This window comes from Alosa alosa, chromosome 2, assembly GCF_017589495.1.
Source record: "Alosa alosa isolate M-15738 ecotype Scorff River chromosome 2, AALO_Geno_1.1, whole genome shotgun sequence".
Taxonomy (NCBI): domain Eukaryota; kingdom Metazoa; phylum Chordata; class Actinopteri; order Clupeiformes; family Clupeidae; genus Alosa; species Alosa alosa.
This window is the reverse complement of record NC_063190.1, coordinates 24,256,458-24,325,611: the sequence shown is the minus strand read 5'-3', so window position 1 is coordinate 24,325,611 and position 69,154 is coordinate 24,256,458. Positions and strand designations below refer to the sequence as shown.

Below are 69,154 nucleotides of genomic sequence, written 5' to 3'. Positions count from 1 at the left end.
TAGAAAACTATAAATGCGGTTATACCAAGCAAATTGATAGCAGCACTGTTTGTATCTTTCGACTGTCATTTATTGCACGTGCTACAAAATCATTCTGTGCAATGGAAGATTTACCAACGCTACACCGGGTCTGATACAGTTTTGCCTATACATGCGAGACTGAGACGCCTGTTTATTTAGTTTTAAGTGCGTGCAGGGTGTGAGAGGGGAATCGATGTGCTTTGATTACAGCTTGGTAGTTGTAGTCTGTGAAATTAAAAAGCACGTGTGTGTGAAGTATCCAAACAATGAAACCTTCATTTCATTATGGCTGCTTTTAGCAACACACCTTAAGCTATGTGTAGTGGGTCCCATTTAGAAGTGGCTACTTCATTCGCGCTTTCCTTGACTCATGGAGCTGCGTGAATGTTATTACAACTTTTCGCCACGATATGGCAGTTTAAGTCCGCTTTGATACTGTAAGTCGTAAGCCATTGGTTTCCAAAGGAGATTTTATTTGTGTCGCCAGCATAGCCTATTGACAATTTATGTTGTAAATAGGCCTACCTTATAATCCTACCTGTAGCTTAGGGAAGCTAACAGCTTTCTATTAGGATCTAGTTTGTTAGTTACAGTTTTGTCATAACTCCCTAATGCAATTTTGCATTTAGAATAGCCAGAGCGTGTATATCTCAATCTGAAAAATTAAACAATATCGGGTGCCTATGGACTAGGCTGGGTGAACCCAGCCTGATCTGCCCGCTATTTATTTTTTTGATTTCTTAAAAGATTGAGCTTGGTCTGATGAAAGCCAGACTAGCCATGGACCTCAGTTACACAATGCAAGGAACATGAATCAGCCTATATTTGCACGAACAATAACGGACAAAAGTTTTCAACTTTGGCCCGCTAAAATGTGTATGAACAGTCTAGCGACGATTTCATCAAGGCCCATTTGACATGTCAGTTATTTGCACCACTGGTTAGATGTAAAACAGCATTTAGTTTCAGACTACTGTTACTTAATTTGTGCATTAACAATAACGTTTCAGACTACTGTTACTTAATTTGTGCATTGACAATAAAGTATTACATGAACTAAAGATGACTAAAATCTTATGTAGAAGAAGAAATATTCACAAAAAAATCCATCCATCCATCCAAAATGACCTTTGTTTTTGATAGCTGTTGAAAACGGCATGGAACTGACAGAGATGTTTTTGTTTATAAATACATAAAAATAAATAAATAAATAAATAAATAAATAACATTATGCTGATACCTTTTGCTTTTCCCAAATACAATGTAGCCTACAGGTGTAAGTGACCTTTCATCAATCCAGTTGCAATGGATGAACTGTGATGAACTGCCCTACTTGTGATTGTTTAGAGATTTTAAAGGTTTTATAACAATGCTACATCTTCTTTGGCTATTCTACAATCTATTCACCTTTTCAGCACCAGTAGGCTACTTTCTGTGCAGCCGCACACACACACTCAGGCATGCCAAACAAGCATACACAAAAGTTTCAAGAGTGGAGGATGGAGTAAAATATGTTGACAAATTGAAGTGTGATTTATTTTCGCGGATCGGATGTACAGGACTGAGCGGCGGTCATATTTTGTACCGCTATGCGGTACATCTAGTTTTGTTATATTTTCAACAGTTTTTAGTTGTGGACACCTGGGGGCAGTATTGAGAAAAAAGGGGGAATACATAATTAGGTTCTGCTTTTTTGCTTATGTGGAATAAACTTTCCTTTCTCTGTCTCTCCTTGTCCCACACACTCTCCGTCTCCACCTTACCATTTCTAATGAACCTCCACGGTGCGTGCCCCCACCACCACCACCCATGTTATGCTACGTCATTTTTGTAGACCCAATAAGGCTGTGTATACGTTTATGGACGTAGGCACGCTTCAATTAAACTGAAATATACATTTTGCGCATCGTGTACAAAAATCCGGGACATTCAGTGTCCAGGATTTTTATTTTCCTGGACAGACCATGACAATCCTGGACAATCAGGCAAATCCTGTACAGGTGCCAACCCTATACAGAAGTTTGATGAGCACTTCATTCCCCGGAGAAATGTGATATATGAACGTGCACGATTTCATCAACGCTGTCAGGCTGAAGGGGAGACAGTGGAGGCGTTCGTGAGAGGGCTCTACGAGCTCTCTGAACATTGTAATTTTGGAGAATTGAAAGATGAATACATCAGGGACAGAATTGTTATCGGATTAAGAGACAAATCTCTATCAGAAAAGTTGCAGTTACAAGGAGCACTGACGTTGGCCAGAGCAATTGAGATGGCACGGAGCCACGAGCTCATTAAGACTCAGAGCAAAGCGGAACTAAACTGGAGGAGGTTAAATTCTCCCAACGAAATCGCGGCAGAGGCAGAGGAATGGAAAATAATGCTGATAGCCAGAGGAAAAGACAAGGCAAAGACAATGAATATGGTGAAAGAAAGAAATGCACAAGATGTAACAATCCACACGGGTTTAAAGAATACTGCCCTGCTAAAAAAGCTGAGTGTCGTAAATGCAACAAGATTGGCCATTTTGCAGTGGTTTGCCACACAAAATTGGTTCAAGAAGTAACATCTTATGAAGATGAGGGTTCAGAGTTGTTCCTTGGTTCAGTCCAGTGTCAAAGTGCACCAGTTCCACCATGGATGGCCGTATCATATTTGATGGGCAAATTATCAGTTTTAAAATTGATTCAGGTGCAGATGCTACTGTAATGTCTGAAATAAGCTACATGGAGGACTGAGAAGTAAAATACCACTGAACAAAACCAATGTCATTCTCAACAGTCCAGGAGGCAAGCTGGAATGTCTAGGCCAACTGAAAACAAAAGTGAGCGCAAATGGAAAGCCTTATGTGATTGATGCCGATGTAGTGAGAGGGGCCCATGTAGGAAATTTGCTTGGACGCAGCACTGCCATACAGATGGGGCTACTTAAAAGAATAGAGGAAGTAAGTGAGAATGTGTTTGGCTCATTGGGATTGCTAGCATGCAAACCAGTTAAAATAATGCTCAAAAGCACAGTCGAGCCATATAGCATCCATGTAGCTCGCAGAGTACCGATCCCATTGGTAACAAAAGTCAAACAAGAACTGGATCGGATGGAGCGGTTGGGCGTGATTGAAGAAGTTTCAGAGCCCACTCCATGGTGTGCCCCAATGGTACCTGTTGCCAAAAAGAATGGGGAAATCGGAATATGTGTGGATCTTAAGCGACTAAACGAGGCTGTCATTCGCGAGAAGTATGTGCTGCTAACGCTAGAAGACATTATCTCTAAGCTGTCTGGGGCAACAGTCTTCTCCAGTTTGGATGCTTCAAGCGGATTTTGGCAGATCCCATTAGACGATGACAGTAGGAAATTGACCACCTTTATAACTCCCTTCAAGAGGTACTGCTTCCGCAGATTACCATTTGGAATCACAAGTTGACGGAGCTGCTTCGGGACATGGAGGGGGTTTGCTGCTTCATGGACGATGTCCTGGTATATGGCCGCACGCGTGAGGAACACGACCGCAGGCTTGCGGAGGTGTTGCGGACCATTGAAGTTGAAGAAGGAAAAGTGCTTCTTCGGTCAAAAAGAGGTTGAGCTTTGTAGGCCATCGGCTAAGTGAAGCGGGCATTAGCCCTGACCCCGAAAAGGTTCGTGCTATTCGAGACCTAGGTAGGCTCCAAAATCAGACTGAATTGAAACGGATACTGGGCATGATAAACTACCTTTGCCGCTACCTGCCTCACAGTGCTACTGTGCTTCAGCCACTGAACAAGCTGCTAAGAGCTGACTCAGTATGGCGTTGGGACAGGACTCAAGAGGTGGCATTTGCTAAGGTGAAAGACATGTTGGTCACAGCACCAGCATTTGCTTATTATGATGTGAACAAGCCGACCGTCGTCACAGCGGATGCTAGTAGTTATGGGATAGGTGGCGCCTTGCTCCAGGAGCATGATGGAAAGATGCTCCCAGTGGCTTTCTGTTCACATACTCTCACCGGAACGGAGAAACGCTACGCTCAAATAGAAAAGGAGTGTCTGGCGTCGGTGTGGACGTGTGAGAAACTGTCACGATATCTCTGTGGCCTGGAGTCGTTCAAGGTGCTAACAGACCATAAACCTTTGGTTCCCTTGATTAATCTGAAAAACCTTGATGAAGTTCCCATCCGCTGTCAGCGACTCTTAATTAGGATGATGCGTTTCAATCCTGTGGCAGTGTATACCCCAGGAAAGTCTTTACTTGTCGCGGATACACTGTCCAGGCACCCCTTGACAGAGACAGAGCGGTCCGACTTTGAAGAGGAAGTTGAGGCTTACATAGCCAGCGTGGAAGAACATCTGCCTGCTTCTCCACAAAAGTTACTGGAAATAGTGCAGGCTACCAGCACTGATGAGGAAATGAAAAGAGTTCTCAAATATGTCCAGCAGGGGTGGCCTAAACATTTCAAAATGTTACCTGTCCATTTGCGTGCCTACTTTAACCAGCAGGGGCTCTTGAGCGAGTCCAAAGGTCTTCTCTTACATGGAACAAGAATTGTGATTCCAACCAAAATGAGAGATGAAGTATTGGATCGCATCCACGAAGGCCACCAAGGCCTCAGTAAGTGCCGTGAGAGGGCACGCCTATCTGTGTGGTGGCCAGGCATTGGTGCCGATCTAAAACGCAAAGTGAGTGAATGCCAGACATGCCAGATCAATAGGCCAACGCAATGCAAAGAGCCGCTGTTAACCACTGACTTACCACCAGGCCCTTGGAGACATCTTGGAGCTGATATCTGTGAAACAAATGGCCAGCAATACCTTGTTGTCGTGGATTATTATTCAAGATTTATTGAAATCTCCCATTTGATGGACATGACGAGTAGGAGAGTGATTGGCAAACTGAAGAGCATGTTTGCGCGGTTTGGCATTCCGGAACGGCTATGTTCTGACAACGCACGCCAGTTTACATCTGCCGAGTTTAAGGCATTTGCAAGACAGTATGGCTTCGTCCATGTGACATCTAGTCCTCACTATCCGCAATCAAATGGTGAGGCGGAACGGGCTTTTCAGACAGCTAAGAAAATACTGAAGCTGAATGACCCTTTCTTAGCTCTCCTTAGCATACCGAGCAACTCCAATTGCATCAACAGGCTGCAGTCCATCACAGCTGCTTATGGGGAGACACCTGAGGACAACGGTTCCAACAATAGCAAGCCACTTGGTCCCTGCATGGCCCGATTTGAGAAGTGTGGAAGAAAAGGATCGTAAAGCAAAAGAATCTTACCAGTACTTCTACAATCGCCGTCATGGTGCCAGGTCCTTGTCGCCATTGCGTCCAGGTGACCCTGTGAGGATAAAGCTCGATGGTCTAAAGAGGTGGACAACAAAAGGAACGGTCAGTCGTCAGGCCGAACAGCCAAGGTCTTACTACATCACAACTGACCAAGGAGTTCCGGAGGAATCGTAAACATCTACAAGCCATACCCGGGCAGAGTCAACACGAACCGGTATCACCTAATTGTGCAACGGACGCTAAGGAAGAGGGCCCACCCGTGGTTCTGAGTGAGCCACTACTTGTGAAGAGCAAAGGGAAACCCTCTCCCAGAGCCGAGGCTACCATGGCCATTCCCCATACCCCAGAACAGGCTTCGCCCAAGACCACACGCTGTGGACGTGTGATAAGGAAACCACTACGCTTCCAGCCGTAAACAGGACAATGGGAAATCTTTAGAAAGTCTTTATTGAGCTATCTTTAGTTGTAGCCTAGTTTATTTTATTTTTCATAAGAATAAGATTGGGGAATAGATAGGTTGCATAAGAAGTGATGTTTAACATATTTGCAGTAAAGCACTCCAATGTGTTGCTTCTTTTGTTTTGTCAGAGGTGACAGCTGATCTTTAAAAGGGGGGAGATGTGATGAATAGTATCTTAGTTTGATCAGCCACCTGATTGGTTCATGTGTGAATACGAATGCGCAAATACGAATAGTTAATAAACTAACAGTTCAGCAACATGGCCCCCCACCCCATTTTTACTGATGTTAATGCTGATTATGCATGCTTTATGGTTAACTCTTTAGAAACACACATCACACCTATATAAAACACACAAGGTAATAATTAGATTAGATTCAACTTCATTGTGCAGAGTACAAGTACAAAGCCAACAAAATCCAGTTTGCGTCTAACCAGAAGTGCAAAAAAGCAGAAAAGTGCAATGTGTTATACAAAGTATAGACAGGTGGTGCAGTGCAGTGTAGACAGTAGTATGCAGTTGGTTTACAGAAGGTGGGTTAGAGTAATATAAATTAGATATAATTATGTGCAGTTTAAGCAGTTACTTTATAAGAGCAGAATAAATATGGCTATGTGATATGAACAATGTATGAACAACATGTACAGATATGTGCAATGTAGTAGCAGTAACACTAGTAGTAATAATATTGATATATGCAGTGTATTAACATAATATATTATGAGAAAAACAGAATAAATATGAATATTCAGTATGAACCATATAGACAGATAAGTACAGTATGTACAGCTATGTACAGTGTAACAGTACCATTGTAGTGCAGATACAGTAACATTACTGTTATTAAGAATAAGTGTATGTGCCTCCTCGTTGTCCCTGTCAAGGTTGCCAAGTCGTGGACATCTCAACAGGCACAGGCAAGGAGGCATCAAAGTTGCTGATGAGACCAATCACCATATCATCTGCAAACTTGATAATGGTGTTAGAGCCACAGACGTTGGTGAAAAGGGAGTAGAGGAGAGGGCTCCGCACACATCCTTGCCAGGGTTCAGGGTGATGGTTGAGGAGGAGTAATTATCTAACCTAACAGACTGAGGTCTGTTGGTTAGGAAGTCCAGAATCCAGTTACAGAGGGAGCATAAAAGGGCAATAGTTTAAAAATGTTTAAAAGTACTAATTAAAAGACATACAACAACATAGAATGATTACTCAGTGATAGTGATAGTCAAACACCCAGTGAACAGCAGCATGGAGATTCTTGAAGTAGTCCCAAACATTGCCAAACATAAACACACACACACACACACACACACACACACACGGAGTACAACTTTTTGGTACTACACCCTTCTCTTCCTCACCCATTGAGAATGAATGCAGTTGGTATGAAGTGAATGTTGATGAGAGAATGTTGATGACACCACAAGCTAAGTTGCGGGGGGCAGCCGTGGCCTACTGGTTAGCACTTCGGACTTGTAACCGGAGGGTTGCCGGCTCGAACCCCGACCGGTAGGTACAGCTGAAGTGCCCTTGAGCAAGGCACCTAACCCCTCACTGCTCCCCGAGCGCCGCTGTTGATGAAGGCAGCTCACTGCACCGGGATTGGTGTGTGCTTCACCTCACTGTGTGCTGAGTGTGTTTCACTAATTCACGGATTGCAATAAATGCAGAGACCAAATTTCCCTCACGGGATCAAAAGAGTATATATACTTATCTGTCTTAGTCACGAAGTTAGAGTTCAAGTAGTTTATTGTCATGTACACATAAAGGGAATTACATTATATTACATTACATTTGGCTGACGCATTTTTAGCCAAATAGACTTACAACATGGTAAACAGTTTAAAGCTTTTAAAAATAATTCTCTCAACAATTCTAGAACAATTTAAAACAATTTAAAAGGTAGAGTACAATAGTAAAAAGTGCATCAGTGAGTGCTGTTTTTAATTATCATTAATAATAATAATAATAATAATAATAATAATGATAATAATTTAATTTGAATTATAAGTGTGTGTGGGGGAGGGGGGTGTACTGTGTGTGTTTGTGTGTGTGTGTATGAAGGGGGGAGGGGGTTACATGTGTGTGTGTGTGGGGGGGGCATGGCGCTTGGGTTGAAAAGAAACTTGGATAATATTTACATAAAGAATGATGACAATAAAACAGTAAGACATTTAGCATGGGCATCCTGTATCACAAAGGGAAATAATGAGAGAGAAGGGCATAAAGAAAAGTATAAATGATAGCTAATAAATAAACTATATGGATTAAAAAGGTATGAGACAATGCTTTACAAAATACTTTCTGATGGATTTAGGCTCTTGCAGGAAATAGTATGCATGGACAACATATTTATGGGTAGGCCCACAATTAAACCAGTCAGTAGATTACAACCCATGTGACCTCTTTTATGCAATTAGCCTACATTTTCCTACTCTTTCTTCTAGCCTATACTTTCATGACTGATATCCATCAAATCTGTGGGTCTTTCAGTGGTCCCTAACTGAGCATTAAATAATGTAGCCTAGTTTTATTGGTAATCACATTGTTTTTTTATTCAGCACAGCTGTGACTTTCTTAACCAGAAAGTATTTGATATGTCGCAAGGCTGATCCCTGGGTCAAATTCAGTTGAAAACCCTAGAAGAGCGTGAGACCAACAGGACCTGGCACATTTTGTAGGCCTACTGTCGAAATATCGGCCACTAGAGTGCGCAATCTAAAACAGCACTAGAGAAATTCATCGGTAAAATCCATCTTCTTTCTGGCGGTCATTAAAAATCATCACAGGATATCAAGTGGCTGTGCAACTCTGAAACAACAACTAGCACACCACATTGCGTTATGACATCTGACTGCTGTTGCACATGGTTTACAAATATATGCTGGAGCTTTCTTCTTTTGCTCGGTAAGTAAGACTGGGTCGGATCGCCAAGTCTTAATTACGTCATGCCGATATACTTCCAGGAAGCAGTGGGTAATAAAGAAGGATACAATTTAGCGCTCAGATTCCTCCAAGCTGGCGAATGTAGGTTAACGTTACTTATACCGCAGACTGGTAAATAGTCGAGAAGACGCGTGGATAGAACTAAACTTAATTAGTTAACAGTTGTAAATGTCTTACCGCTCCACTTTCTTGCCAACAGGATCTAGCTGTGTAGCAGCCAGCCAACGTTGTGTTGTGCTGCTTCATTCGGTTAGGGGGTTATTTCAATCTAAGCCTAAAAGCAGACTGTTGTGTTGTGTTTTGATTTGATGGATGTGTTGAAATTCGAGGTAGTCTTGTTGCTTGTTAGCACAGCGTTTGTCCTTTGATCTATCCAAAAACATAAGGTCAGATGCCATAAGACCGTTTCTAAGCGACTGCAGGACAAAATAGCCTAACACAGTTTCAGTTTGCAAATCAGCCAGACTCACCTAATCATTTTGGGGTGATTTCGAAAGATTGGGAGTTAAGCCTAGCCCAGGCCTACCCATCTCAATAGGCTATAGCAAATGTAAATCTTTACTGACATGCAAAATAATGTAGGCTACAGGTCTAGCTAATCATTGTAAACCAATGCAAAGGTATTTGAGATGAACACATTCATTTTTAAATGAAAAGATAATTGGATTTGATGGTAATTTTGGTACCATAGATTTAATAGAGACCCAGTCAGACCAATAGTATGAAAAATCAGGAACAGAGTTTATTTACAATGATGCGCATCAAGGGAGAGACAGCATGACTTCACCTAAAGATTAATCAGCTGCTCTAACTAGACAAGGAAATAGTTAGGGTTTAAGTATCCTTCCAGGCCAACGGGAGATTGTGTTGGTCATCCCATCTCACGTGGACTACACTGAATCAGACCCTGATTAGTGGCAGCCTGGCAATCCGGAGCAGCTACTGACGCAGCCTAGCAGAACAGTGAAACACTGCAAAGTCATAATATTCCTGCTTATCTCTAAACACAGTCACACAGAGATATACACAGGGACAGTACAGATAACATAAAGTCATTACATAAAATCCTACTTTTAGTATCAAAGTGACCTACTAATGAGAAATGCAGAACATTAAACTATGGACCCTTTCAAGAGAGTTCCATTATCAGCATCATAGTTGGCCCCACAAGACTTCCTTTTCAACATTCCATATGTTATCTTAATGCAGAGGAAGTAGATTGTGGCCCAAATAGAACGTTCAAGCATTGTTTTTGTTTTTGTTGTTCAAGGGTCTATATTGGAATATTGGACATAATGTTCTATTCCACTTTCTCTCAGATTTAGCCGAAGTTGTTGACTGTAGACAGATAGACCTATTTCTTGCTCAGTATCATGTAGACCACTTTTCTCAAAACACGGTAGGCCAACTTGTATTGTTGGATTTGTTATGATCAAATAAACCATATGAGAGACTGAAGAAGCACTAAATGATAGGCCTACACATCCTTTACACTATCTATGCCATACCATGTGTGGAATATTATTGGGTTATAATCTGTAGGCTGCTCCTATACTGAGTTTGTTTGGCTGTTTTAGTTCTTTCTCAAATTATCTCCATGTGACTGTTGAACTTTGCTTGGTAGCCTATTCAATCAAGCAAGAGGATAAAATGGCCCACATAGCCTATTTGTGCACCAGATATTCATCGTCAAGGCCTTTCAGTGGCATTTGTGTTGATATTGTTGATGGTCAGTGTTGTTTTGCTTGTAACCTACAAGCAGTCCTTTTAAATTCCTCCAACACCTCAGAAATGACGGATGGCTTTACTTTTTCTCTCATGTCTTTTACAGGTGTACTCTGCTGCACTGACAGTAGCGTAAGAGAAGGTACAGCACAGGTAAGAGTAATTTGAGGATATTAATATAGATTTGTCCATCTGGAAAGAGTCAAAAACTCAGATAATCTGAGTTGATAATCTGACGTTCTTAAGAGCATTTTTTAAAGATAGGCCCACAATAGAAACTACCAATATATTGGTTTACCAATACAAATACCAGAGTAATGACCAGATGACTGAACATTTTCTTGAATTTCCCCTGGGGATCAATAAAGTATCTATCTATCTATCTATCTATCTATCTATCTATCTACATACTTGACATTTTGTTTCATCATTACAGAAAAGCATTATAGATCACAGTAATCAAATTTGATGTTTGGGGAAAGTGTCTGACCTACACAGTCATTTTCTTATTCATTCTCAGGTGAAGGAGCGTTCTTTGGACAGACAGACAGGTGAGATTACTGGTATTTCACTTGTAGAGATACACACGCGCACATACACAGCAGTGGTGGTTGTTGCTCTTTGGAATAGGGGAAGCGCTGATAAAAATGGTCAATTATTAAATTAATATTATTAAGGTGCCATATTGTTCTTTGAGGGCAAAAAATTATTCCAAAACCCAGAATAGACCAAACAGTATAGAGTTCTGAGATATGGCAGCTTGGGGTGAGTTTAAAGAGTTATTTCTCTGTGAGTATTCTGTACGTTCATCTGCCTTGCTGTTTCCTTTTTAATCTCCCCTGGTAGGCTTTTAGCCAGGCTACACCGTTATATAGCGAGCTATCTAAGCCTAAATACACAACTGAAACAAAAGCAAGTCACAAACTCTGTAACTTCACATTACGGTTTTATTTACAGTAGCCTATGCTATTTACAAAGACAAATAGAAACCGTCTGTATAGACCCCTCACAAATTATGAGAATTTGAGCTGCAACTTGCCTTGCCTCTCGACTTCACCTTCCAACACTAAAGTTTAAGGCATCCCCTGAACCAGAGACTTTCTAATGTGGCGACACAGCACTCAAAAAATACTCCATATAAATTCATGGGGCTAGTTTGTCACGCCAATATGGCCGTTGTCTACACAGATCCCACCCCTTCCTCGGCAAAACGTTGACATGTGAATACATTGAGCCAATCATGTGGTGTGATGTGAATACATTGAGCCAATCATATGGTGTGTTGTGAAGACATTGTGCCAATCATGTGTTGTGATCTCGCCGCTGGAGCAAGATTGGTGTCGTGAAGCCTTGCGCACGCGCAGTTTGACCCAAAAACTGTGCCCGATGAGTGCCCATAAAACGTTGGTATATGGCTGCCGAGTGGAGGGACTTGCCTAAAAGGACTTTGCCTGAACTTACTTGAAACACTTCCTGTCAGATCGCGACATATGCTGTCAATCAAGAAGAGTCCAATGACGGTTCCTCCAATCATCATACAGAAGCTCGGAGTCCATCCCACTGTCCCATTCACTCCCAGAGACGCCGGGCTTCCCTGGAAATTACTATTTTGTGGCACTTGTCCAATAAACGTCTAGCTTTTCTGCACTGAGATCAGCCCACTCTGTAGTGCCATTGAAAGTCCAGTGAACCTGAGCGTCTATGGGTTTTTGCATGTTTTTTTTATTGGATTGTGTGGTCACATCAATGTAGGCCTATTCCGGTTGCAAAATCACGATAAATGACCGACAAAACCTTATTGCTGAACTAGCAGTATTATTTGATTCGATTTTCCGTGATATTTTAGAGGAGGCTGAGCTTCCCCTGTAGTCTTCAAGCAATCGCCTCTGATACCCCCCCACACACACACACTCTCTTAATGTATAGAACACTGGTCATTATCGGAAAATAAGTCCCGACAGGGCGAACAGGACTCCAACGCGCCAGCATTTTAGATTAGATTCAATTTTATTGTCATTGTGCAGAGTACAAGTACAAAGACAACGAAATGCAGTAAAAAGAATTCAGTATGCATATACTTTTGCATTTCTTTGTACATTGTACAGATAAGGCTCAAAATGGGTTCCAGTCATGGCAAATGGGTACTTTCTGTCCCAGTACTTCTTGGTTTTAATCTAATTATGTGTATGAATAAAATGTTCAATGTTTGAACTGAAGCTATCTGGAGATGTGTTGGTGTTTTAGGAACCTTTTGAAATGATTTAATCTGTTTGCGCAGATAAGCATTATGACTGCATATCTTTTGCAAACTGGGTTTGGTCTTTGCATGGCATGTTCTAGATTCAAGGCAAGCAATAATTTACACTATTTTGTTAAATGTTGTTGATGATATGGATATAGGCAAAACATGCAACCACTTAATTTTGAGAAAACTTCTAGAATTGGTCTTAGTAAATATCAATCAAAAACATCATGGAAAGCATACTACAGTCTTTAAAAAGTAATTAAAAAAAATGTTTTTAAGTGATGCATTGGCAGGAAAAAAGCAAACATTTCCACTAAAAATGGAAATTTGTCCAACCTCTCTATACCCCTTTGTATCCCTTTCTGTCTTTAAATGTTTTTTATCTTCTCTGCTCTGTTCATATATGACTCCCCCAAGGTAGAATATTCACAGTGGATGATAGAGGGCACTGATTAAGCATCTCTCTTGGTCCCACGACTTCCCTGTAGAGTTGAACCAGGTGGTGTTTGTCATCCAGAGTCAGAGGAGCGCTCACCACACCCGCTGGGCAGAGCAGCACCGACAGGACCTTCTCCATCAGGCCACCAGCCTCCACCAGGTACTCTTGCCTCCACCCTTCACCCCCTCATCCTGTGCTCATGTGTCCCATCATGAAATATACCAGAGTATTTGAGAAGATGTTAACAGTAGGATAATTAAATACTATTATTATACTGTATAGTAAATAGAGCCTGACCGATATGGAATTTTAAAGACCAATTTCGATATTTGAGGATTTCAAAAACCAATAAACAATAAATTGTCTGATATTCATTCAACTCAATGTAAAAATGTACTCTAATATTTAGCATATTGAAAAGTTCTGATCAAGGTGGGACATTGTGTTTAAATAGGCCTAACTATTTGGTATCCTAATGAAACACTAATTATGAAATAATTATTACGAATAATAGCGTCAGGTATTTGTTCCACCAATGCATCCAAGGCATGTACTTTATGCTTTATGATGTTTTTTTGCCATTGGCAGCATTGAACAATGCAATACTTTGTGTGATTGGAAAGGAAAATTGATAATGTAAGATAATGTCCACACTCTCATATAACTAGGGGTTTGAACACGTTGCCTATGCGAGCGGTTCTGTGCAGTTGAAAGTCATAATTTGTGTTTAAAAGGGGAATAGTAGACTATATGTGTACTATAAATGAGCAAAACCAGGATGACCACAAAGGCTCAGACTCTAAATGAGGACACCCCAAATTTCTGCTGCGGTCATAATAATGTCCATACTCGCACGACTTACGGTTGAGTTAAACCGCTGTGTCGTGTGCGTTGCGTGTCTGTTCCATACCTACTGTGTCACGTTTCATGTGAGCGTTCATACCAGAAATAGGCGCTATTCCTATTTTAGCTGGTGAGTGTTTGCAGTGCAGCAATGGAAAGACAATACTGGAAATTTAGATAAGGATCAGTATTGGGCTTTCTTTTACTTTATTATGAACGCCGCGCAAGTAAAGTAGGTTTAGTCAGAGTTTTTTTTTTTTTTTGTACGTTGGGCTCAAGGTGCCATCTCTACCCATCCCATAACCACGCAGGACTGGGCGGTCATATTTTGTACCCCTCTGTAGTACATCTAGTTTAAAGAATTACCGTCCTTTATAAATGGCAATACCAATAGATCAACAAATAGCTAATATCGGCACACCGATTTATCGGTCGGGCTTTAGTAGAAAACAAGAGCTCTCAGACATGGTGTTCTTCCACATTTCAGATGGTTTTTTATAGGATGCATAGTAGATGGATGCATAGTGTCTTTGGGGATCATATGTTTTGTGTGTCCCTTAGACACTGATTTACCCCATTCATACAAACTCTGATTAATTTAATGTCTGAAAGAGTTAACATGGCATGTCTGACCGTGCTCCGTGACCCACCTAAGCTCCCAAGTTGGGTCAGGTCAATTTCAGTTTGAATGGCATGACCTGGGTTGCTTGTTTTACCCATTGTATTGCTAATCGTTGCTTCTCTCCCGGGTTGTGACTCAGGTGGTCCTATCTGAATTGCCACAACTTGAGAATAACCCATGTCGATTGGCTTGGTTAAAATTGAGATGTGAGTGAAAAATCACTTTGTAATTCAACCTGAGCATGGCAGTGATTGGACGAATAGATGAGTGAACTCAACTTAAGTTTGTTTTGTTTCATTCAATTAGTTTATTGAAAAACAACTCAGTGAGATCTAATCAGTTTCCTCATTGATCCCCCCATTTGACTGCAACCATATAACCAGAGGATGGCTGTAGCACTGTCCATTTCAACACTGCTCAGTAGTTTGCCCATTATCCATCAATTTGCCAGACTCCAGAAAACTCCAGGTGTTTAACAACGGTTCAAATTACAGAATTAAATGTAAAGTTGAATTTAAAACCGTACTGTTGAAGTTAAGAAAGAATTCATTTTTAGTGTGACTTCATACTAATTACTTGTGCAAAAGAGTTGCAGGACTGTGATGTTAGAGTCGTGACCATGTTGATCCTGTAGTGTCTCATATTTGAGGAGGTGGTGGCTATCAGTCACAAAGCAGGCACAGGGTGAATAGACCATGGCAGGGCTACCATCACCACCACTTCCTGGATTGACAAACGAAGCACAGGGTTATTTCTGGTGCCAATTTATGTGACCAATTTTCTCTTTTGGACTGTGTGTGTGTGTGTGTGTGCGCGTGCGCATGCGTGCGTGAGTGTGTACACCCTTTGATTACCTGACCTCATGACCTGCTGTCCCAGAGACAGGGTTTCTTTGCAGGTGTTGTCTGGGTTGCGTTAACACACAGTGTAGAGTGATTTTATCATTACATACAGTCTTCTTACTTTCTTAACACATATGCCCTGTCGATGTAGTTCCAGGTTGATTTTTGTTTACACTGTCAATCATGGAACACCGTACAACTTAAAGTAAACAAAAGACACATCCGAGAGCTTCTGTGCAAGCAAAGATTCTCATCATCTGGCTTTCCATACATCTCACGTGCATATTTTATTATGAAAATTTGATTATACAGTTTCTATCAGCTTTGTAAACTGAATAAAACAATGGACATTTTCCTAATGAAAAGAGGAGTTTTGAACAGTGTGGGGATTAAAACCTAAAATTGTCAGGGCAACTTAAATGGAATTGACACTCCAGGTGGATGGATTGACAAATGAAGGACAGGATTATTGCAGAGGTTATTTCTGGTGCCTTTATGTGACCATTTTTTTTTTTTTTTGGACTGTGTGTGGGTGGGTGGGCAGGGATTAAAACCTCAATAGAAACACCTGTTAAAATAGTAACAAATGGGGATTTTTGCAAATAAACCTGTTGCCATCAATCTTAGTTGCAGTATACCCTATGTTAATAGCAAAATAATCCAACCCCACCTGCGAATGAAATTTTTATTCACATTAAAACATTTTCATTGTCAGGATTTCTTATTCTGGTCAAAATGCCCATAACAATGAATTGAAACCCAGCTATTGATATGAAACGGTACGAGAGGCTATCCATTTGTTTTTTAGGACATTGTGCAATAGAAGGCATCGTGATGTGTTACTTTTTGCTTTGCTTTTGCTTTTTGAATCTGTGGTTATATAAGGGATAATTTAATTCACAGTTGTGCTAATTGAACTTATTGAAAATGCTTATCAACAATAAACTAAAACGTTGACAAAAATCAGAGGATTTGTGGACGATCAGATAAAATGGAACAGTATGTAATGGAGCATGTGAATTGGTCCAAAACATGCCATATCCATTCTGCATCAAACTCAAACTGTTGAGCTGATTCTCTTCAGTGTTTTCTATCTCTCCGTTGGGATCAAATTCATAGTATGTTGGCTATTGTGCCTAATTTCATTTAGCCAACATTTGTCTTTGTGTTGACTGCTTTTGGGGAGGTCCTCATGAGCTGGATGTATTTGTTTAGTGTAACAGAGTCCAGTCAAAGTGCAAGCCCTTTTCTGTTGTTTGTAGCGTGATGGTGGAGTGTGTAAATGAACACAGCACTGTGATGCCTATGGGTTGAAGATTAGACAGTCTTGACTTGTCTTTTGTTGTCTTTGGACTGTCTGTGTCTGAGGAATTTTCATTACTGCTACTAGAAGTGACTGAGGTATAGAGTTTTTGATGGTGACTGGCCAAAAGATATTATTTCCAAAACAATATTGGTCTGGACGCCTGTTTTCTTTAATTATTTTGTGCTCATAATTATTTTTAAGATGTATATTAGTTGTGTATGCTGTTTATACAAAGGTATCTCTTAGTTGCAGCAAAGAAGCTGTGCCTTGTAATCAGGTCATTATATTGTATTGCATTTAGCCTAGTCAGCAGTTATTTTGCATCTAATGATTAAATGGCAAGGGAATTGTAAGGTTTAATGCTTTGATAAATTCAATGTAAAATGCTTTTAATTTAGTTGTAAACAAGTTAATTGTGTGTTTTGGGGGATGAAGAGCAGCTAATTGGTTTCAAAAAATTTCATACATTACACAACCAAGTCTGGTCAGTTTGAGACAGCAGCAGGTTTAGCAGAGTTAGCCTGGCCCACATAGATCTTTCAGGGAGATACTAGTCTGGAACACCATATTTCACTAACGTTTCCATTGGTCGACAGATTGCCTGCCCAATCAGCGATGAGAGGGGAATGATGCTATAGTTTCGAAATTGAAAGTGGCTGTGGTAAACGGTAGTAGCAACTCTTGCAAACATTAAAAATTGCAGTCAGAAGAATGTGTAAATTTATTTACAGCAAAGGCAGGACCTTGTGTTTCCTTTTTTGTCAGTTTGTAAAGTTTAGGCTAAGTAGGAAGTAACGTTATGAATCTGATCAATGTGATTGGTTAGGCTGGATCAGTGATTTCAAAGTTAGGACAAACTTTGAGATGCGATGTGCGATGCGATGTGAGTGCTAGAAGGGGTTCCCAATCTTGAGGGACCACTTTGTGAATGAGTCTGGTTTACCCAGGGAAGAGATCAATACTCACTGCTGTTGGTACGGCCTCATGGGGAGCAAATGAATACAGCTAGCAAAGCAACTCACTTGTGTTGTTCAGAGCATAAGTATTTTCTCCTTCCTACACAGTTTATTGCATCCAAAACTCTTTAAAAGCACAGCTTGTACTGTCTTTGAGGTGCCATTTAGGGTGTACTTGCACTATACCATCCGTACCGTACGCGAGTACGCTTGACCCCCAAAGTCCGGTTTGTTTGATCAGTGTGATCGCTGTACTGTACTCCGGCACGGTAAAAAAGAACTGTGCCCAGTGTGAGTATGCCATTAATCTTTTCTTTGTTTGGCAGGATCCTCCTGTTGTGTTGTTGCTTCACAATCTCTCTGACTATGAAGGGAATTGGAGCATTCTACCCATCATGCCTTAGTGAGTACAGGTCTTTGGCCTCCTCAGTCATGTGAACCATACTTTTTCAATAATAATAAAATACAAGCTTTGGCTACCCACTTGCCCGCTAGTACAGAAACAGAAATTCAGATGTACCAGTTTATCAATCAATCACACAACAGGCGTAGCATTAAAGGAGAAGTTCGGTGTGATATTGACCTAAAGTGTGTTGAAACATGATACAGAGTCTCATAGCTCATTTCGGCTTGTCCCCTGCACTCCGAAATCTGGTGCTAGTTAGCCGATGCTACCAACAGGTTTTCAAAGGGGGTGCCTTGGGCATCGGCCTAGCCATGCAAATAAATCACTGTTTTACACCATTTACGAAGCTCAAAGTAGCTCCACACTTCATTAGTAGACTTCCGAGGGCCCTGCCATTTAAAACGAGACATTGAGATCTTTGAAAAAGCACTGGTAGTTTATTTACAAGACGGTTTATACAGACAGTACCTTCAGGAAGTTTACCGTTCGCCACCATCTTGAATTTAGTCACGGCAAGTCGAGCGACGAGTATGAATGAACAGGTATGATAAGGGATCAGATTACAAAAATAATTCCCTGGAAATGCATGGATTCCAGTTGCTTCCCAGTAGCAGCAACTGGAATCCATGCATTTCCACTGAATTATTTTTGGAATAGAACAGTTATTTATTTGCATGGCTAGGCCGATGCCCGAGGCAAACCCTTTGAAAACCTGTTGGTAGCATCGGCTAACTAGCGCCAGATATCAGAGTGCAGGGGACAAGCCGAGATGAGCTATGAGACAAAAGTTCACACTCGGTATAATGTTTCAACACACTTTAGGTCAATATCACACTGAACTTCTCCTTTAATGTCACTAATTGATTATCCAACTGTCCAAGCACGTTTTGAGTTTGTTAGTTTTCACATTCTATTCAGTTTCCTACATTTTATTCAGTATTTGTACTTTGTACATTTCCTCGTCAAGCCTTTCTGCTACTTTTGGGAAAAACTGCTCTTGGATCTTTTTCATCGAGGAGGTGACAGTGGTGAAAATCCCAAGGCTTCTGCAAGTCCTCAGCCATTTTGATGCTGGTAAGGTGAGGTATGCTCATTTATGGCACATTTTGATGCACATGTCTGATTTGCTTGTGACAACCCCAAAACAGAAAAAGTTGGGACGTTGTGTAAAATGCAAATAAAAACAGAATGTGATAATATACAAGTCTGGTAAACCCATATTTAGCAGCAAAAAGGACATAGACAACATATCAAATGTTGAAAATGAAAATTTGGACTATTTCATGGAAATATATGTTACTTTTGAATTTAATGCCAGCAACATGTTTCAAAAAAAGTTGGGACGGGAGCATGTTTACCACTGTGCTGCTTCACCTCTTCATTTAACAAAATTCTGTAAATGTTTAGGAACCGTGGAGACCATTGGCTACAGTTCTGAGAATGAAATTTTGTCCCATTAATCCCCAATATAGGATTTCAGTTGCTCAACAGTATGGGGTATTCTTAGTCATGTTTTTCATTCCATTATGCACCTAATTTGACAAATCTGCAGACAGGCCATCTTAGCACCTGCTCTTCCTCTATGGAGAAATACTATTTAAATATGTGCAGAATTCATTTTGCCATTGTTTTTTCTGAAATATTCAAGGTCGTCCCTGGAAAAGACATTGCCTGGATGGCAGTATACTGTATGTTGCTCAAAACCTGCATACATCATTCAGAATTGATTGTGCTTTGCCAATTGTGCAAGATGCCCATGCTGCAGGCACTAATGCTCCTCCACACCGTCATACATGTTGGGTTCGGAACTGAGCACTAAAACAAGTTGGATAGGTTGGATACTTGGATAGGCCCTCTCCTCTTTAGCCCAAATGAGTCCATGATTTCCAAAAAAGAATGGCAAACTTTGATTGGTCTAACCACAGGACCTTTTCCCACGTTACCTCAGTCCTGTAGATGATAAGCTCCGCAAATACTTCACAATTTCATGTTAAGAAGCATTACAATTACATTGTTTTATCATGTGATATATGAGTGATAAATACCCCTACATCTTTACTTCTAAGAGTCCCTGCCTCTCTGGGATGCTCTTTTTCATACCCAATCGTGTTGCCACTTACCCTAATTAGTTGTGAAACATTCTTCCTTTTGTTTTCTTTATCATTACACAACTTTTCCAGCATTTTATTACCCCGTCCCAACTTTTTTTGAAACATGTTGCTGGTATCAAATTCGAAATTAGCATATATTTTCCACAAAATAGTCAAATTTGTCATTTTCAACATTTGATATGTTGTCTGTGTCCTTTTGCAACTAAATATGAGTTTAAGAGATTTGCAGATTATTACATTCTGTTTTTATTCACGTTTTACACAATGTCCCAACTTTTTCTGTTTTAGGGTTGTATATAGTAGTAATAGTTGTTGTTGCAGTTGTTGCAGTAGTGGTGTATGTCACTTCATGCTTCTCAAACTGAAGCTGAGCAACAAGTTTAAACATTCCTTCCTTCCTTCCTTCCTTTAATTTGATTAGCAGTTGAGCTCAAATGTCAATGACCTTTCTTCAGAATTGGCTGACTCTCTTCAAGGCACCAGGAGTTGTATATTTGCTAGTGTTGCTAACCCAACATCACATGGCCATCTTTCTGCCTTGTCATATCTAGGAATGGTTTCTTGGTAGTCCTCTCCATGATGATGAGTCAACTATTATACACCACTATGCTTTTTTCGATGACCCCTCTTCCTTTAAGTACCCAGACTTTGCAGCTGGTTGGGGACTGAGCTGTCCACTGCTTAACAGGTTAGCGCAAAAAGTCTTTTGGTTGAATGTCATTGTGATTAGAGAAAAGGTGCTAATCTGCGATTCCTGTTGTACTCTCCTCTCCTGCCGTTCTCTCCGTCAAAGGAGAGCTTCTTTCACCTAATAGTTGCTTTTGTCCATTCAGGTTGGCTGAGCGAGTCAACAGTGAGTCACCCAAGTCAGACTTCACCATCGATCTCAAACATGAGGTGGGTGTGCCACGCATAAGCGCAACTCTTATACGAGTCTATAACAGAGTGTTTTGTGTGACTGAGAGATATAGGAAGTGCAATAGTATGGGTATGGCACCAGCGTATTAAGGTTCTGGGAAACTGGGGAGTGTCTGCTCGGTTAAGATATGTGGCCCTTTGTGACTACTTCAAATAACATGTAGTTATTTGCAGTTTCCCAGAATGGTTGATGATCAGATTTGCATACTGACCAGTCATTCTGCCTAACCAGAATGCACTGTGTGCAGTTGTGCTGATTTACACAGTTTACACACCCTGGTGGAATTTGTTAAATGTGTACCATTCTTTTAAGAAAACACGAGTGCAGGTAAAACACATAACATTTATTTGATTCAGATGAAACCGTCACAGAATAGTACACTCATCAAGCAAAACATGGCAATAATGCAAATAATGAGATGGTCCTTAATTCATGGTTCAGAATACTGTGTATTGTCCCCTTTAGCATCAATGACGGCTTGCCGTCTTTTGTAATAGTTATGGATAAATACCTTTATTTTCTCAGATGGTGGAGATGCCAATTCTTCTTTACAAAAAGCCTCCAGGTCCCATAAATTCTTGGCTTATCTTCCATGAACTACACACTTGAGACCGCCTCAAAGTGACATATTGAGGTCAAGAGACTGTGATGGCCACTCCAGAACCTTCACTTATTTCTGCTGTAGCTACTGAAGGGGTTGATTTGCTTGTGCTTGTGATCATTGTCATGTTGCAAAGTCCAAGTATGTCCCCTGCCCAGCTTTCGGGCTGAGGCCTGCAAATTGTCTTCCAATATTTTCTGATAACATGCTGTCTTCATCTTGCCATCAATTTAGACTAAATTACCTGTGCCCTTGCAGGGGCCATTTGCAGGCCCATTTGAGTGATTTCAGTTATCATTACTATTTAAAAAAAGGGCACACACGATTATGTAATGATAGAGAGACAGGCTTCACCTGACCATTATCCCTAAATATGGCATGATCAGTAATAATTTCCAAACACTGGCCAGTATCTCATAGCAGTTGGCAAGATTTTTTGGATCATATTCACTGAAACCGACACTATACTCCGACAGAACAACATAAATCAGCCGGTTTTAGGAAAAAAAACAGCACTTCTACCTCCACCTAGAGCCAGTTATTTGTTTTGCAAAAATCCACAGCTCCCGGTATTAACTTAGCTATACAATATTAGAACATTATATGGTCTGATCGGTTCTGTCTCAGGTGAATGAAAATGTCACATAAGATTTTGTGTAACAATCAGTTCAGCCTGAGACCTGAGAGCCAGTTATCCATACACTATTGGTCGTCATCTGTGCGTTTGAGGGAAATATGTTTCTCTGGGTTGTGCTTCTGTTGGTATGCTTGTGCTATACTCACCCATTCATATTTGTAATGCATTCTGGGAAATATTACAGCCCTGACTTTGCTAACTCATGTTGACTGTCCCTCATTTGTCCCAGTGTGTCAATATGTCCTCTCTCTGAAAAAGTTATATTTAGCCTCAAGCAGTTTCTACTAAAAGGAAATTATTTAATTATTATTTTATTATCATAAAAGCGACTTGTCCATCACAAACAACTAAATTATTGAAGTGAAGCATTGAATTTTGTTTTAATAGACATAATAGCCCTGTTTATACTGATGGCCCACAGTATAAACAAGGCTAATGATGTGGTCTTATCTTTTATGACTGAAGAGCTTTTGGTGGACCACTGCAACCTGAGGTAATTTTGCAGGAGCTAGGTAATTCAAGGAAGGAATGTATCTGAAAAATCTAAACAACGCTAATGATGTGGTCTTATCTTTTATGACCTGAAGAGCTTTTGGTGGACCACTGCAACCTGAGGTAATTTTGCAGGAGGTAGGTAATTCAAGGAAGGAATGTATCTGAACACTCTAAACAATGTGAGTTGGTGAGTTTTCTTGCGCTTGCTTTATTGAGAAATCAATAAAGTGCAACCTGTCCGTCAACACTAAGATGGACACTAATGTTCACAAACATTGGTCTTACAATTCAGGGACCATACATAATGCACAAAAACAAAGCAAACGGAGGTAGTGGTGAAAACGCAACCCTCCTTAGGAGACAAAAGGCCTGCCATTTATGTACACCTCTTCAGGTGTGGAACAGTTATCCAGATAAGACCATGCGCCAGCCAAAGGCTGTTGCACTGCCATTGCAAGGCCAACAGGGAGGGGCATGAACACAATGTAGATGAGTCTCTCGTCTGGTCTGTCTGTCTGCCAGTGATATTCAGAGACCTTAATCTCAGTCCCTCCTTCAGAATCTCACACCAAAACCTTCATATGACCTTCATTTTTTCACAGCGGATTTTATGTGACGTTGCTTGTTGGTTATGTTCTGCTTTTTTCTTGACTTGTTTAGATTGCCCTCTATATTTGGCATGAGGGAAGAGGTTCCACCCTGACCCCAGTCCCAGAGTTCTGTGCTGAAGTGCTGGAGTCCGGAGTCAGTGATCACTGTGCCACTGTTGTCGACAAACTGCCTACTTGCGTATGTATTTTTATATCCTCCTGATAATGAAACTTTGTGGTATTTGCATGCATCTCTTTATTATTGATGGGTTAGTAGCACTGTTGCTTGTATGAATGGAGTTTGAAATGTTGGGGTTGTTTATACTGCATGTAGATTTTATTTCATTATCAAAGGTATATTTCAAGGTACTTATTTTAAACCTCAAAGTCAACAACAAGTCTACTTTGTCGTGTATGTTGTTTTCTTTAAGAAAAGACTTTGCAAAGCAAGCCATTGTTGGTATACAGTCATATACATCTTAAGATAGGTACACAGGTGCTGATTTTCACACCTTTTTTGATGACTTGAGAAGGTCACAAACTAGCAGTAGGCTAATAAGCATTTGTCTTCATGGATCTCACACTCAGCCCACCTCAGCTTCAGTCGTTGAATCGCCTTGCTTTCTTGCATGCACTCATTTGAAATGGCAGATGTGTGTTATGCTGGGGAAAGGGGGAGAGGGTGTCTTATTCTTCAATATCCTGCCAAGCAGATTAATTTATGTCCCAGTACATCAAGTGAGCTTTCCTCAAAACTTTGACACAATTATTTTAATTAAGCCCCCTAATGAGCTTGATTGCATGTGTTCACAGACCAGGGAAGAATGCAAACACCTGTCCACTTGTTTTTGAACACTAACAAACATTTCCAGTCACATAAAGTTTGGCAGATGCCTTTTGCTGACATTTGAAGATTATGTTTAAGTTTATGTGCAAGGAAAGTGAAACTTGATTTACTGTCTTTATCCCTATTTTATTTGCTTAGCCTTTTCAAAGGACAGACTGGTATCCATAATCCTTGCTCAGTGTTTCTGGTTGCACTTGTGCTGGTATTTGCCTGGCATGCCTGGTATGCTTTCTCTGAAGAGAGTCCTATCCAAACCTGGTGTTTTTTGGGGACAGGGTTGGGTGTGTGGTTATTGCATATTCTGCCATGCAAATAAATATACTCCAAAATCAAGTGATTTGCCATCAGGACCATAGCAGAAGTCCCCCAATAAGCTTGATTGCACCTGCCCCTTAAACATAAACATACCCACAGAGACCTTTTCTCTTGTTTCTGAGAATCATTCATCATTACACCTCTCCAGTTTTCCTCTGAAAACACAACAAAAGGGTGTGAAATGCTTTTTCCTGACATTTAGTAGGAAAAAGTAGTCACAGACAAGTAGTCTGTGAGAAAAAAAGCACCTAACCTAAAACTAATTGCAACATAAATTATTTTTGTTGTATTCAGTTCATTAAACCTTCCCATATCACATACCAATAGTCCATTAAATTCCAAGTGGTGGAACATTGTCAAAATTTAAATTATTTATGCATAGGTCAATGGCCAAAATCTGTACATTTGGCAGTTGAACTTTCACAGAAAGGGATATGTGAAATTTAGGTCCAATTCTTTCATAAAGGCATGAAACTTGTAGACTTTGTACAGTTAAGAGCCCTGAACATTTTCAGATATAAAAACATAATCAAAAAACCCTAATGGCCTTAACCAGTACATGTTCCATTATAACTGAATTAAGCCTATATTTTGCATCATATCTCCTGAATCAAACATGATATCTCAGAACAAGTGATGTCTTCTCCCAGGGATGGGCAGTATTTATGATACATGTAATATGTAAAAATACATATTTCAAATGCAAAATAGTACTTTGTAATTTGTATTTGATTGGGTTGAAAATGGCTTCGTATTTTGTATCAAAATGTGTGTATTTTTGTAGTTTGAAAATATTGCCAAATATTTTTAGTAAAACCAATAGGCCTACTTTTGGTGATGTGATGACATCATAAAAGTGGAAAACAATGAATGTAGCCTCTGACTGGTGCTGACTTAGTAGTAGTAATTACTAGTAGTACTAGTAATTTTCTCACAGTTGTGGTCAGAATATTGAGATTCAGGAAGATGATCCAGTGCAAGATGAGTAATGTATCGGTTGCTCACACACACAATACCCCCCTCACACCAACCTCAAGTTTCTTCAGAATTTTAACCATCAGTTTCTTGACAACTGTATCCATCAGTTTCTTGCTTTGGCAGAATACTTGGAAACCATTATGTGGTTCCCTGCAAATTGCTCAAAAAATTGCCTCATATATCATCCATTGGTGTCAATATAACCCATTTAGCACTTACACAGTACCCAGCTAGTTAAAAATTAACTAAAAGGCTCATGATCCTACCTGATCAACATTTTTAAAAAGTCCATTATCATTCTGGGCATGCATTGACAGAGACTTCATTAATTGTATTTTTCTGTATATGTCAGTGTACCATGAGTTTGAAGCTGTTATTTTAAGTAACTGCATTGGGTTGCTTTAAGCCCACATTATTTGGCGCTCAGTAGATTCGGTGGTTAGTTTGCACCACTTGACAAGTTCAGTTCTGACTTTTTTAGTACATTTCCGATACAGTAGGTAGGCGAGGCGGTATGAGATGTTACAGGCAGGTCAGCATAGTTGATCTGTTGACTTATTTGCAGACTTAGGGCATTTCTTGTAGGCAGAGAAAAGCTGTTGCTTTCAAACATTGCCCACTTAATCAAGTCAGTGTAGTGATGAAGGAATAGATTATATAGACAGATTATGGAAGGTTTACAAAGTGATTTCATGCTCCCTTTAAACAGTAGCCTATTTTTTTTGTATTTTAAAAACACAAAATTACAGTATTTTATTTTGACATGGGGTGGCTACTGTAGTTGTACAGTTATAGTTTATCTTCATACACTTAATTTTATATTTTATTTGAAAACACATTTTGATTTTGCTGTCTCTTGCTAAGGTAACCTTGCCAACATGGACAGACCTATAGTCTGGACGTCACCAGTTCATCAATAGCTGCTCTGTACTTTCAGCTTTGCACATGAGAGAACTCTCCCGTGCCAAAAAATAAATTTTGTTGCAATTAATTTTGGGTCAGACCTTACTTTGCCTGGACTAAAGATAATGCATGCAAGACACACCACTGCCAGTGATTGATCAAGAGTGAAAGTCATTGGGTTCAGTGTCTTTACCTTTTTTAGTTTCCTCACTCAAAAAACTTCTGTCCCCTGGCCCTTGGGTTTTAATTAGTAGACACAGAGAAGCCCTTTGCATCCCAGGCTTCTCTATGCTTTGACTGAATTCCTTATTGAGCAAAGCAGGCTGCCTGTGCACTTAGATATTCATTTTAATGTTGCACTACTGCCCTCTGAGGATCAGAGTCAGATGGAAGTACAGTACTGGTGCACTAGAATAGCCTATTTTAGTTTTCCTCATCTTCTAAGTTAGTTTCTGTTCTCACCTGATTTCTTTCGGCAGCGAGTGTTTTTTGATGGATTCCCTTTACTGTTCTTCATAACTTTAGGGAGAACCAGTGAAACAGGAAGAAATCTTTGTTGCTGTGAAAACCTGTACAAAATTCCACACAGACCGAGGTAAGTGAATTTGCACAATGCAAAACAAGACCGTAAAGTGGAAAGAGAACTGATGTGTCGTTATATGTCTCCTTATTTCAGTTAGTTGTAAAGTCCCGTCAGATTTGCATTGAAGTATATTTTGCTTAAACTTCAATTCATTCGGGTTGATTTGGATAGCTCTGCTCAAAGCTCATAGGAGACTATGGCTATGATTTTCTTCATAGTGCTTTTGCTTACTTTAGTCTGACGCAACTTTACGACTGAAACTGAAATAAGGAGACATACATGTATAACGGCACATTTGGCCCAGCCACTAAGTCCTGGCATATTTTCAGTGTTTACTGGTGCAACCATCTGTCTGTGGTGGCTGTTGGGTTGTTTTGCCATTATTATGCCTTCATGACCTCCACCGGTCAGTCTAGGATAGAGGGGGTAATTGTGGTTCATCTGACACCAACATAACACTGGTATCCAACAACATGCACTTTGAGATACGGGTGCTGGAGGAAAGATTACTAATAACATACAAACTTTGATTTTTACTGTTGGAACTGTTGTTTTATAGTCATTCCTAGCAATATACACTGACTTACGAAATAGAAATAGTATCTTTTTCATTAGAGCATTGTAATGTGATGCTTGTTACCTGCATTTGCTTGGACTAACAAAGGCTCAATCAACTGACGCAGCGGTTCCCAAACTTTTTTTCCCTGCGTACCACAACCTACATCCTGACTCGGCTCACGTACCCCCACCATCCGAAACATAAAAACGTAACACATTCTATTGACACATTCCAGGCATCATGTTTAATTAGCCACCCTACATGATGACAAATAACAAAATCAAAATGTGCAACTGGTCTGTGAGCTGTCACACTAAAAATAACAGTGTGGAGAACAACATTATGAAACACAAAGAACAAAGACAACATTGGCTTAATCATTTTTAACACCTTTCCAACATTGCCCTTTTAATTAATAAGTTAATGTCTCTGAACCAATGAGGGAGGTGGATATGACCATAGGGGAGATTTATTTTAAAAGGCTTTTATTTGTTCCATTGTCTATATGTTCCGGCTGTCTTGCCAGTTTCATTTGTGTTGTTTTTGTCTGTGCCCTCCATTGAGGCTAAAAGCCTCAGCAGATTAACGTAAACAAATGAAAACAGTCCATACAGTCAAATGGGACGGATGTTCTTTGGAGTGTTGTGGGAAACTCGGTAACAAACTGCTCCACAATGACCTTGATTTGCATAATGACTTGAAATTAATTCATTTTTTTAATGTCCGAGTTTTTAAAAGAGCGACAGGGCTAAAAGAGCCACAGGGATAAAAGTGTTTTTATGTGAGCAACTGCAATCCATTTGCCTGAATTACTACTGCTCTTAAGACAGACAAACCTGAGGTTGAATAAATGTTTGTTTTGGTGGAACTTCCCCCCCATCATGTGTTGATTCTGTCTTTCTCAGTCCCTGTGGTGAAACAGACATGGGCCAGAGATGCGGCTTTTCTGGAGTACTACAGTGACTCTACTGACCCCTCCATACCAACTATTGACTTGGGGGTCCCCAACACAGAAAGAGGTACAGTCTTAAAGCAACACCAAAGAACTTTCCCTCTGTCGCACGCACTATTTGTTTATCCAGCACCAACTTTGCAAATAACAATGACCACAGACAAGGTAGAATATGTTGCATGATTTTATGAAAGTACGATGTATTGCGACATCAGATGCAAGTCAAATTTGTAGTTTCTCATGTCTCATTCCATCGAACTACAGATCCGCTACCCGATCCGGCAAACTTACATAGGGCGGTTATAGCCGATAGAGGGCCGCGAAGCGAATGCAGAATTGCCCTGTTACGAGTTGATGAACCACTGAAACGATTTTGGAAACATTATTTTAGGTACAAAAAACTCTTTGGTGTTGCTTTAAGTTTACATTTATCTTCTTATTTTAAACAATAGGTCTATATAAACTGTGCACAAAAAGTAAGGAAATTAGTGTTTGCTAGATTATTTCTCTATGGTAACAATGCTTGTTGCAATAAATCTGGAGATTTGGCACATTTTTCATGGATGCATTTTCCTTACAAGTGCATTTTCCTTACAAATGGGCCACCATTTGAAAGGGAACTAAACAGGCTTTCCAACGGTATAAGATGTATTGCCAAAAATAATTGTTACCATAGAGAAATAATCTACCAAACACAAATTTTCTAAGTTTACATACTCTTATTCAAATGTCCTTGATAACAGATTTAAAGAAATTCTTTTAGCATTGGTTCCAAAAGTTTGACATGAAAACTGGACATACTCACCGGTCTGTCTTGTTTGTGATGTGTCACATTGGGAGATTGTATGTTTGTCATTTCTTGCCCATCAAAAATGACACACCAAAAATGATCTGTTGCACGATAAGTCAGTTCACTTCTTGTCAGTCTTCTATCAGCAAAAAAAAATCGCCAGCTCAGTTGGCACCAGAATCAGCTCCTAGTGTGCCTGCATATAAAATCAACTTGTTTTTTAAATTTGTAGTCACGATGATACTGTATAAAGGTTGTAGGCAATGTGGGCAATGTCTGTAAAAGTTCAGGGTAAAGCATGAATGCAGAAATACAATTGCAGTTAGACTTTCAAACAGAGATCCACCAATTATGTCGGAGGTGTGACCGGGTACAGGAGTGAAGGAGACCTTTTTAAACATTCTTTTCCCTGTGTAGCTGAACTCTGGCTGACTCTTATTTTATTTAGTAAAAAAAACCCCATCAAAATCCTCCTTACCTCTCCCTTTTCACCGTTGACTTGTCTGCTAAAGATTGGTAGTGTGTTTTATATGATAAAAAGCTAAGCACTAAACCATGGTGTGTCTAATCGTTTTGACTCAATGCATAATGAAGTTTGCTTTCTTTTTTACGCTTAAACATAATTATTTTTCCACTGCCTTGGTCTTTTTAAAAATATCCTTATCTCAGTCTGTTTAATATGTGTGGCTACAGATGGGTTGTTTGCTGCACAGTCATTTAATTAGATGTTAAATACCAGGGTCCCGTTTCACTTCAGTCGGCACTGGTGAGGATTTTATCTCATGCCCAGGTGGCATCACTGGATGATGTGCAAACCCCCACCCATTTAAAACATTCTGGAAAAAGATTAAAAACAAAATTTCTGACCCAAAAGGATTGTGGTGATAGAACTGTTCTCTATTGGCAAAGCAGCTTACTATGCTGGTATAGGTGGTCTCTATTTACTCCAAAATAGAACAAATATTGCACGTTTAAGTGTCTTTATTAATAATTAAAGAGATAACATTCAGCAAGCACTTTGGGTAGTGTTTGATTACATTTCTAAGTGATTTGGGAGGCCCTGTATTTTTACTATGTTCCTGTAGCCCATCATCTATTTCTACTTGGGTTCCTCAGGTGCCTCCTATTAAAGGTGTCTGATTTCTCTATCTCTCTGTCTTTCTGTCTTTCCTACTCTCCTTTCCTCCTCATTTCCTCGGTACATTTTGCTCTGTTCTTGTGTTACCTCTGTCATTCTATCTCTGACCTTTCCCATTCAATCTCGTCTCTGTTATTCTCTCATGTCAGGTGAAGTACATTTGCTCGACTGTCTCCCTCCATGGTATTCCTGCTGTGTTCTTTCTCCTTCTTTCTCACACTTGGGCTCTCTTCTTTCTTTCTCTCTCTCTCTCTCTCTCTCTCTCTCTCTCTCTCTCTCTCTCTCTGTTCTCTCTTCCATTCTCTTCCTGTCTCTGTCTGACTGAAACAACAGACACCTCTGGAGTTTAGTAGCTTGAAGATTCTTACATTATGTTTTTTGTCTCTTTAATAGTTTGAATTATGGAGTTTTGGTCTAAAATGTCAAGCTACCTACCTAAAAAGCATGTAAAACCTTTCAAACACACCTCCAACAACTAATTGGAGGTGATATAGGTTATGCATAGGCCTTCATGCTAACTGGAGTCTTTTGGCAATATTGTTGGACATGTAATGCTGTGAAGATTGACAGGTGTCAATTGATTGATGAGGTGTTTAGAACTGAGCCATGGAATTGGACAGCCATTGCAAACAACAACGTGTGTTGTTCAAAATCAATTTGAAGATTGTACCAGAACATGCCTCAAAAAGAGGCAAATTTAGGAACATTGTTGAAACTCATCAATTCTGTAATAATAATAATATAATGTTATAATAATAATAATGTTTTCTCCCTGTTGAGGATGTCAAGGAGGATGGACTTAATGTTGGGATGTTCCATGCATGTTCAGACCCTTTATAACATGAGAATGTATTCTTTATCTTGCAGGGCATTGTGGGAAAACCTTTGCCATCTTGAAACACTTCTTTAGCAATGACATTCCTGAGTGCCAGTGGCTAGTGATTGTGGATGATGACACGCTGATCAGGTGACAATCAGTATTCAGGCTTACCCACACAAGAGTGTTTTACGTCATTATTTTTTTTTTGATGCCGTGATCTTTTCAACTGTGGCATGAGTTTTTGAGTTTTTCTTAAATGATAATTCTGTTAAAAACTCAACAATTAGCATATACCATGTGACCTTTGAGGACTTTGTTGCGTAAGAGTTCTCTGTAATTATTGCAAAATTATGCAGTGTTAAAAAAATGTCATGCACACCCATACTGACACTTGACGAGCATCTATTTTGTGAAACTTCTCACTGCAGTCATTAAATTTCACCTAGTGTTTGCTTAGCTGGAAGCACTTAAATGAAACATTCACAGCCCCCAACAGCATGCAATAATAGACATTTCAGACAATTATGATTGAATATGCTGATACTTTTGTGAACTTGAGTTGTAGTTGTACCCATACAAAGCAGCATGACAATGATATTTGATGCCCCAGAATTACAGGTCTGAAATACAATATGCTGCTGAGCTCTCTTTGTCCTATCTCAAGCTCACATTGATATCACTGCATTGTATTCTAAAGATTAAGCTATTCCATTGTTGTGTTATTCCGAAACAACACTATCCTCTCTGACAGTCACAGGAGGAAACAAAGTGGAATTCTCATATATCATATCACAAAATCTCTGTGCAGTGAAGGGTCTATATTATATGCCCAGTCCTAAATATCTTGTCCTAATCTAGTATTATTAATAAAAACCTTACATATTGCTGTACTGTTTGGAAAAATCCTTTCTCTCTTCTCTGTATCTTTTGAATGTGGCTTTGGATAAAATCACCTGCTAAATTACTTCATGAATGAATGTAATTTTACTGAACAAAGGGCCAGACGGCATAACATAATATAATGTCCGGCACTACGGTGCATTTCTGTGTCCTCAGCCTGCCTAGACTCCGGAGACTGCTGAGCTGCTATAACCCCAAAGAGCCAGTGTGCTTGGGTGAACGGTATGGATATGGACTGATTCAGAATGGCTACAGTTATATCACAGGTGGAGGAGGGTAAGGTCAATCTCTTTTAAAAATGTAGTGTATTTTTGGAACTTTGATTTGCAATGCCATTCAACTATCCACTGCACATATTGGCAGCTTGTTCTGTTCTGGTTTGTTTTATTTTATTTTTTTTAAGCCCATTTATTTTCGTTGACAGGATGGTGCTCAGCCGAGCAGCAGTGCGCAGGATCCTCTCCGGGGGCTGCCGCTGCTACAGTGACGACGCTCCTGATGACATGGTGCTGGGGATGTGCTTGAGCTCGCTCCGAGTCCACATCACACACAGTCCTCTCTTCCACCAGGTGAGGTGGCTGGTGGAGGGTCTGGAGGTTTGCTTCATGCTACTCAAAGTGTCCATCCCCCTTACAGACTCCACTAGTCTGCAAGGGAGATGGACTCTTTGATATATTTCAGTTCAAAGGGTTGCTGGTGGAAGTATTCTTAGTATCAAATCATGTCACTATTTGCAGCTTGTCCCAGTTCACGCTTTCCATAGCCGTTAACCTTGAGTTTATATTTACCGTCATCATTTTGCCAAGAGATTACATGCAAATAGCTTTGAGACTCTATTTGACATGCCTGGCCCTGAATATTTTTAGGCAGGTCTTTAAAAGAGACATGTTTTAGGTATGTGTGTTTGTCTGTGTGTGTGTGTGTGAGAGTGTGTGTGAGAGTGTGTGTGTGTGTGTGTGAGAGTGTGTGAGTGAGTGAGTGATGTTTCCTTCAAACTTAATTTCAGGGATGGAATGTCATATGTATCTAAATGTTGCTTTCATTTGCTTTGCATTGTTTTGTTAAAAGGCACGTCCAGATGATTATCCAAAAAAATTCCTTGCCCGAGAGAAACACATCTCCTTCCACAAACACTGGAACGTGGACCCTGTGGACGTCTACAAACGTTGGCTGATGGACACAGTAGAAGAGGGACGAGAAGCTGTGAATCGACCAGGACAAATTAAGGAAGAGTTATAGAGTAATAGCAAAGATGTACGAGAAGGAGGCCTTCACCCAGAGCCGTGTAGTTAGGCTGCCGTGTGTATTTTTTTTGTGTGTTTGTTTATGTGAGTGTGTGTATCTGTGAGAGCGACAGATTTTGGCCCAAAAAGTGTTGGTGTGTGTGTGTTTTATTGTTGCTGTTTTGCTCTGCTCAATATTTTCAAATCTTTTGCACTGCCAGGTATGGATGAATGAGTGAATGAGGGTGTGCCTTTATATTTTTGTGGAATCTTTGAGTGTTGTACAATTATGACAAAAAATCTTGGTAGCCTGTTACATCTGTAATGATGCTATGCAACACAGAACACATTTCTCTTGCACGAAAACCAATTTAACATGAACGTGAAGTTTAGAACAATAAATTTTTACTCTGATGAAAAGTACATTCCGTTTCCCTTCTTTCAAACTTTTGTTGAGGGTTGCGCATTGAAGCTTGTTTTGGTAAAGGATGAATTCACACTGACCAGGCTGTCAAGCAGAACTGTATTAAAGCTCAGGTGAAGTCATCTTTTCTACTCACATTTGGTTAAAAACATTGGAAACCACAATTTGTGTGGTCTAGAAATAGAAATTTGTGACACTGTATTTAACCAACACATTTCTTTTTCTGTTTTTCTGAATCCTCAATCAGAATAGAGAGGGGTTGGGCAGATGTTACTCTGCCATCATGTCCCAGACAAAAACTGAATCAGTGTCACAATGACATCCGTTACCATGGACACCGCAGCCAGTTTGTAATGTCTAGGCGAGCCATGAAAGCACTGGGTAACAAAGAGATGCTCACAGCATACCTTCAGAGAGAGGGAGAACAAGCCATAGTCTCTGCCCTGGCTCTGTGTGGGCTGCTGCAGACTCCTAATGAGATCAGTCTTAGGCTCTTAGGCTGTGTCACATACACAAGGAGACATCACTTTCATTAGTTTTTTTTTTTTAATCTGGGCTCTTGGCTTCAGTGTTGTTGGCAAGAGTGCCTAAGTGTGTTCTTTAGCCACCAGTCTGTCAAATTGTGTTCCTCAACCACACATCCCTTCTCTCTCTTGGTTTCATCTGTCAAGAAGTAAAAACAAAGCACAACTGTGGCAACATCACTGACGTTCATGTGAATCACTTTATCATGCCCAACCATGAATAATTAAATAAAGATAATAAAAACTGTAGTTGAGATTTGCCTTTTGATGATGCCGTGTGTCGGTTTTGGCACTTATGTGTCTGCAGAAAGCCACCATGCCGTGACTATGTTGGTACCCCCTCCTTGCTTTTAATCTAATAATGTGAACTCTGTAAAAAACAAAAACAATCTACTCTGTTTCTGTTTTGCTGTCATATTTGGTTAAACAAAATATGGTGACTATATTTGTGAAACCTATAACGTTTATGGTTGGCTGTTCAGTCCAGGCCCTTTATGCAGCAAGGGTCCAGCTGATGACACTGGCTAATCTGCTGCAGATCATAAATGGGTGATGACATTTACAAACCGAAGCCATTGTTATTATGATGTGGACAGAGGATGGAGTAGCCTAAGCACCAAACTGTCCACGTACAGCTTGTACAATGTCCCCTGCTCAGGTGGTCTATAATCTTGTCCTGTCAGTGGAATTGTGCATTCATTTACGTGGAGTGTTCAGTCACAGTTGACTAAACATTCAAACTTACACTTCAAAGCATTGCCATTTTAAGTAGTGCTGTTGTAGAAGCCTGCGGATAGTCTCTCAGATTAAGAGAATGAGTGCACATCATCACCTAAAACGTTTCGTATTTAAGTTCTTCAAAACTGTATTATGTTTCATATACTGTAGTTTGCCATTAGCTCTATTCAGTTTTGCCAAAGTGAGCAGTGCTTTTTGTCTCAACACTGAAGAGAGTATGTCACACTCTGATAGCACTACTTTTCAAAAGAGAGAGAGCTGAGTCCTCAAGACATGATGTCAAAACTGGACAATCGATAAAGTCTTTTGTAATTGTAATCTTGTCTCCATGTATGAAACTAAATAGAAGTAGAAGTTTAGAAAAAAAACTAAACATTTGTAAACATATTGACTAGTATACTATATGTTCCCAAAAGTAAAGTGCTACCATTTGCAATATACTATTACCAATATAGGCTACTAGTACCAGTGCATACTTCATATTTCAGTGTTGTAGGTGGGGCATTTTTCACAGTGGCCAATCAACAACCAGGCCTAATTACAGAACATGACATGGGATACAATAGTACCAATTAATAAATTCTCCATTAGTCTAGATCCTCAAGGACTGCATTTGCATAATGCTCCTTTGATATTGTTAAACATTTCTGTTTCAGTGATAAATCACTGAAATTACTGTGGTGAACTGAGGGGGCAATGCCTGGAGATCACGAGGGGGCGTTTGATGCCTAATTGCCCTAATTGGACTCACCTGGGTAGGAGACAATAGGAGCATGCAGAGGAGCAACGTGCGAGTGAGAGAGTCCGAGATTGATCTGGAGCGTCCAGGCGGAACGCTGGGGTAATGTTGGGGGAACGTTGGTCAAAACCGGGTACGAATTGTGCTGGTCGCGGTCAGTATGATCGCCGCCAGTGAAGATAGCTGGGGGGGGAGGAAACCTTAGTATAGGCCTTTGTTAAAACCTAGACCAACGCCGCGACTGGCGGGCGAGTTGGACTACTGGACTCGTGAGCCCCTGCACGAGCTCCCCAGAACTTTCATACTGGAATTACAGACTAGAACTTTCATACTGGAATTTACACACTGGAATTTACATACTGGAACCTCGCTGGCCACCTGAAGGTTCGATTCGCTGTCCATTGCCATCAGGCCCCAGGGGAGGGTCTCGGGGAGCAGGGAAGTCTCCCTTTTAATAACTCATTTGACTAAAATGTATCTGTGTCTGTTTTGTTTTTATAATTGAAAGTCGTAACTCTTGTGCAATATAATTTGTAATAATGCTGTGTTTTATTGGATTGCTGTTTTGCACGGAATTGTGAGTGAGGATCCCCAAATCCTCTGTCAGTGGGTTAACTATAATGTCCGGAGCTGCCTGGCTGTGTTTGTGGAATAAATAAAGCTACTTTTGTACCGTCAGTGGTGGTGTGGGGTCTACCCATTCTGAGTTGTCTAGCCTACCTGGGGGAAGGGACAAAGGGGATCGCGAGAGGGGGACCTTTTTCTACCCAGCAGAGTTATTACACTACTATGGATACAGCTGAAAACAAAATTTTTATGAAGGATATCGGTATATCGGGGGTTCTTCAAGGCGGTCTCCAAAGTCTGAAGCTATGGCAGAGCTGCTTCTGTCCCATCTGTTCATTTCAGCTCTGACGCCTGTCCACAGCCTCAACAGTGGTCAGGATCAAGTTCTGTTCCATTCACTCAGATCCGATGTAGCACAGTGATCCGTGTCTATTGGATGGCAGCTACACCGCTCAGCTGAGGTCACTTGGAGCCCCAACGGTCCTTTGAAAACAGAAAGACAAAGAGATTGCAGAGAGATTAAAATGCGACCTTGAGTCATGAAAGGCGCTTTTCAAAAAATATAATAATAATAATAATAATAATAATTATTATTATTATTATTATTATTATTATTACTACTATTATTGAATATGAATGAGTTGCATGTATATATACCCCATGTGATTTGGTGGGAATGTCATAGTCCGATTTAAATGTCAGGCATTTTGTGGGTCTACTTTAGGACAGCGTTCAGCACATTAAAATACATTATCTCCATTTTATTACAGTTTCTCTCAGTTGCTTTGGCGCATTTCTCAGATCAGAATTGAAATTCTCAAAACTGTTTGTTCAAACTCCATATCATTTTATCACTTGTGCACATCATTAAAGCAGTTTCTCCCCATCTTGGAACAAAACAATGCTTTACATTCATGCAACTGATTTTGTACAAATATCTGCTGTTTTTATTTTTAGTTGCTAATTTCATGTTAGTCAAAATGCACTATACTGGTTCCCTGCTAAATAGCCCTACCCCATAAAACAAATTGGCCTTATTTCATCGCTTATGGCAGTATGCAAATGTGTTGTCGTAACTAGTCATAGTCTGTCTAGCATATATAAATATTTGTAACCTGACAGACAGGAACGTCAGGATGTATAAGGATGTACAGTGGTGCACAGCTCTGACCAAGGGGTGTTTTACTGTATATTGGTCATTTTTCATTTGCATTTTTCAACCTTTGTTTCCTTTACAATGTCTGTCAACAGTAAAAACGGCAAACTGCAACCAACCCCCCTCCAGTGTGCTCCGTCTGATCGGCGACTGCGTTTCAATGGAACCAGGAAAGCACTGTCATCGTGTACAGCATGGAATTTAAATGGAAACTTAAGAAAGTGTCCTGAAATCCCATTGTGCTGCTGTTTGAGTCATGTGCTGCAAGTAACAAAAAAGATGACTGCAAAGGAAGTACATTCGAATCTAAAGTGAAATGGGAACCAACCCCAAAGCTTACATATTCACTGTGATTTTAAAATGAATGCTCGTGTAATATAGTCAAGTCAGTTTATATAGTGCATTCCACATGCACAGAGTGCAACCCAAAGCACTCCACACATAGACATTGACACAAAAGACAAAAGATGCCGGACGAAGTGCCGTAGTCGCCAGCGTACCCGCGACACCAAGACAAACGAACAAATTTACAAAATAACAAATGACACACAAGACAAAAGATGCTGGATGGAGCACCCGAGACACCTAACGGTAGACATACAAGACAGACAACAAACAAATAAATAAATAAGAAAGAAGGAAAGAAAAAGTCTGCGTTAACTTCCAATGGCAATGATGGCGGCTAGCTGTGTCTTCAGGCCAACCCTGTGGATTTAACGTTTTACGTTAGGCCTTGAAGGCTGTAGTCTGGAGATCACTGGAAGCAGTCTGAAATCGTGAGCGATCTTGCAGATCAGCAACTCGGATGTCAACGATACGTGGCCAGATATGCCCCCGCCAACACGTATAGGGTTTTGAAGAGAAAATGTTTTTTTTAAATGTGATATTCACATCCAATTGTCATCGGTTGTGTGTAATAGCCAATAGCATTACAAACTGTGGTGTTAGCAGTGGGGTGTACTACGAATCTCGATTAGTGGGTTAGCGAGGTATGTTGCGCTCAAAGCCAGGCTATGCTGTGACATGAAAGTGGATCTGTTGTAGTGTCGCTATATCACCATGGCATCTTATGCTGTCAACCAAACCTGGTCGGGAGGAGGTTCTGTGCTAAATTATAGCTCAAATCGTGTAATCTACCGCACACTGACCAATCAATTGTCTTAAAAACGAAGTTCTCTCACATGTAGGATTCTGTCATATATATGACAGGTGGAGCTCCGCCTCTACTAACATTTTGGATCTCGAATGTGCTTTTAATAGTGCTGTGCGTGCAAATATCCCACTATGGACATGCATACCATACAACAACTGATGACAATTGATTTACTTGATGTTATAGGTTAGACACAAAAAATGACCGCAGTGTAGATTAAGCTATCGCTCATGAATGCGGAAGTAATTGTTTTTAAATAGAGGCGGTCTTGTGCATCTCCACGTTTCACGATTGGCCAACGTCATCCCAACACCGAGAATGCGCACAGATCTGAGCTGAAAGCCTAGTTTGACAAATATATCACATAACTGCTATCGTAGCATCACTAACATATACCCCTGAGTCAAGGCTTTGTCAAGCCTCGATATGTCTAACGTGCTTCGTAGTATACCCCACTGGTCAGCTAGCCAAACACAACTAGTCAGTAGACTAGTAAACAAGACTGCAGAAAAATGTGAATAGCAGAGTGAATGACTAAACATGTTGTCCATCCCCCTCTCCCACACAAGATTTAAAAAAAAAAAAACATTTTAAACATTGCATCACATTGTTAACATATTAACCACACTTCACTGCCAGGGTGGACTACCTGGCCCTGCCACGGAGGGACTCTGGGATTATTCTGCCCATGTGAGTAGCCACCGCATTATGGTAGATTGGTTTTAAAGTCTTGTAGGTGCATCGGGGGGGCCTGCTCCCTCTCGGGATACCGGCGAGGGTCAGGCGGGGGTGACGGTGTCTTAGGATGGTCAGGGGCCAGTGGGACATCCACTGGATTGGGCAGAACAGGGTCAGCAGAGCCACTTCCGTGCCGCTGGGCGACAGTGAGATCCCGACGGTTCCTTTTCACTACACTGCCCCCTATGTTCACGTAGTAGGACCGTGGTGAGTCAGCCTCTCGCCCTACAGTACCTTTAGAGTTAGAGTCCCGAACCCAGACAGTCACCCGGGTTGAGTGCTGGCAGCGATTTGGCTCTGTGACTGGTGCCAAAGTGAGCTTTTGTTTCAGCTTTGACTGCTGGTCTTGTCCCGTGAAGGCTGAGAGGACAGGCCAGCTTGGCTGGAGGAGCAATGGGTGAGCAGGTACTGGTGTGCAAAGCCGCCGACCCTGCAGGAGTTCAGAGGGGCTATATCCACTGGCGAGAGGGGTGGAGCGGTAGGCCAGGAGTGCCAGGTAAGGTAAGGTCTGATGACTTCTTGAAGACTTGCTTCACTGTTTGAACAGCCCTCTCTGCCACGCCATTGCTCTGTGGGTAGAGTGGGCTAGAGGTCACATGAGTAAAGTCCCAGGCCCTTGAGAAAAGGCGGAAGGTGTCGAACGAGAATTGTGGTCCATTATCCGTGACCACCATAACTGGAGGTGGTGTATTGCAGTTTAGCGACCTCAATGGACTGTGAGAAGTAGTCAAACATGACAAGGTAAGTGGAGTCATATAGATGACCGAGGTCAGCCCCAACCTTCTGCCAGGGGCCATCAGGGGTGTTTCCTGGTAGGAGTGGCTCAGGGGTAGCCTGTTTGAGCTCTGAGAGTCGCTTTTCAGTGATGGGCAATGACGCAATCACAGAATGCACAAACCCCTCAATGAGCTGCTCTTGTGCAGGGGCGTCTGGGGCCTGAATGGCAGGCACTGGTGCTCTAGATAGAGCCTGGCCACAGCAGATGCACTTTCCCGGCACATGAGTGAGAGAAATGGAACCACATGAGTCTCATTCGAATGCGGGGAGTCAAGTTGTTTGTACCCTAGGAGGGCAAGGAGGGGCTTATGGTCTGTTTCAACCTGAAAAGTCATGGCAAGCAGAAAATCCATGAAATGCTTGCACGCCCACGTTATAGCCAGACCCCTTTTTTCAATCTGTGCGTAGGGCTGTTCTGTGGTCGTAAGATCCTGTGAAATGTATGCCACAGGGTGCCAGTCTGCATCTCGGCCCGTTGAAAGAGGACCGCCCCCAGACCGTAGGAGGACGCGTTGGCAGAGACCTTGGTCTCCTTACTGGAGTCATACAAGGCCAGGCCAGGTGGGGTTGACAGCTCCTTCTTTATATCAGTGAAGGCTTGGCACTGTTGTGGGCCCCAGTACCAGAATGTGTCTTTATTCAGGAGGTCTCTGAGAGGCTATGATCTTTCTGCGAGGTTTGGGAGATATTTCCTCAGATTTCCTCAGTTTTTCATTCTACAAACGATTCATTGATGAGGTTTTCTTAATTGTTGACTCCACAGTGGAAAGACTCATGGATTTTCATTCGTATCTTAACTCTTGCAGTGACCATATTAAATTCACAATGGAACATGATATGCAATGTATCAGTTTCTTGGATATTAAGCTCTATAAAGAGGGAAGTGAATTAAAAACAGATCTTTATCGTAAACCAACTGATCGCAACTGAGAGGAGACAGTTTTCACCCACGATCACTGATTAAAAGCCTCCCCCTTAGCTAGATCCATCGGATTCGCAGGATATGCAGAGATGATGAGTCATATTCAACACGGGCTGAGAATTTATCAAATAGATTCCTCAGCAGAGGTCACAAACCGGAGTGGGTCAATATGGCAAGGGCACGTTTTGACAACATTACGCAAGATGAATGCCTCCGGGCTACAAAAAAGAGCAAGGTCAAGAGGACAAATACCCCCATGTGCTGTGTAAAATATTCCCCACTCTTGTTTGAGTTTAAGAAGTCCATTCAGAAACACTGGTACATCATTGAACCCAAGCTGACCCCAAGCTTAAGAAGGCTCTCCCAGACAAGCCGCGTATGGTTTTTAAGCGCGCACCCAATCTTGGAGACCATTTGGTTAGGAGCAACATGCGCCCCGATCGCACACCACTCCTGTCGCCTGTGCCAGACGGAAATTACAGGTGTGGTAGCTGTGTACAATGTTCATACACACAGAAATGTGACATTTAACCACCCGCACACTGGCAAAGCATACGCATTAGTGGTGCTATTACTTGCAGCACCACACATGTCGTGTACATGATATGTGTCCTTGCGGCCTAGTATATGTAGGCAAAACTACACGCGCGTTGCGCACTAGAATCAGCGAGCACAATTATCACTAATTGTCTTATGTGGTGATGGATAAGGTGATACTTAGGCCTTGGTAATTGGTGTGAATGGGCTCAGCTGATGAATGATCAGCTGAGCAGGTATATGCTCTATTTATACGCTTGAGCCACTGCTGAATGACATTTGCCTGAGGAAAACCCAGCCGGGTCAAAACGTTGTAGCACATAATAAATGTATGGGAGTTTTTAGCAGAGTGCGGGCATTTCATTCTTTTTGAGTTCTAGTTCCATTTGCCCTGCACCTCACCGGTGGGGATGTGCACACTACTACAACTACTCTAAGAGAAAGTTTCTCAACCGTTTTAGATTCTCTCATTCAACACCGGGGTAGACTACCGAGTTTCATCTGAGCTCAACGAGTGACAGGTTTTCCCAATCACAGGCTCTGACTAAGCCTCCGAAAGCCTCTGGATCTCTGCATGCGCTAAGGGAGAGGGTAATGAGTGCAGGTTGTGTGTCATGCCCAGCATGTTATTAGACAGTGGCACAACAGGTGAGTACATTTTACATTTGTTCATTTTTTTAGGCCATGCTGGGCAAATGGGATTTGTGTGTTTTGCATTAATGCTGGGAGAAAAATGCTGGGGGTGGTGTGGTGCAACAGGCTATAGCGCCCATACCATGTACAGGTCCAAGTGCCCACAGGGACTCGGGTTCGAATCCGATCTGCTGTCATATGGTTATGCTGTCATATGAATTTGGCAGACTCTTTTGTCCAAAGCGACATACAAATACAAAACGATATAATACTTAAATTTAGCAGGGAACAATTTAAATATGTTGGTCAGACTACATTAACCCCTTAAGGAGAATAGCAATAATAAACAACAATGTCAATTGGCCTACACACTTCTGCCATCTAGTTTCCATTGGATTTTTTGATTTTCGGTGCCGTTTAAGTCCGACAATCAAAAAATCCAGTGGAAACTAGATGGCAGAAGTGTGTAGGCCAATCTGCCCACCAGCTTTTTCTACTTTGTCACCTACAGAGTTTGACAGGTACGATCTTTCAAAACGCCATGTTATTTCCCATAGACATTTGACGACCGAAGGTTGGATGGATACGGAAGTTAGGAGGCGGGACTTATTCTGGAGAGGTCTATAGTAAGAGCCATATCCCGGTCCCACCCCATTTCTCTTTCTTCCACTCATTTTGCTGTTAATCTTCACTGTCCTATTGAAATAACTGTAAAAAGCCCAAAAAATATATTTTAAAAAAGAGAAGAATGCTTACTAAGCCCTGTAATATCAGGTGAGATTAGGGCTGTAGTGGACAGGCTGTAGGGCTGTAGTAAACGCAGTTTATCCACCTCTGAAATTTCACAAATAGAGTTTATCCACCTCTTAAAAGAGTTTATTCACCAATAACCTCCACCATCATCAAACATGTCCTGAATGCCTTTTTAAAAAATCTGATACCGCATGGCACAGTCCACCTTACCATGATGACAGAATTCATAGTTTACCCACCTCTTATTTTACCACTAACACCCCTGGGTATAAGATGAGATGAAAATTGATGATTGTTGATAGATGCTTCATGAAGAGTACGGCCATTCTCATGGCAGAAATAATTATTACTGTGACAGGTCTTTCAAGTGGTTCTTGCATGAATATTCTGATTTTGAATATCTCAGACTGGTCTTTGCATGCGTAAATTTGGTGTGTATGATTAGTGTGAGGGCATTAAACAATGATTTTTTTTTCTCCCCTTAATGATTGTTTACCTTAGAGATTCTTGTGAGCAGATTTTGAACAGTGAAAACACCGAGATGCCTGGTGCTCAGGATCAGCACCATGACTCCAGAATCATCAGCCAACAGACTCCACACAGACTAAACACTGAAGCCAGAACTCTCTGTCCCTAAAGGCTGCTCACTGACAATAGATACATAATCTATTGTTCTCATCAGCAATATGAGCACTATTTTTAAATAATTAAAATAATAATAAAAAAACATTAAAGTGAAGGGTTCAGATGCAAAACCCTCTAAGTCAAAACCAATGTGGTTTTTAATATTAAATCAAATCAACACAATCAACAGGACCTAAGAGTGATTGGCACCTGAACCCTTCAAGTGTCAAATCACTGTCAACAGTGATAAAAGTTTAAGTGGATAACCCAATGTCAATCTATATGCTATTTAACACTCAGCTCTCTACTGAAAAGTCCAAGTGAGTGAAAACATCAGAAGTGTGTTCCACTTGAGACACACAGCCTCTTCTTGACCCAGAGTGGTCTGAAGGTGGGCTTGACAGTCCGATTAATTATACAGTGGTCTAGACACTGAGTTTCTCTGGGACTGCATCCTCTCACCTCTAAACAGACCTCAGGCAGGATTCAATTTCCGCATGACGAGAGACCCACTCCAGGGTTTCAAAGATCCAGAGTGAGAAATACCAAATTCCTTTTAGGCAAGTCCCTCCACTCGGCGGCCATTTGACAACGCTTTTTGGGCATTCGTCGGCTTGCGCAAGGCTTCACGACACCAATCTTGCTCCAGCGGCGAGATCACAACACATGATTGGCACAATGTCTTCACAACACACCATATGATTGGCTCAATGTATTCACATCACACCACATGATTGGCTCAATGTATTCACATGTCAACGTTTTGCCGAGGAAGGGGTGGGATATGTGTAGACAACGGCCATATTGGCGTGACAAACTAGCCCCATGCATTTCTATGGAGTATTTTTTAAATGCTGTTTCTCCACATTAGAAAGTCTCTGGAAATACTACAAAGCTATAACCAGTCCTGGAGAGTGACTTTACTGGCCATGTTGCTGGGCCTTGGAAAAGAAGACTACAGGAAGCCATGATGACTTAAGTGAAGGAAGTCTATGCCATGCATTTATTCATTACTACAAACCAATAAGTGGATTAAAACTGTTCTGTCTTACTCACCTCTCTGCTTATCAGCATGCCGACTCTGTTGGTCCCTGTCTTTGCGGGGATATGCTCATATACATGCCTTTTAGAGCATTGTATAATTTAAGGCACAGTTAATTTTGTAAGTCGCTATGAATAAAAGCGTCTGATAAATGAATACATGTACTTGTATTAGTGCTCCTTGCATACATATCAGCTCATCAACATGCCACCAGAGCCCTCCTTTTAAAATTCCAGGGCATGGGTCCATTTTCAGTTGGGTAGATAATCTGATATTTTTTTATACCATAAAGTTTATCAACTACATTCTGTCAAATTTCACATGATATTCATGAATTTATTCAACACTGCTAGTTCTATCATTCCATAGTGTATTGACCGGGCTATTCGTAGAATGCTAGAAGTTACAAAGTACACATAAGACACCAAATTAAAGTCCCCATAAAGAGTTGTTTTTAGGTAGGAGGGCGAACGGCACTTCTGCTGCACTTTGTGCAAGTCTTATCATTTGTAAAATAGCCTTAGGAAGTGGCTGGCTGGGTATGAATAAGTGGGGGACCCCAAGGACAAATCGTTGGTGCTGCTTTAAGTTACATTTTGATATAAAAAAGTGTCACAATTCATGGTTGTCCAGTAATGGTGGTTTTATGTAATAAAGGCCTAATTTATGGTGGCCGAAGGTCCAACTGTGTTTTGAATGCATTTAACTTCCATACTGCCCTTTGGATTGGCCAACAGTCCCACAGTTTTTCAAGCATTTATAAATGATGTATTACGAGACATGTTGAACCAATTTGTATTATAGCATTTGACACGTTAAAGAAACACTTCGTGACTGCTCCAATTCTACGCCATCCAGACCCGGCCCAGCCGTTTGTGGTGGAAGTGGATGCTTCTGATGTCGGACTGGGAGCTATTCTTTCACAGAGATCAGTGGAAGATGGAAGGCTTTACCCATGTGCCTTTTTCTCACACCGCTTGACCTCATCGGAAAGGAATTACACGGTAGGAGACGGGGAGCTACTGGCTGTCAAGCTGGCACTTGAGGAATGGCGCCACTGGTTGGAGGGGGCGGAACACCCCTTCCAGGTCTGGACAGACCACAAGAACCTGTCCTATATCCAAGAGGCAAAATGACTGAACCCACGGTAAACAAGGTGGGCACTAATTCTTTTAGCCGTTTTAACTTTGTGCTCTCTTACAGGCCTGGGTCAAAGAACACAAAGGATGCTCTCTCCCACCAGTTCTCGTTTGTATGTATCAAATCTATGGGCAGCCGTGGCCTACTGGTTAGCGCTTCGGACTTGGAACCGGAGGGTTGCCGGTTTGAACCCTGACCAGTAGGAAGCGGCCCTTGAGCAAGGCACTGTCGGGGTTTTCCTATGGAATGTTTCCTTGCTTGAGATACACAAGACAAAATGCAATACCTGCACAACGCAGGTACTTTCATTGTTAATGTAATCAATGCATTCAAACTATGCTATTTACTTTATGAATATTGTGTATCAGGGATACTATTATTGTTTCTTTCTTCATAATGTCACTCTTTTCATGATGTTTCTTTCTTCATGTTGTTCCTCTGAGGGCCATATCCAGGTCATAAGTCGTCTATCTTTCTGCTCTGTCGGGTTTATGAGTTCCGATACAAACATGTTTTCTTCTTCTTCCCCTTTTTTTGCTCTGTCTGGTTTATGAGTTTTGATAAAAACATGTTCTTCCTCTTTTGATAAGGGCATAATTGTACATGCTATGAATTGATGGGTTGGCCGTCAGCACAGGGTGCCAGCTGGTCGAAAACAAACAACAGAAGAGCGTTTAACACAATACCATAAAAGGACCTGAAAGCCTAGACAGTGGCAATGACGCGTAAGAATGTAAAGAGGGGGGCGTGGTTTCCACCATTGTAAAACGTCCCCTGAGCACTAATTGGCTGAGCAGCATTCTGGTGACGTCCCAGGGAGGTGGCGCTCCGGGGACAGCCAAGGGTGTACACTGTGTGCAGAATTATTAGGCAAGTTGTATTTTTGAGGATTATTTTTTATTATTGGGCCACAATTGTGTTCTCAATCAACCCAAAAGACTCCTTAATATCAAAGCTTCATATTTTTGGAAGTTGATGTGTTTTTAGATTTGGCCATTTTATGAGGATGTCTGTGTGTGCAGGTAAATATTACTGTGCAGAATTATTAGGCAACGTAATAAAAAACGAATATATACCCATCTCACATGTTTATTTTCACCAGGTAAACCAATATAACTCAAAATTCAGAAATAAACATTTGCGACATTCAAAAACAAAAAACAAATCAGTGACCAATATAGCCACCTTTCTTCACCATGACGCTCAAAAGCCTTCCATCCATAGATTCTGTCAGTGTCTTGATCTGTTTGCGATCCACATTGCGTGCAGCAGCCACCACAGCCTCCCAGACACTGTTCAGAGAGGTGTACTGTTTTCCCTCCCTGTAGATCTCACATTTCATGAAGGACCACAGGTTCTCGATGGGGTTCAGATCAGGTGAACAAGGGGGCCATGTCATTATTTTTTCTCCTTTTAGACCTTTTTTGGCCAGCCAGCTGTGGTGTATTTTTGATGCGTGACGGAGCATTGTCCTGCATGAATATCATGTTTTTCTTGAATGATGGCGACTTCTTCTTGTACCACTGCTTGAAGAAGGTGTCTTCCAGAAACTGGCAGTAGATCTGGGAGTTGATCTTGACTCCATCATCAACCCGAAAAGGTCCCACAAGCTCATCTTTGATGATACCAGCCCATACCAGTACCCCACCTCCACCTTGCTGGCGTCTGAGTCGATAAGGAACTTGCTGCCCTTTACTGATCCAGCCTCGTGCCCATCCATCTGGCCCATCAAGACTCACTCTCATTTCATCAGACCAAAACACCTTGGAGAAATCAGTCTTCAGATATTTCTTGGCCCAATCTTGACGTTTTGTCTTGTGTGTTTTGTTCAAAGGTGGCCTTTTTTCGGCTTTCCTTACCTTGGCCAGGTCCCTGAGTATTGAGCACCTTGTGCTTCTCGGCACTCCAGACATGTTGCAGCTCTGAAATATGGCACAACTGGTGGCTAATGGCTTCCTGGCAGCTTCACGCTTGATTCTTCTCAATTCATGGGGAGTTATTTTGCGTCTTCTTTTTTCAACACGCTTCTTGCGCCCCTGTTGGATATTTGCCATGAACCGCTTGATTGTGCGATGATCCCGCTTCAAAAGCTTGGCCATTTCCAAACTGCTGCACCCCTCTGAAAGACATCTGACAATTTTTGACTTTTCAGAGTCTGTCAAATCTCTTTTCTGACCCATTTTGCCAAAGGAAAGGAAGTTGCCTAATAATTAAGCACACCTTATCAAGGGTGTTGATGTCATTAGGCCACACTCCTTCTTATTACAGAGATGCACACCACCTGATTTACTTAATTGGTAGTTGGCTTTCAAGCCTATACAGCTTGGAGTAGGACATGTATGAAAAGGATGATGTGGTCGAAATACTCATTTGCCTAATAATTCTGCACACCGTGTATATCAGGTAGAACTTAGCCAGCGGAGGGTCAGATCGATCTCAGCGAGGGTACCAGCTGGTAACATTGCCTTCACCCTATTGCATTGACTCAGACTCAGTTCAGCCATTGTTTGGATTGTGTTTTCGTTGCAATACGGTAAATAAAGGAACAACAGTTTAGCCGAATTCTGTCTACGTGGTCTCTTTCGGACGTTTGATTCCAGAGTGCTGATTGGTGTTTTCAAAAGGTAAATTGATTCCAGAGTGCTATTTGCTACAAAGTCCAAGAGTGGAATTTTCCACGACAGCACCTAACCCCTCACTGCTCCCCGAGCGCAGCTGTTGTTGCAGGCAGCTCACTGCGCCTGGATTAGTGTGTGCTTCACCTCACTGTGTGTACACTGTGTGTTGAGTGTGTTTCACTAATTCACGGATTGGGATAAATGCAGAGACCAAATTTCCCTCACGGAATCAAAAGAGTATACATACTTATACTTACTTATACTTATACTCTCTGAAAGGGATCGAACTCCAGAGCCCATCCTTCCAGCCTCCTGCATCGTGGCGCCAGTACAGTTTGCCATTGAGGACCCGGTCCGCCAGGCCCTCAAATCTGAGGCTTGTCCCCCAGAGGGCTGTCTCTTTGTACCAGGCTCAACTAGGTCTGCAGGCGTGCAGCGCACCTTAGATAGATAGATAGATAGATAGATAGATAGATACTTTATTGATCCCCAAGGGGAAATTCAAGGGTCTCTGTAGCATACAGACATCACACACAACATGCACTTACAGCAGAAATGGTAAACATAAGTGTAAACATATAACTAAACTCCACTGTACAATAAAGACAGTAGAAGATAAGAAAACTAACAATACTAAATATACTATATAAATTAAATTTCCAATGTGCTTGAGGGTGATCAAGCATAAGACGCTTGTAGTGACAGGGCCGGGACTGGTAAGGTGCTCAAGGGAGTGAGTGTCATGGTAAAGGTGCAAAAAGTAGTCCAACATTAGTCCAACAGTGCAAGAATAAGGTCTAGAGACCAGCATAAATATTATGGACAAATAGGAGAGTAAAGTATAATGTAGACAAGGTAATATAAAAAAAAACTGTCAGTGCAAGAACAGGTTGAGGTAATAGGGTTATAGCTATTCATTCATTCAGTATTGTAGCAGAAGCCTGACCGCAGCCATTGATCATGTGTGCTAATATAGCATGAAAAACAGTGTAGCAGTAAAACAGTAGTGAAAACATTAGGCTCTGGACAAAACAGTAGTAAAACAGTAGGGAGCAGTCAGGACTCAAACATGGAGAGGGTGGAGCGGCAGACAGACTAAGCAGAGAAGTCTATCTCTCCTCTTCCCTTTAGTGAGGCATTGAACAGTTCAATGGCCCTGGGGACAAATGACTTCCTCAGCCTTTCAGTTGTGCATGGCAGTGAGCGAAGTCTCCAGCTGATCAAGCTCTTTTGCTTTTTAATAGTGCTGTAGAGTGGATGACATTCATTGTCCAAGATGTTGATCAGTTTGTTCAGGGTCCTTTTGTCAGATATTGAAGTGATGCACTCCAGATGAACTTATGATAAACTTATTTGGCGAAGGTTCTGGTGGCCTAGGATGTGAGGAGATGTCAAGTCCTTTGTGAATGCATGTGCATTCTGCGCACAGCACAAATCCAGTAACCAATGACATGCAGGTCTCCTACTGCCACTGCCCATCCCAAAGCAACCATGGTCCCATGTCTCCATGGACTTTGTAACAGGCCTGCCAACTTCCAGGGGAAATAAGGTAATCCTTGTCGTAGTAGACTGATTCTTAAAGGCAGCACATTTAATAGCTCTTCCCAAGCTGCCATCTGCTAGTGAGACCGCCGACCTCGTCCTGCAGCATGTGGTGAAGATGCATGGCGTTCCTTCGGAAATTGTCTCAGACCGTGGGCCTGTTTGCAGCTCGATTTTGGAAGGCCTGCTGGTCTCTCTTTGATGGCTCTGTCAGCCTCTCTTCGGTGTTTCATCCAGAGTCGAATGGCCAAACTGAGCGTGTGAATCAGGATCTTGATAGATACTTAAGATGTTTCGTGTCCTTTTACCCAGACAGATGCCATTTCTGATGTGGACAGAGCTGTCATACAACACTCTTCAGCAGTTTGTATGCATTTGAATGTCAATTTGGCTTTAAACCTCCTCTGTTCCCAGGTCTCTGTGGCGGTCCAATCTGCTGAGGTATTCATTTCCCGCTGCAGGAGAGTCTGGAAACGGGCTCGCGTTGCCTTAAGCCAGTCAACATCTCGCCACCAGAGGCAGACCAATTGACTTTTTAGACCTGGTCAGCGAGTATGGTTGTCTGCCAAGGACCTCCCATTGAAAGTGGATTCTCGGAAGCTTGCTCCGTGTTATATTGGACCATTCCGCATCATTCGGAGAGTGAATCCAGTCACTTACCAGCTGCAGCTCCCAAGATCCATGAAGGTGAATCCAGTGTTTCATGTATCCTTACTGAAGCCAGTGCTTACCTCCCCTCTGTCTCCCCCCATGCCCCCCCCCCACCCCGTCTCATAGGTGGAGGTCTGACTTATTCTGTTAAGCGGCTGGACTCGAGACGTGTTGGACGGGGACTACAATACCTTGTAGACTGGGAAGGCTATGGCCCAGAGGAGAGGAGTTGGGTCCCTTCACGACACGTCCTGCATCGAGGACTTATTGAAGAATTTCATCGAAGTCGATCAGATCGCCCTAGTGTTAATTTTGTCACCTATTTTTAATTTAGTCCTAGTCTTAGTCTTGTGACGAAATGTCCTTTTTAGTCTTTGTCATATTTAGTCATTCAAATATAATTTTTTGTTAGTCAAGTTTTAGTCAATTAAAAGTCTCGTCATTTTAGTCTAGTTTTAGTCAAAAGAAAACTAAAGGTATCTTAGTCTTAGTCAGTTTTAGTCAACACATTTTAGTCTTTTTTTTATAACAAATTATTTCTGATTACCATTTGAGTCAAATAGTGTTTCACACATCTCAATTTTCCAACAATATTGTGTGTCGACAGGGATACTCGTCTGTTATAATTACTCATTCTGATTTTTTGTCAGTCAGTATGTTTACATGCACAGGTAAAGTCGAGCTTCAGTTTTTTGGTTTTGACCATAGACAGTAAAAGATTTGACTGGACCACTGTCATATTCGTGACCAGTGTTTCTCAAAGTGTGGTCCCAATTTGAAAAAAACACTGGTGGTCCATAAATCATATCCCAAGTGGTCCTGGTTCAGTGAGCAGGCGTGGTAAAATATAATATAGATGAGTTGTTTGCAACATTGAGCCATAGCTAACTTGCTAGATGGCTATATATACGAACTTTCCATATTAGCTTATATTGCTAGCAAACTTTGCATCATCAGTCTAACTAGTTAAATAGTTGACATTACATGATGAACATTTTCGTTTGGACATTCTGGGGATGTTAATTTGTATGAGAGAAGTTTCAACTTCTGGGTATGTAGCATTGTGGCATAAAGCTTAGGTAGTTAGCTTGCTAACTCTAGCAGAAATCTCCAGTGCTCTTGTTCCATGTAGTTTTAGATGTTGCAGCCACAGGGTTGCAGCAACAGCACGAGACTAGCCTACAGGAAAGCTGTTGCATGTATGAACTCATTCGAATATTTTGAAAAACGTAACAGCTAGATATTCTGTCTTCTCATTTTGTAGACCTAAAAATGAAGAGAGATTTATCTTAGTTTTTATTTCATGCAAAACATTTTAGTCTCGCTTTTTTTCGTCAACAATAATGCATCTTAAGATGGTCTTAGTCAGTGTTTCAGGACATTACTGCCGCCTCACATCGCCTCTTCTTAGTCATGAAAAAAAACGTTGTTGACGAACATATTTCCTCTCGTCTCGTCTGACGAAATTAACACTAGATCGCCCTGGGCCGCCAGGAGTCGGCCGTAGAGGAGGGGGTCCCGTCACGAGGCTTTCCGACCAGCAGATGGCAACAGAGAGCACTTCCAAGGGGACCAAGAGGAAGTAACCTGGAGATGCCCATATTTGGTCCTTCCTGCCCTGTTTTGTGTTCATGTTTCTCACCTGTGTTTAGTCGTTAACCTTTTTTAGTTGGAGTATTTAAGTACCTCTGTTATCAGTGCCTCTTGCTGAGTCTTGAACGTTTATTCCTGAGACTGTGGTTCTTCGTAATTTCTAAGTTTTCAAGTAAAGGTCTTGGACCTCCATCGACTGTTCTTTGATTCTGCATTTTGGGGTTTTCCTGGTAGGCCATCAGCTTTGGCTACAGTGAATGGAGCCTCTGGTGTTCGAACTCTTTATCTGCCGTAACAGAGATGATGCATCACATGTTCATAACACAGTTCTGGACAGAACAGCAGAGCATTAGACCAACAAGTCTCATGCTGGAGTTTGCTGGCAGGGAGATAGAGAGAAAGAGAAGGGGTGTGATGGGGTGTGTGTGTGTGTGTGCGTGTGTGTGTGTGTGTGGGGGGGACCATTGCTGTTATTTCCAGGGATCCAGGGTATGACCCAGTCTCAACTAAACAACTCTGTATTGCTTCTTTCATAAAACTGAAATGTATGACTTGCCATCAGCTTGTTTCCAAGATCATGGCTGAATTATTGTTAAATGTGTGCTCTCAACTTGTATGTTTTGTTTTGTTTTTCTTTTGTTTATTGATGTTTATTTGACGTTATCTGTTATTTATTTGACGTTGAGTTGATTGAACACTGACACCTGTGACTGTTAATGTGGGTGTGTACCTGTAATGTGATTGGTTTTGTGGAATAAATCACCTTAAGTGAGCGCAGCTGTTGCTGTGTGTTGGAAGTCAGTCATGCCGTTGCGTCTACTCTGTCAACAGGTTATGGGCCCAGAGTAAGCCTAAGCAAGGTACACCGCGTTATTTGTTTTTAGCGTGCTGAAGTAGTAGCACCATGAGTAACGCCAGAAAATCCTCTGAACATAGCGGTCGCTGGTCACGGCTTCTGTTTGACGGGGATGAGAAGAATTACGAAATCTGGGAGATTACGTTTTTGGGGCACCTCCGGCTGCAAGGACTGAAAGGGTGCCCGAGGGTGTGGAGACAGAAGAGGAAGCGGCCTCAAATGCTGAGGCCTATGCAGAATTAATACAATTCTTGGACGATTATCGCTCGTGATGCGAGAGGCAGCCGATGATGGGCGCGCAGCGCTAAAGATTTTGAGAGACTATTATGCAGGTAAAGGAAAGCCACGAGTAATAAGCCTGTATACTGAGCTGACCTCGCTTCAAAAATCAAGCAGAGAGAGTGTGACTGAATATGTTATTCGTGCAGAAACTGCTATCACGGCATTACGAAATGCTGGAGAGACTTTGAGTGATGGGCTGCTGGTGGCTATGGTTCAAAAAGGGACTTCCTGAGACTTTTAAACCGTTTGCCATCCATGTAACGCAAGCAGATGGGACAATAACGTTTGCCGAGTTCAAAACGAAGCTTCGAAGCTACGAGGACATCGAAAAGATGTCTCCAGCCCTAGCCGCTGAGGACAATGTTATGGCGGTGCGGGCGCGACAAAGGACTGCGAGACCTGCCAGTGCAGGCCCAACTGAACGGGCTGCAGCGGACGTGGTGTGCTATCGGTGCGGCCTGCCCGCGCTTGCCACCGCAAACTGTAGTGCAGCCACTGCAAAAGCAACACGCACCGCGACACAACCTGCAGAAGGAGAAGGCGCCAGGACTCAACATGGAGGGCTGCCGAGGAAGTGACAGACGAGTATGTATTCCTGGTGACCGATGGGGCAGCACGATTCCAGCCAAGCAACCAGGGTATCTACATGAGGGGCCTGATGGTCGACTGCGGAGCAACCTCGCATATCGTCACAGACATCGCCAAGTTCAAGAGGTTTGATGAGTTCCAGGCCGGGACTTACCTAGCGTTCCTGGGCTTCGGAAAAACCTTTTTCCCAGTGAAAACATCATCATTCCGCGTCATTCACGTCACGTAATGTGTGAGTCAGAGGTCGGAAACTTGGGCTAGATTTTGCTAACAGAGTTGCCCAGTTCGGGGCTCGTCATCACTTTTGTCGACACGTTGTAGTTCGTTTGTAGTCCATGTGGCCTTTCATGTCCAACAGTTTTAATGTGAACTTGGGAATTTGCCATATTTGTCACTTGAAAGCTGCATATCTTTCTTTCACAAGCGTCTTACACTATATTTTAAGGAAATGCAGTTGTTTATTTAGGACTGGTGAGTGTATGTTTTAACCTTTGTTGTGGCATCCGTGTTTGTCACACATTCCGACGGCAAAGCACATGAACACTTGCTGTGGGAAAAACAAAGTAGCCACGGGGGCGGTCCTTGTCATTCCGAAGTGCCATGAATGCACCAGCATTGCATGGAGCTGGCTGACGGCACAAGGTGCAAGGGAGTGTCAGAGCGCCGAGGTGATGCAGAGGTCTGCTTGGTGGACAGCCGGGGACGCCACCTCAAACCCGCAGGACATATTCTCGGTGCAAGCAGCGGGTGACAGCGGAGCGATTGTGACTTTCAAGAAAGGCGAGGACATTCTGGTGCACAAAGACGGTACAAATTTTCCCATTCATGTAAGCCTACATGATAGACTATATTACTTGCATACAGTACCTGATGGATGTGATGACTTAAGTTAAGGGATGTTGTGATTTAAAGACATGAAATACTGGGACACTGTAATTTTGATGATGTACAGAGGTTAGAAGGTGTTGTTGTTGAAGGCATGAAAATTGAAGGTCCAATAAACAAACCTACATCTTGAGAAGTGTGCACCCAAGGGAAGTTCACGCAAACCAGAAACAGAAAGCCTGACGTGAGGGCTAAAAGACCTCTAGCTAGAGCTAGTGCACACAGATTTGGCAGGTCCAATTCACCCAGAGTCCAGAGAGGGGTACAAATATGTCGTGTCATTCACTGATTATTTTTCCAGTGCAGTGTTTGTATATGCCCTTAAGAATAAAAGTGATGCACTACAAGCAACAGAGAGGTTTCTTGCAGATACGGCCCCATATAGTAAAATTCAACGTCTTAGATCTGATAATGGCACTGAGTTTACTGCAAAGCATTACAAAACTTTGTTGGTTAAGAATGGTATTAGACACGAGACCTCTGCGCCATATTCTCCCCATCAAAATGGTACAGCGGAGCGAAATTGGCGTACACTTTTTGACATGGCACGGTGCATGCTGATAGAGAGTGGGTTACCTAAAAGTTTGTGGCCTTACGCAGTGCAGACAGCAGCCATAACCAGGAACAGGTGTTTTAACAGACACACCAAACGGACACCAGTTCAGATGTTAACAGGGAAACGGCCCAATCTATCCAGAATGCAAAGGTTTGGTTCAGAGTGTTTTGCTTATAAAGAAGATAAAAGAAAGCTGGATCCAAGATGTGAAAAAGTTGTTTTTATTGGTTATGACAAAAGCAGTCCAGCATACATTATCTATTTCCCTGAAAGCAGGAAAGTGCAAAAGCACAGGTTAGTCAAGTTTCTTTCTAAGACCTGTGTTGAGCAACAGACTCAGACCAGCATTGTAGATGATGATTATGATGATGATGATGATGATCTGGAGCAGATGGCCAATAGGACTAGGCAGAAAGTGACAGCAAGTCCATTAAGTGACCAGGTTCCAATCAAAGAGGAGGAACTAAGTAGCAGTCCTCAGACCCAGATAATTGAAGCTATGCCTGAGCCTAGGTACCCTTCTAGAGAGAGGAGGAGGCCAGCCTATCTCCATGACTATGTTTCTCAACAGACATCTGATGAGGAAACTGATCAGGTACAGATTAACATAGATTACTGTTATAGAGTGACATGTAACATACCTGTAACTTTCACAGAAGCTATAACCTCAGACAGATCAAAAGAGGGGGGTGCTGCAATGGATGAGGAGATACAGTCAATTAGAGAAAATAACACATTTACCCTGAGTAGCTTGCCTGAGGGTAAGAAAGCAATGGGGGTAGATGGGTTTATGCAATCAAGAACAACATAGATGGATCTGAAAAGTGTAAAGCACATTTTGTGGCAAAAGGATACAATCAGAAGAGGGGTGTAGATTATGAGGAGACAATTTTCCCCTACAGCTAACTTGACGAGTATCCGAGTGATGATACAAAAAGAAGTGCAAGAAAACATGATTCTGCTCCAAATGGATGTTAAATGAGTACTTAACCAAAAACCATTTTGAGCAGAATCAAGCTGACCACTGTGTGTACACACGGAAAACAGAGAGTGAAAAAGTGATAATTGTAATATGGGTTGATGATTTGATGATTGCTGCAAGTGATGAAAATGTTCTCAGAGATGTGAAGGACATGTTTACAGAAAGATTCAAAATGAAGGACTTGGGAAAACTAAGACATTTTTTGGGTATTGATTTTAACCAGAGTGACAACTGTGTGAGAATGTCACAAACAAAATATGTGGGAAAAATATTGGAAAGGTTTAACATGCAGGATTGCAAACCTAGATCGACACCCTGTGAACAGAAATTAGACTTTACTAATGATGCTGAAAAGATGTCTGATGTGAAAAAATATATAGAGAGGCAGTGGGAAGCCTCATCTATCTGACCATCTGTACTAGACCTGATATAAGTTTTGTGGTAAGCGAACTGGCACAGTATTTCACAGAGCCTACTGTTGAGCAATGGGCCACAGATTGACAAAGAGCTGTGTTACAGAAAATGTAATGAGACACTAGGAATAAAAGCGTACAGTGATGCAGATTGGGCGGCTAGTAATAAGGCGTAGTACAACAGGCTATTGTGTAAGTCTAACCGAATGTGGTGCTTTGATTTCATGGAAGACAAAGAAACAGCCCACTGTCGCACTGTCCACTTGTGAGGCAGAGTATATAGCCCTAGCCACAACCATACAAGAGTGTCTCTATCTTAAACAGCTGTTAGAAAATCTTGATAAATGTCAGTACTCACCACCTAAGGTATACGAAGATAACCAAGGTACAATAGCCTTAGCAAAAAATCCCTGTAACAATTGTGTTAGAGTATTGTCCAACTGATGAGATGGTGGCAGATGTATTGACAAAGCCTGCCACCAAGTATAAGTTGATGAAGTTTGCTGCATTTATTTTTGGAAAATGATGTTGTATATTAATAATGTGAGAGCAAGTGGGGGTGTTAAATGTGTGCTCTCAACTTGTATGTTTTGTTTTGTTTTTCTTTTGTTTATTGATGTTTATTTGACGTTATCCTGAGTTGATTGAATTGATTGAACACTGACACCTGTGACTGTTAATGTGGGTGTGTACCTGTAATGTGATTGGTTTTGTGTAATAAATCTCCTTGAGTGAGCGCAGCTGTTGCTGTGTGTTGGAAGTCAGTCATGCCGTTGCGTCTACTCTGTCAGCAATTATGATAGATGGATAGATAAATACTTTATTGATCCCCAAAGGGAAATTCAAGTGCGGCCTCATTGAACTCCTGATTATCAAAGAGTACACACCACACTTTGGTCTTTTTTCAGATGGGCTTATATTTGGAGAGAAGAAAAAGGATGCCTTCAACCACATACCCCGACCCCATTTTGTGGCCAACTAGCATGACAAGGACAGTCTTCCAGCACAATTGCATCATTAAATATCATTAAATTTCTGCATGGCCATTTACATGTCATTTCCGAAAACTTATGAAATGTGTAGCAATTTCACTGGACCCACCCAATGCCTAACCTGACTCTCGCCAGATGAATTGTGTTCCGCTTAGCTCCGCCTAGCTTCACTCACATCCATCTGGCACCTCTTCCGTTGAGAGTGATTTCAGCACGAGATTGTATGGTAGAGCCAATCAGGACGCAGGGCGGGAGTTTCATAGATGTGACATAGCGTAGAAGTGACTGTGAGACTGTTATCATCACGGGTTGGCTTCGATGTGAGTGGTTGAAGTAGCATGTCAATAGATGACGGAGAAGTGGCTTATCCAATCATATACAAGCATTTTGTGATTAAGCCCAGCCTTCTGAAGCAACACTCCAATGGATTGGTCCCAGGATGAGTGGAGCTAGGCGGAACGAAATTCATCTGGCGAGAGTCAGGTTAGGCATTGGGTGGGTCCAGTGAAATTGCTACACATTTCATAAGTTTTCGGAAATGAATACCCAATGCCCTCTACTCACTGTGAAATGAATTAAAGAGGGCTTTATGAGTACAAAGATAACTTTATATGCTTTCCGTGACCTCCCCAGTTGCCAAATTCACAAAACGCTGGAGCTTTAACCTCTTTTATCCTTAAGAGGATTATTCTACTCTAAGCATAGTCCATGTGAAGCAGATGAATGCTGGATGAAGGAAATTTTGGCATACAGTAAAAACACTAGAGCTCTCATGCATGATTTCAGTTGCTCAATGTAAAAATAGATTAACATGAGTTTCACACATTTCGCTTACTCTTTCGTTTGGTATGAGCCTGAAGTAGAGAATACCTGCCTACCAGAGCCTGGCCACCAGAGCCTGCTTACAGTAATTGGTTTGACCTTAGAGACAGCAGGGGTCATACCTATTTATTTTATTTATTTATTGTATGGTTATTATTGTGTGGTTGATTGCAATGTGATTGTGTGTATGTATGTAAGAGTAAAAAGAGTGAGTTTTGTGTGTGTGAGAGTGAGAGAGAGTGAGAGAAAGAGATGGAATAAATGTGTGTTCTGTGTGAAAAGATAAAGGTGAGGAAAAATGGAGTGAAAGGACTTTTTGGAGAAACACACATGAACCACCTGAAATACGAATTGATGATAATTTGTCTGTTACTTCTGTGATTTTTTTTGCACCTGGCACATTTCTGTCTAAAGGGAATCTCATACAGTGCAGCTAGTGTAGATGAAATGATGAATAACTCTCTATGGTCTCCATGTAAATGAGAGTGCATGCTGGAACTAACAATAAACTAACAATTATGTTGCACCTCATACATGGAGATTGTTTTGCTGTACATATGCAATAGGGAAAGGTATGCTGCTTTCTTGAAGTAATATCTCTGTCTTAGAGGAGAATGTGGCATAGCCTAACGGCAAATCTGTATCAACTGGATGAACGACAATTCACCTAAGAGTGCTGTGAAATAAGCTAACCTTAGTAACTCCAAAGTGAGAAAAGACAAAGTGGGATGAAGCTACTCCACTACATGTACAGGGACACATTTTAACATTTACATTGTAGTACTGAAATGTTTTTCCCCCTAAGAAGCAAATGCCATTTGCAACAGCTTACCTGCGTCAAAACGGCAAGAATGGGGAGTGCCGCTCCGTGACGAAATTCACAACTATTTTGTCAGTGGAGAGGAGAAGCGCTCCTCGCGGAAACTGCAGTTGATTATGAACTGTGCTTTGGTTGTGTTCAACTCCAGTGGAGCAGGTAGACGGTCGGAACAGTCAGACCAGAGCGAGGAAAATTACTGCGTTGACTCTCGAATTGTCCATTTATTTAAGTTGATAGTAATGTTGGTGCACCATTGGTTGGTGAATTGGTGATCTCAGTTCCCTGATTTTGGTGATAGCCGAAAAGGAGCGTCCCCAGGCGCTCGTACTGGAGAAAAGCGCATAACGACAATGCGATTCGTTAGACCTCCTTCAACATTTTTGGATGTAGCTTTTTCTACGCTGTTTACCCAGCTACTATTGGCAGCAGTTAAAGGTAAGATGTTTGGTCTTTTCATTGACCTTTCTTGGACTTAACGTTTTTAATATTGGATTTCTTTGATAAGTTTGGCATTTCTCCCTTCATTTACCAAAAACACAACACTGCCTTTACAGCAAAATTCCATATACCATTTGAATCACTATGTGTAGTCTATTCAACCAATTCATGTGTGGTGTGTTTGAATAGCCTAAGTTGTTGACGGCTCCAACATGAATCGACAATCATTTTGCCCTTTGTAGCCTATGTCTTACACTCGCGATTTCCCCATACAGATCAGGCTGGACTAGAATAACTTGCCTTGAGTGGAATTCAACCCAGAGAACAGCCTTGAAATGGCAGTCGTTTAAATTAAGCACTAGTTTAAATGTTTAAATTGCAATGGTTAGTGGTGTGTAAGAGAATGATGCAGAAAGTGACGCGTAAAATGCATTTTAAAAACCTCTATTTCTAACCCTCCAACCACATGACTGACTGACCTAAAAGTACTGTAGGCCACCCTCAACTGTCAACTGAACTCTTCACTCAAGTAGGCTACTGTCAGAATTAACAAGTTAACTTAGTCCATTTCCTGATATTGAATGAATCTCCCAGTTGTGATATTCAATCTTAGTGTGGCTAGGAAAATGCCAGAGGACGTGTGAGGAGGACAAACACGTTTTGTGTGTTAAAATGCAATGTTAATAGCAACGGCAATAGTATGCTAAAGAGTAGGCTTGGCCCAGGTGATTGCCTCTCGGGTAAAATTATGTAGGGTATAACATAATCATGGAAATTAGAAATGAATATGTGTAAATATTATATAAAGTGTCAATCAGACTGTTTCTTCTCGTCCTTGTGCACTGACTGATTTAGATGGACAGATTGTTTACCGCTTCTCATCTGCTCATCAGCTCCAGTCTGGGAGAGGTCTGTAATGTTAAAGCCCTCTAATCATGCACGGATGGGCATCGTAGCATCAAATGAAAAAGCCATTTATTCATACTAATAATAAAGATGGAAATGGAAGAGATGGTGTCATAGCCTGGAAGCTGTGTCACAGTAGTGTCACATAAGTAGTTGCAAAGTCAATGATGGTAAGTTTGACAGTGTTTGTGAAGACAAATGATCCTTTATATTCAGGGTTGGGTCAGATTACTTTGAAATGTAATCCATTACTGACTACAAATTACATGGCAATTTTTCTAATCAGTAACGTAATCAGTTGGATTACCAAAAACATGTAACGTAATCTGATTACTTTAGGATTACTTTTAGATTACTTCAATAAATATGCCCACTAAGTAAAAGACACCACCACAGAATTGATGAAAGAATTCTCATTCTATTTTTCTTCTCCACTCTTCTCCAAACATGCACAACTCAGCTTAACATTTATAAGGGGACACCTGGACAAATAATTTAGCTTTTGCTGGATTTTTTTGACCCATGGACATGGCCTGAGATTGGCATAAAAAAGGGAAGCATTAAACCCAAATTACATAGCCTAGAAATCTAGACGCATCCTATCGGCAGCAAATTAATTTGCTCAGCCTGTAGGTCTAGTATCAAACCATAGGGATTTCTATTGGCTGACGCCGTGGACGTCATTCAATCACAGTGCTCTATTTTGTTAGAGAGTCTTAAGGCGGGCTTAACAGGAATGGCGACAGTCCTGTTACGGTGAACAACAAGGAAGGTGGCTATGGCAAACGAAGAGCAGTTGTTTGAATCGGCGTTGGACTTGGCGTTGGAGGAGTTGGACTTGTGCTTTTCTTTGAAAGTTGAGCAACACAATGCACTTAAGTCATTCCTTTCGAAGAAGTATGTATTTGCCGTTTTGCCGACCGGATACGGATGGTCGTAGCGCTGGCCTATTGCATGCCTAGGCAGTTTGAAAGACAATTCTCTGCCCGCCCCTTGGATTAAGCGAGGTGAATGGCTCGATTCCAGACTATACATTTCAATGATATAGGATGGCCCGCCAGGCTACAAATGACACCATGTCCGTTTCAATTGTGGGGGTGAGAAAATTATTATTTTGGGATGTTTTTCAATCAGGGGGACCTGGTGACTTTCTCAAAGTAAACGGTAACACTAAAACAAGAGGCTACATTAAGATTAGGAGGAAAAGATCAGGCAGTGTGCCGAGAGACCTGCCCCAATAGTAGCCTATGTAAGTTAGTAAGTAAGTATATCTTTTGATCCCGTGAGGGACATTTGGTCTCTGCATTTAACCCAGTCCGTGAATTAGTGAAGTCGAATCGGCAAGCCCAAAGGCTGAAGCCCTAACTAGTAGGCCATAGCTGCCCCAAAAGGCAGCATTTGAACATTAAACCACACAATGATCCAAAACATACAGCCAAACAAGGCAAGAAATGGTTAACAGAGAACAATATCAACATTTTAGAGCGGACCTCAATCCATCAAAAAAGTGAGCACAAGGCCAAAGTGATCGCAAATAATCGTTCCTGCCTCAAAACCCAGATTGCTGCTAAAAAGGTGCAGTCTACAATCATTGTGGAGACATGAAGAGGCTTGGTGGGTATTATATGAACATTTTTGAGAGCTGTGGTGGTAAATAAAGATGTTTCTAGTGTTTGTTTAAATAGAGTATGAATAATTTTGAACACTCATTTTTTTAGAAAAATGTTAAAAAAGATAAAAACACTTTTTTTTTATTCCATGTTTTTACCACATTGTCTTGCAACCTTTTGGCATGTGCAAGTGTCATTTTAAGTAAGAACAAACATATTGGTCAAGATTGGTAAAAATCATTGATTGGTAATCAAAAACAATCAAAAAACATTGGCAAAAAACATTGGCAAAAATCAATATTTGCCAGGGGTATGAATAATTTTGTTCTTAACTATATCTTTAAAAAGTCTAAAAAGTGAACATCCGAATAAACTGCTTGTCAAATTAAAAGGCTATCATAAAAAAGTTGCATTGTTTGCATGATAAAATGTAATCAGGTTATCCCCAACAATGTAACTGTAATCTGATTACACATTTTTTTTATTGTACTCTGGGCTGATTATAGTTACTTGATTTTTGTAATCTGATTACGTAATCCAGATTACATGTAATCCGTTACTACCCAACCCTGTTTATATTAAGCAATAAGATAACATAACATTCTTGGAAAATCTGTGAGATGAAGTTATGTGCTGGAGTTGTGTCATGACAGTAATCCATGAAATCAAATTGGTTGGACACCTGTTAAAAAAAACTGAACTACAACTAAACAAAAACAACAGTAGCAGTGTGACTCAGGCACAAGGCAAAGGCTTTGTTGCCATTCTAGTTGTGAGGTCCTGCATCAAGGTCCAGAGGTCGGGGGCTCCAGGTTTGTGCTTTGTGCGTGATGAGTACTTCCTCCCCCATGGGGCCAAGGACAGGGCAGCCAGCGTCCCATGGGAAGATCTCATAAAGCTTAAAATGGGCATTGGTGTTTCCCACTCAGGCACTCCTTGCCGCATCAAACTCAGAATGTTCTAGTGAGCAAGCCACAACCCCTATAGGCCTATTGCCATTTCTGCTGTACTTGGAGGGATTGGACAGATATTTTTGTCCACTGTATGATACTGTACACCATGGTTCTACATGGTTCTGTTTAAAATGACAGCCAATATTGTGAATATGTTGATGTGTTTGCCACTGAAAGAAAAACACAAAGACTTCCAGCAATATTCGAGGAAACGTCTCATGTGGATTACTGAACTGTGGTGTTTTGCCATAATTAACAGCAACTGACAGTGATTATATTTATGTGTATGGCATTCTCATGTTTTAGGCATATTTATGACAACTTATTCACCCCTCAAGTGGTTATGTGTTCCTGTGAAGGTCGATTTTTCAGCAGTTTCCCAAAGCCTTGTGGCAGATCAGTCAGTGTGTCAACTCAGTCACACGTTTCTAATTCAAACCACTAAAGCCATGGTGGCAGCTGCCAGTTGTTGAAGGGACACAATCAGCTCCCACCAGTCCCTGAGATAATTTGTTTGGAAAGAACACCAAACACAAACCAAACATCAAATATTCCTCAAATTAACTGAACATCACTGTTCATTTGCGGCATGAGAGAAAATAGACTGAACAGGACTTAGATGAATAAACATGTCAAACCTAAAACATTTAATGATGGTATAAATCAGTGGTTCTTAAACTGGGGGTTGCCAAAAATATTGGAGGGGCCACGAAATGATTTGCAGTCTGGATTAAAGAAATTTTTAGAAGGTTAAGGTTTTTAAACAAAGACTGCCATTGACATAATGCCTTTGGTGATAACATAGCCTACCTATGAGAGAAGAGATTTTCTGCCTCTACTTTCAATTCCAATCTCGCAAAATTTCAAAACTAAATTCTACCATTGGAAGGAAGGGAGTCGCGAGACTTGGCCCATGTTTTTTTGGGGGGTCGCCAGACAAAAAGTTTAAGAACCACTGGTATAAATGAATGTAAGATAAAGACTTGGTAAAAGGAAGGTTGTAGTTTGTCATTGCAGTCACACTTTTCCACTTTCCTGACAATTATGTTCCCCTAAAAAAACTCACCACTCACCATGCTCATTTAAAGTCCTGTCCTTTGATATTGTAATGTGCACTCTATTAAAGGCGTCCTATCAGTAGATGTGTTTTTTTTTTTTTTTTTTTTTTTTTTTTCCAAAGGTGTTGATGCTCATTTGCCTCACTGTCCTTTATATCTGGGCGCCACTTCCAGTCTTTGTCTTTGTATTCAGTTAAGCTTGTGGGTACACCAAATTTTTCATGAAGGAAGAAGATGGCAGACCATGTTTTTGTGACATTGCTGCATATGCTGCAGACTCATCTCATCAACGCTTGCTAAGAAGTGGCATTTAATGAGCTCGAGTTCAGTCTTACCATGGATGTATTACCCAGCCCTGTTTGAGTTTCAATAAATGTCTCATGTTCTCTGAGGCTCTGGCTGGTGAGTGGAGGGGACACTGAGTACCTGAGGTGAGACCAGACCGTTCCTTAGCTGGTTGGCTGCTAAGCCTTTCCTGGGCAAAGCTGTTTGTAAGATCCTTGTTCCAGAACACGTTGGGATGGATGGATGGATGGATGGATAGATGGATGGAATAAACTTTAGATGCCCAAAGTGGAGCCATAAACTGGTTCTCTGCCATGGGGAATCAATCATAAAGTAAAACAGAATGTATTGCTTGTAATTTTCCTATTTGTCAAGTGCAGGTAGGCCGTCAAATGTGAACTATGGTCATTTTATTAGACTGGAGAACCAGGGAAGAAAGGCAACTGCCAATAATATTTACCTATTAAATCTACTGCTCTCAGGAGTGCCAGAACATCTCACATGATAACAACAGGGTTATTAATAATGACTTTTATTAGGGGATGTAATGCTTGCTGTTTGCCATGCTTGTCGCACTACTTTTAGTAAGCTTGCACGTAAACAGCGTTGAATTCCTGACCATCTCTCTTACTCTAATTGGATACTCAGAGTTGTGTTTTCTTTGTAACTGTTAATGTTCCCCTCATTGACATTAAACACAACTAATTACAGAGTCCTTGCTTTGAAAATATTCACAGAAGAACTAATCTGAAAAACTAAATCTAAATTTAAACTACGCCCATGTTAGTCAGTGTTTATGTCTGATTTGACTTCACACAAGCAGATAAGTCAGTGACTCCTGTTTTTGTTTCTCTATTTCTCTGTTCTGTCTCGTCTCTCCGTTTCTCAGCTGAGTCTACAGTGGCCAGTCGGGTGGCCGGTCAGGTGTGTCCCCTAGGGCAGTTCCCCTGTGGCAACCTGAGCGTGTGTCTGCCGCAGGTGCTCCAGTGTAATGGACACAAAGACTGCCTGAACGGGGCCGACGAAGATTACTGCGGTGAGAGAGAACATACAGCTGTGTTGGTATTTTGTTTGTTTTTGTTAGTTTGTTTGTGCATGTGTGTTTATGAGTGAATGAATGAGTGAATGAGAGAGTGAATGAGTGAGTGAGTGAGTGATATAAGAGATTTTGAGATGAATGTTTTTATGTCTGTCAGCGACTACTGGCAGTGTTTGGCTGCAAAGTCCAAACACATTGGAACCCATCAGGACAGCTGGTGTTCATGTTAAGTGAGCAGGCTGTGAAAGTAGGCTGTGTGCTTAATGGTTGATCCAAACTGGAAACATAAATGGCATAGATTTAAATGCTTTATTTTTATTTATTTAACCCGTGAATCCTACTGAGATCTTGCATCTCTTTTTCAAAGGAGCCCTGGAATGCTACCAAATGTTTTGAGAAAATTGTGTACATAATACAATTTCTCGCTTTTTTAAAAGTAGAGAAATAAATGAATAATATTATTAATTCATCAATTCATTTTCTCTGCGAAAGCAAGTATTTTTCTCTTCCTCTTGGAACAATGATGGAAATGTAGTCCTTTCCATAAGAGTTTGGTAAGAGAAAAGGGTGTGATGCATAATTCTGTTTATAGGCTAAAAGAATGAGTCCTGCTACAGCAGTCACTCACCATGTAATTGCTGGCTTTTGCTCTACAAGTTACAAGTGGCAGAGTCAGTCAAGCTTAGAGGTTTTTCGTGTGAAGAGAAATTTGCATCATTCCATTTTATTTCATTGTTTACTCTCTTTGTTTTCCCTCTCTTGTTTTTACTGCTTTTTTAGGTGACAACAGCGGGTGGGCAGACATTTTCGACCGCACATTTAACAAAGTAGAATCACAGGACCTCCACCATAATGACTGCTGTAAGTTAGTTATGTGCACAGTGAGTGACATGCATATTCATACACACACGCTCTATTGTATGATTAGGAACTCTCACTCACTAAGGGGGCTGTCATCACTAGGGTTCTAAAAATAGTTTTAATCGGCCATCTTAAATCGCAGGAAGTGAACAGAGATGCATGCACAGTATATTCAGTTTTGGGGAGATCTAAATGCTAGTCACACCTTGTAACGTACATTTAAACCTACATTAAAAAAATGACAACAAGCACAAGGTAAATGGTTAAATACAGATGACATGGATATGATATGCAATTGATTTGCAGGAGACGCAGCTATTTCCCCCATACCGCTGTGTGGGAAAAAAACTATCTTAAAGTTCTTTCAGAAGTGATTTCTATAAACCCATAGAAATTAACTAATTACAGTTTTAGAAAATGTATGAAAATTAAAAAGTGTTATGCACCCTTCTATATCTATATACTGTACTTAGGCTTGTAACTGTGAAAGTGTATGTGTGTTTGTGTGTGTGTCCAACCTGCAGTTCTCCAGTACTACCCAGACAGCTGTGACTGCACCAAAACAGAAGTAGAATGTGTTGATGTTAATCTGCCTGCTGTGCCGATGGTGTCACCCAACGTCACTTGGCTGTAAGACCTATAAACCTCTCAGCATAAGCATTTGGCTGTTCTCTAAATGTGTATCTGGCAGATAATTGTACTGCTGTGGAAGTCAATTACAGTTGAAAAAAAAAAAATAAACATGAATTTCTTTGGTGGAAATGAATTGGAGGCATGCCCCGTCCTTGTGCATCTCCCTATGGGCCAATGCTCTCAGCAAGATACTAGTTTGGCAAGCAGTCTGCATGGGAGGGGATCCACAATCCAGATAAAAATGTGTCATATTTCTTCCTGGCTTGTAAAAAAAGTAGAAAACTTCAAAGTGTGGCGGCAAAGAACATGCAAAAATAGCTGGGGGTGCTACATGACTCTTCAGGCACACAGTGTCTTTTTCAAACGTTTGATTTTCCGTAACATCTGACGTCTTTGCCTGTAATAAAACAGGTCTTTGAAGAGCAACGCCATAAGAGAGCTGTCTGATGATATCTTCTCCGAATACTCCCAGCTTCAGAGACTGTAAGTATCATAGCCTTGCTAAAATATTTGATCAATTCAGCTAAATATGCAGTTACAGTAATGTCCCTCTGCAAGCTTTGAGGAATAGCAGTTGTGATTTCTTTTGGAAGTTTAACATCTAGGTGAAATCTTTTGGAATACATATGTATACAGCACACAAATCTGGCCTGACATGTTTTCTCTTTTCCTCTTCCAAACTCTGGAGACAGACCTCTGGTAACTTGTATTCAAAACATAGGTTCCTCAGTGTTCCTTTGACAAACATAATCGGCAGTCGTCAGTATGGCTTTGGCCGACAACCAGCCCGCTGCTCACTCATCCTTAACCCTGTCAACTCTGGCATTTGGTGGTGGGAATTAGAAGTGCTCTGTCTGTCTGAAGCCTGACTGAGTTTGTTACTCCTCAGTGTAGCGAATGAGTCACAGCCCGTAGTAAACATAGAGAAGTGAAGCTCACAGGGTGTCCATAAGGCCCAGCCCATCACTGTCCTTGGCATCTCCCCTCCCTCCCCCCGATATTGTGTGGTGCTGCTTTAAAGGAGCTTTGTGGAATTCTGTAGGCTTTGACTTGTCTTGAACGTAGTCACACGGCACTTATGCATCAATTTGCATTGTATTTAGTACAAAGAAAGCCATTGATCGGCCCGGCACTAGTTGGTTTGCATGTTAACTTCACTGGATATCTGGACGAAACGGAACGTAGGTGTTTTTTACTTTTATGTCAAAATGGTTGTTCTTCACATCCTGTATGTCTTTAAACCCATAGTAATCATAGTTGTAGTGGTTGTTTACAATCTGAGAATATTTAGGCTATTGGCTGATAAACCCTGGTCAGATGATGGGATGGTCACCTCAAGGGACATCATTTTCTGACAGAATTCTCAGAGACAAACTACACTAACATTAAATGAATATTCCATGACGGCTTCAAATTTATTCATGGCTAACAAATGATTATAACAGATGAGACATCTCTGCACACTGAGATGATGACAGAGTTAACTGTTAGCTGAGCAGTGAGCTGGATAAATAAGCATGCATGTGACTGTGCATAATGGCCGTATTTTCTCTCTTGGCATAGTCATAACAACAAAACTTTCATATCGTAATTCTACATGAGTCCGGGGATAAAGAGGTGCAGTGCACTGAAGTGCATTATGCTCATAAAGTATTCAAAGTGTTTTGAAATTAATATCAGGAGTATATAGTTTCACTCTTTTAAAATGTAGCATTCTTAGCATACATTCCCAGATCAGCCATGTGTTTTATATTCACCTCATCTGGCTGGCTTGACTTTCCCTATTCTTTGACACTAGTACTTGAGGTCATTTGTTTCTGTATTTATTGCCACAGTTTGAACAGTTGGCTAATTGTTTCTCTGTTGGATCCTGACCTC

At 41.3% G+C, this 69,154-nt stretch overlaps 2 protein-coding genes across 2 annotated transcripts in view; both read left to right on the top strand.

Annotated features, from left to right (window-relative positions):
• Nucleotides 1–8,413: 8,413 nt before the first annotated feature.
• LOC125289026 (beta-1,3-glucosyltransferase-like) lies at nucleotides 8,414–33,849 on the top strand. Its single transcript, XM_048235715.1, has 15 exons — nucleotides 8,414–8,642; nucleotides 10,513–10,559; nucleotides 10,927–10,957; nucleotides 13,140–13,249; nucleotides 17,986–18,062; nucleotides 19,033–19,144; nucleotides 20,728–20,864; nucleotides 21,010–21,073; nucleotides 23,489–23,617; nucleotides 26,987–27,056; nucleotides 28,509–28,622; nucleotides 31,351–31,450; nucleotides 32,360–32,479; nucleotides 32,628–32,772; nucleotides 33,272–33,849. Exons 1-15 carry the CDS (start codon nucleotides 8,579–8,581, stop codon nucleotides 33,440–33,442), a joined length of 1,491 nt encoding a protein of 496 aa, XP_048091672.1. The 5' UTR covers nucleotides 8,414–8,578; the 3' UTR covers nucleotides 33,443–33,849.
• A 25,709-nt stretch (nucleotides 33,850–59,558) lies between these two features.
• Nucleotides 59,559–69,154, top strand: part of rxfp2a (relaxin family peptide receptor 2a) — a 47,674-nt gene continuing 38,078 nt past the window's right edge. Inside the window, exons 1-5 of the mRNA XM_048237848.1 lie at nucleotides 59,559–59,928; nucleotides 65,633–65,779; nucleotides 66,563–66,643; nucleotides 67,168–67,273; nucleotides 67,688–67,759. Coding sequence (XP_048093805.1) covers nucleotides 59,844–59,928; nucleotides 65,633–65,779; nucleotides 66,563–66,643; nucleotides 67,168–67,273; nucleotides 67,688–67,759 — 491 coding nt within the window. The 5' untranslated portion in view covers nucleotides 59,559–59,843. The remainder of the gene's footprint in view (nucleotides 59,929–65,632; nucleotides 65,780–66,562; nucleotides 66,644–67,167; nucleotides 67,274–67,687; nucleotides 67,760–69,154) is intronic.

Bases quoted from the DNA above. Each gene is read 5' to 3' on its own strand.
- LOC125289026 (XM_048235715.1), top strand. From the start codon at position 8,579: ATGACATCTGACTGCTGTTGCACATGGTTTACAAATATATGCTGGAGC. The intron at 21,074-23,488 runs GTGGGTGTGCCA...TGACTTGTTTAG, and splicing joins CCATCGATCTCAAACATGAG to ATTGCCCTCTATATTTGGCA. The intron at 32,773-33,271 runs GTGAGGTGGCTG...TTTTGTTAAAAG, and splicing joins ACAGTCCTCTCTTCCACCAG to GCACGTCCAGATGATTATCC.